Source organism: Clupea harengus, chromosome 7 (assembly GCF_900700415.2).
Source record: "Clupea harengus chromosome 7, Ch_v2.0.2, whole genome shotgun sequence".
NCBI lineage: Eukaryota > Metazoa > Chordata > Actinopteri > Clupeiformes > Clupeidae > Clupea > Clupea harengus.
Window position 1 is genome coordinate 440,605 of NC_045158.1, and position 50,666 is coordinate 491,270.

The following is a 50,666-nucleotide window of genomic DNA, read 5'->3' on the forward strand; positions in this document are numbered from 1 at the left end:
TTATGATCGCACGTCTCCACACCCAGTACAGCTTTATGATTGCACGTCTCCACATCCAATACAGCTTTATGATCGCACGTTTCCACATCCAGTACAGCTTTATGATCACACGTTTCCACATCCAGTACTGCTTTATGATCGCACGTCTCCACACCCAGTAGCCTACAGCTTTATGATCGCACGTCTCCACACCCAGTACAGCTTTATGATCGCACGTCTCCACATCCAGTAGCCTACAGCTTTATGATCGCACGTCACGGGCTTTATGATCGCACGTCTCCACATCCAGTACTGCTTTATGATCGCACGTCTCCACATCCAGTACAGCTTTATGATCGCACGTCTCCACATCCAATACCCTCTTTATGATCGCACGTCTCCACATCCAGTATTGCTTTATGATCGCACGTCTCCACACCCAGTACAGCTTTATGATCGCACGTCTCCACACCCAGTACAGCTTTATGATCGCACGTTTCCACATCCAGCACAGCTTTATGATCGCACGTCTCCACATCCAGTACAGCTTTATGATCGCACGTCTCCACACCCAGTACAGCTTTATGATCGCACGTCTCCACATCCAGTACAGGCTTTATGATCGCACGTCTCCACATCCAGTATTGCTTTATGATCGCACGTCTCCACATCCAATACAGCTTTATGATCGCACGTCTCCACATCCAGTACAGCTTTATGATCGCACGTTTCCACATCCAGTACTGCTTTATGATCGCACGTCTCCACATCCAGTACAGCTTTATGATCGCACGTCTCCACATCCAGTACAGCTTTATGATCGCACGTTTCCACATCCAGTACAGCTTTATGATCGCACGTTTCCACATCCAGTACTGCTTTATGATCGCACGTCTCCACACCCAGTAGCCTACAGCTTTATGATCGCACGTCTCCACATCCAGTAGCCTACAGCTTTATGATCGCACGTCACAGGCTTTATGATCGCACGTCTCCACATCCAGTACTGCTTTATGATCGCACGTCTCCACATCCAGTACAGCTTTATGATCGCACGTCTCCACATCCAATACCCTCTTTATGATCGCACGTCTCCACATCCAGTACAGCTTTATGATCGCACGTCTCCACACCCAGTACAGCTTTATGATCGCACGTCTCCACATCCAGTATTGCTTTATGATCGCACGTCTCCACATCCAATACAGCTGTATGATCGCACGTCTCCACATCCAGTACTGCTTTATGATCGCACGTCTCCACACCCAGTACAGCTTTATGATCGCACGTTTCCACATCCAGTACAGCTTTATGATCGCACGTCTCCACATCCAGTACAGCTTTATGATCGCACGTCTCCACACCCAGTACAGCTTTATGATCGCACGTCTCCACACCCAGTACAGCTTTATGATCGCACGTCTCCACATCCAGTATTGCTTTATGATCGCACGTCTCCACATCCAATACCCTCTTTATGATCGCACGTCTCCACATCCAGTACAGCTTTATGATCGCACGTCTCCACATCCAGTATTGCTTTATGATCGCACGTCTCCACATCCAATACCCTCTTTATGATCGCACGTCTCCACATCCAGTACTGCTTTATGATCGCACGTCTCCACATCCAGTACAGCTTTATGATCGCACGTCTCCACATCCAATACTGCTTTATGATCGCACGTCTCCACACCCAGTAGCCTACAGCTTTATGATCGTACGTCTCCACATCCAATACCCTCTTTATGATCGCACGTCTCCACATCCAATACAGCTGTATGATCGCACGTCTCCACATCCAGTACCGTCTTTATGATCGCACGTCTCCACATCCAGTACGGGCTTTACACACTTTGATCAATTGTTTGTATGCTTTGTGCAGCCCACATGGAGTTGGGCTTTGTCATAGCAAGGTTTTTCCCACTGGATTGTGCAGGCTATTAAAGCCTCCTATGAAATGAAAGGTGTAAGCTTGCCACAGGCCTGCACCCACTCTGCACTCAGCATTGTGACCTCCTGGACATTATTTCATGACTTAAAGATAAAGCAGATCTGTTTAGCTGCTGATTGGGCCAATTCTCTTCCATTTGTGGGCTTGTCATTTGGATGTCACAGGACCATGGTTTTGCTATGAGGGCCTAGTGGCAAGTGAGCAGCAGGTTGGTTTATAGCTCTTCACATCCCGGGAGCTTTTCTATACCTCCACATGTGAGCTGTGTCTCACAAAGTGACTGAAGGAGAACATCCAATTTCTTTGAAACCTTGGTTCTCCGAGGGAATGGAGTGAGACACAGCTTAGCACAGTCCCAGAGTGTAGGCTTGTTTTGAAAGCCCCTTACTATGAGGAGGGCAACGATGGGCAGTGGGTTATATAGCTCACGACTGGGGTGGATTCAGGCTACTCCCTGCCCAACTCCCTGCCTGCCTAAGGCTTGATTGGAGGTGTTTCAGTGATGTAGGTGCATGCATGTAGTTCCCATATGTGAGATTGATCCCACCTGGGCCTTCTATAACATGCATGTGTCCTCAGTCGGGATACGGAGTGAGATTGATCCCATCTGGATGCCTTCTATAACATGCATGTGTCCTCAGTCGGGATACGGAGTGAGATTGATCCCCCCTGGGCCTTCTATAACATGGATGTGTCCTCAGTCGGGATACGGAGTGAGATTGATCCCCCCTGGGCCTTCTATAACATGGATGTGTCCTCAGTCGGGATATGGAGTGAGATTGATCCCCCCTGGATGCCTGAAAAGCAGACCAGGGTGTTCCTTGAACAGCTGGGAAAGGCACTGGTAACTCCACACATCCAATCCACAGCAGCCCAAGCAGCGCTGGTGAAAGCTGTTCAGGGGACTGAATCTGGTCCTGATCCACCTGAGGCTGCCGCTGTGACAGGCAAGAGGAGGAGATGCCAATTCTGCAATTCATTTATGTTTTTTTTTTATTTTTTTTATTTATGTAATATTTATGTAATATTAATTAATGATAAGAAAAAAAACATAAATGAAACTGCAGTTTGCCCGAAAACCACCCTGATGTCAGGGTGTGCTTATGTCCCATGTCCCAGGATGGTCAGCCTTCTGTACAGAGGGAGGAAATCAAATCCTTACTGCAGAAAAGGCCATCAGAATTGCCCCGGTGGCAGAAACCCAGTCCGACTTTTACAGCCGTTAATTCAATGTGCCAAAACAGGGAGGGGGACCCTACCACATCCAGTACAGCTTTCTGATCGCACGTCTCCACATCCAATACCCTCTTATGATCGCACGTCTCCACATCCAGTACAGCTTATGATCGCACGTCTCCACATCCAATACAGCTTTATGATCGCACGTCTCCACACCCAGTACAGCTTTATGATTGCACGTCTCCACATCCAATACAGCTTTATGATCGCACGTTTCCACATCCAGTACAGCTTTATGATCACACGTTTCCACATCCAGTACTGCTTTATGATCGCACGTCTCCACACCCAGTAGCCTACAGCTTTATGATCGCACGTCTCCACACCCAGTACAGCTTTATGATCGCACGTCTCCACATCCAGTAGCCTACAGCTTTATGATCGCACGTCACGGGCTTTATGATCGCACGTCTCCACATCCAGTACTGCTTTATGATCGCACGTCTCCACATCCAGTACAGCTTTATGATCGCACGTCTCCACATCCAATACCCTCTTTATGATCGCACGTCTCCACATCCAGTATTGCTTTATGATCGCACGTCTCCACACCCAGTACAGCTTTATGATCGCACGTCTCCACACCCAGTACAGCTTTATGATCGCACGTTTCCACATCCAGCACAGCTTTATGATCGCACGTCTCCACATCCAGTACAGCTTTATGATCGCACGTCTCCACACCCAGTACAGCTTTATGATCGCACGTCTCCACATCAGTACAGGCCTTTATGATCGCACGTCTCCACATCCAGTATTGCTTTATGATCGCACGTCTCCACATCCAATACAGCTTTATGATCGCACGTCTCCACATCCAGTACAGCTTTATGATCGCACGTCTCCACATCCAGTACAGCTTTATGATCGCACGTTTCCACATCCAGTACTGCTTTATGATCGCCACGTCTCCACATCCAGTATAGCTTTATGATCGCACGTCTCCACATCAGTACAGCTTTATGATCGCACGTTTCCACATCCAGTACAGCTTTATGATCGCCACGTTTCCAACATCCAGTACTGCTTTATGATCGCACGTCTCCACACCCAGTAGCCTACAGCTTTATGATCGCACGTCTCCAACATCCAGTAGCCTACAGCTTTATGATCGCACGTCACAGGCTTTATGATCGCACGTCTCCACATCCAGTACTGCTTTATGATCGCACGTCTCCACATCCAGTACAGCTTTATGATCGCACGTCTCCACATCCAATACCCTCTTTATGATCGCACGTCTCCACATCCAGTACAGCTTTATGATCGCACGTCTCCACACCCAGTACAGCTTTATGATCGCAACGTCTCTCACATCCAGTATTGCTTTATGATCGCACGTCTCCACATCCAATACAGCTGTATGATCGCACGTCTCCACATCCAGTACTGCTTTATGATCGCCACGTCTCCCACACCCAGTACAGCTTTATGATCGCACGTTTCCACATCCAGTACAGCTTTATGATCGCACGTCTCCACATCCAGTACAGCTTTATGATCGCACGTCTCCACACCCCAGTACAGCTTTATGATCGCACGTCTCCACACCCAGTAAGCTTTATGATCGCACGTCTCCACATCCAGTATTGCTTTATGATCGCACGTCTCCACATCCAATACCCTCTTTATGATCGCACGTCTCCACATCCAGTACAGCTTTAATGATCGCACGTCTCCACATCCAGTATTGCCTTTATGATCGCACGTCTCCACATCCAATACCCTCTTTATGATCGCACGTCTCCACATCCAGTACTGCTTTATGATCGCACGTCTCCCAACGATCTCTCCACATCCAATACTGCTTTATGATCGCACGTCTCCACACCCAGTAGCCTACAGCTTTATGATCGTACGTCTCCACATCCAATACCCTCTTTATGATCGCACGTCTCCACATCCAATACAGCTGTAATGATCGCACGTCTCCACATCCAGTACCGTCTTTATGATCGCACGTCTCCACATCCAGTACGGGCCTTTACACACTTTGATCAATTGTTTGTATGCTTTGTGCAGCCCACATGGAGTTGGGCTTTGTCATAGCAAAGGTTTTTTCCCACTGGATTGTGCAGGCTATTAAAGCCTCCTATGAAATGAAAGGTGTAAGCTTGCCACAGGCCTGCACCCACTCTGCACTCAGCATTGTGACCTCCTGGACATTATTTCATGACTTAAAGATAAAGCAGATCTGTTTAGCTGCTGATTGGGCCAATTCTCTTCCATTTGTGGGCTTGTCATTTGGATGTCACAGGACCATGGTTTTGCTATGAGGGCCTAGTGGCAAGTGAGCAGCAAGGTTGGTTTATAGCTCTTCACATCCCGGGAGCTTTTCTATACCCTCCACATGTGAGCTGTGTCTCACAAAGTGACTGAAGGAGAACATCCAATTTCTTTGAAACCTTGGTTCTCCGAGGGAATGGAGTGAGACACAGCTTAGCACAGTCCCCAGAGTGTAGGCTTGTTTTGAAAGCCCCTTACTATGAGGAGGGCAACGATGGGCAGTGGGTTATATAGCTCACGACTGGGGTGGATTCAGGCTACTCCCCTGCCCACTCCCTGCCTGCCTAAGGCTTGATTGGAGGTGTTTCAGTGATGTAGGTGCATGCATGTAGTTCCCCATATGTGAGATTGATCCCCACCTGGGCCTTCTATAACATGCATGTGTCCTCAGTCGGGATACGGAGTGAGATTGATCCCATCTGGATGCCTTCTATAACATGCATGTGTCCTCAGTCGGGATACGGAGTGAGATTGATCCCCCTGGGCCTTCTATAACATGGATGTGTCCTCAGTCGGGATACGGAGTGAGATTGATCCCCCCTGGGCCTTCTATAACATGGATGTGTCCTCAGTCGGGATATGGAGTGAGATTGATCCCCCCTGGATGCCTGAAAAGCAGACCAGGGTGTTCCTTGAACAGCTGGGAAAGGCACTGGTAACTCCACACATCCAATCCACAGCAGCCCAAGCAGCGCTGGTGAAAGCTGTTCAGGGGACTGAATCTGGTCCTGATCCACCTGAGGCTGCCGCTGTGACAGGCAAGAGGAGGAGATGCCAATTCTTGCAATTCATTTATGTTTTTTTTTTTTTTTTTTATTTATGTAATATTTATGTAATATATTAATTAATGATAAGAAAAAAAACATAAATGAAACTGCAGTTTGCCCGAAAACCACCCTGATGTCAGGGTGTGCTTATGTCCCATGTCCCAGGATGGTCAGCCTTCTGTACAGAGGGAGGAAATCAAATCCTTACTGCAGAAAAGGCCATCAGAATTGCCCCGGTGGCAGAAACCCAGTCCGACTTTTACAGCCGTTAATTCAATGTGCCAAAACAGGGAGGGGGACCCTACCACATCCAGTACAGCTTTCTGATCGCACGTCTCCACATCCAATACCCTCTTTATGATCGCACGTCTCCACATCCAGTACAGCTTTATGATCGCACGTCTCCACATCCAATACAGCTTTATGATCGCACGTCTCCACACCCAGTACAGCTTTATGATTGCACGTCTCCACATCCAATACAGCTTTATGATCGCACGTTTCCACATCCAGTACAGCTTTATGATCACACGTTTCCACATCCAGTACTGCTTTATGATCGCACGTCTCCACACCCAGTAGCCTACAGCTTTATGATCGCACGTCTCCACACCCAGTACAGCTTTATGATCGCACGTCTCCACATCCAGTAGCCTACAGCTTTATGATCGCACGTCACGGGCTTTATGATCGCACGTCTCCACATCCAGTACTGCTTTATGATCGCACGTCTCCACATCCAGTACAGCTTTATGATCGCACGTCTCCACATCCAATACCCTCTTTATGATCGCACGTCTCCACATCCAGTATTGCTTTATGATCGCACGTCTCCACACCCAGTACAGCTTTATGATCGCACGTCTCCACACCCAGTACAGCTTTATGATCGCACGTTTCCACATCCAGCACAGCTTTATGATCGCACGTCTCCACATCCAGTACAGCTTTATGATCGCACGTCTCCACACCCAGTACAGCTTTATGATCGCACGTCTCCACATCCAGTACAGGCTTTATGATCGCACGTCTCCACATCCCAGTATTGCTTTATGATCGCACGTCTCCACATCCAATACAGCTTTATGATCGCACGTCTCCACATCCAGTACAGCTTTATGATCGCACGTCTCCACATCCAGTACAGCTTTATGATCGCACGTTTCCACATCCAGTACTGCTTTATGATCGCACGTCTCCACATCCAGTATAGCTTTATGATCGCACGTCTCCACATCCAGTACAGCTTTATGATCGCACGTTTCCACATCCAGTACAGCTTTATGATCGCACGTTTCCACATCCAGTACTGCTTTATGATCGCACGTCTCCACACCCAGTAGCCTACAGCTTTATGATCGCACGTCTCCACATCCAGTAGCCTACAGCTTTATGATCGCACGTCACAGGCTTTATGATCGCACGTCTCCACATCCAGTACTGCTTTATGATCGCACGTCTCCACATCCAGTACAGCTTTATGATCGCACGTCTCCACATCCAATACCCTCTTTATGATCGCACGTCTCCACATCCAGTACAGCTTTATGATCGCACGTCTCCACACCCAGTACAGCTTTATGATCGCACGTCTCCACATCCAGTATTGCTTTATGATCGCACGTCTCCACATCCAATACAGCTGTATGATCGCACGTCTCCACATCCAGTACTGCTTTATGATCGCACGTCTCCACACCCAGTACAGCTTTATGATCGCACGTTTCCACATCCAGTACAGCTTTATGATCGCACGTCTCCACATCCAGTACAGCTTTATGATCGCACGTCTCCACACCCAGTACAGCTTTATGATCGCACGTCTCCACACCCAGTACAGCTTTATGATCGCACGTCTCCACATCCAGTATTGCTTTATGATCGCACGTCTCCACATCCAATACCCTCTTTATGATCGCACGTCTCCACATCCAGTACAGCTTTATGATCGCACGTCTCCACATCCAGTATTGCTTTATGATCGCACGTCTCCACATCCAATACCCTCTTTATGATCGCACGTCTCCACATCCAGTACTGCTTTATGATCGCACGTCTCCACATCCAGTACAGCTTTATGATCGCACGTCTCCACATCCAATACTGCTTTATGATCGCACGTCTCCACACCCAGTAGCCTACAGCTTTATGATCGTACGTCTCCACATCCAATACCCTCTTTATGATCGCACGTCTCCACATCCAATACAGCTGTATGATCGCACGTCTCCACATCCAGTACCGTCTTTATGATCGCACGTCTCCACATCCAGTACGGGCTTTACACACTTTGATCAATTGTTTGTATGCTTTGTGCAGCCCACATGGAGTTGGGCTTTGTCATAGCAAGGTTTTTCCCACTGGATTGTGCAGGCTATTAAAGCCTCCTATGAAATGAAAGGTGTAAGCTTGCCACAGGCCTGCACCCACTCTGCACTCAGCATTGTGACCTCCTGGACATTATTTCATGACTTAAAGATAAAGCAGATCTGTTTAGCTGCTGATTGGGCCAATTCTCTTCCATTTGTGGGCTTGTCATTTGGATGTCACAGGACCATGGTTTTGCTATGAGGGCCTAGTGGCAAGTGAGCAGCAGGTTGGTTTATAGCTCTTCACATCCCGGGAGCTTTTCTATACCTCCACATGTGAGCTGTGTCTCACAAAGTGACTGAAGGAGAACATCCAATTTCTTTGAAACCTTGGTTCTCCGAGGGAATGGAGTGAGACACAGCTTAGCACAGTCCCAGAGTGTAGGCTTGTTTTGAAAGCCCCTTACTATGAGGAGGGCAACGATGGGCAGTGGGTTATATAGCTCACGACTGGGGTGGATTCAGGCTACTCCCCTGCCCAACTCCCTGCCTGCCTAAGGCTTGATTGGAGGTGTTTCAGTGATGTAGGTGCATGCATGTAGTTCCCCATATGTGAGATTGATCCCACCTGGGCCTTCTATAACATGCATGTGTCCTCAGTCGGGATACGGAGTGAGATTGATCCCATCTGGATGCCTTCTATAACATGCATGTGTCCTCAGTCGGGATACGGAGTGAGATTGATCCCCCCTGGGCCTTCTATAACATGGATGTGTCCTCAGTCGGGATACGGAGTGAGATTGATCCCCCCTGGGCCTTCTATAACATGGATGTGTCCTCAGTCGGGATATGGAGTGAGATTGATCCCCCCTGGATGCCTGAAAAGCAGACCAGGGTGTTCCTTGAACAGCTGGGAAAGGCACTGGTAACTCCACACATCCAATCCACAGCAGCCCAAGCAGCGCTGGTGAAAGCTGTTCAGGGGACTGAATCTGGTCCTGATCCACCTGAGGCTGCCGCTGTGACAGGCAAGAGGAGGAGATGCCAATTCTGCAATTCATTTATGTTTTTTTTTTTTTTTTTTTATTTATGTAATATTTATGTAATATATTAATTAATGATAAGAAAAAAAACATAAATGAAACTGCAGTTTGCCCGAAAACCACCCTGATGTCAGGGTGTGCTTATGTCCCATGTCCCAGGATGGTCAGCCTTCTGTACAGAGGGAGGAAATCAAATCCTTACTGCAGAAAAGGCCATCAGAATTGCCCCGGTGGCAGAAACCCAGTCCGACTTTTACAGCCGTTAATTCAATGTGCCAAAACAGGGAGGGGGACCCTACCACATCCAGTACAGCTTTCTGATCGCACGTCTCCACATCCAATACCCTCTTTATGATCGCACGTCTCCACATCCAGTACAGCTTTATGATCGCACGTCTCCACATCCAATACAGCTTTATGATCGCACGTCTCCACACCCAGTACAGCTTTATGATTGCACGTCTCCACATCCAATACAGCTTTATGATCGCACGTTTCCACATCCAGTACAGCTTTATGATCACACGTTTCCACATCCAGTACTGCTTTATGATCGCACGTCTCCACACCCAGTAGCCTACAGCTTTATGATCGCACGTCTCCACACCCAGTACAGCTTTATGATCGCACGTCTCCACATCCAGTAGCCTACAGCTTTATGATCGCACGTCACGGGCTTTATGATCGCACGTCTCCACATCCAGTACTGCTTTATGATCGCACGTCTCCACATCCAGTACAGCTTTATGATCGCACGTCTCCACATCCAATACCCTCTTTATGATCGCACGTCTCCACATCCAGTATTGCTTTATGATCGCACGTCTCCACACCCAGTACAGCTTTATGATCGCACGTCTCCACACCCAGTACAGCTTTATGATCGCACGTTTCCACATCCAGCACAGCTTTATGATCGCACGTCTCCACATCCAGTACAGCTTTATGATCGCACGTCTCCACACCCAGTACAGCTTTATGATCGCACGTCTCCACATCCAGTACAGGCTTTATGATCGCACGTCTCCACATCCAGTATTGCTTTATGATCGCACGTCTCCACATCCAATACAGCTTTATGATCGCACGTCTCCACATCCAGTACAGCTTTATGATCGCACGTCTCCACATCCAGTACAGCTTTATGATCGCACGTTTCCACATCCAGTACTGCTTTATGATCGCACGTCTCCACATCCAGTACAGCTTTATGATCGCACGTCTCCACATCCAGTACAGCTTTATGATCGCACGTTTCCACATCCAGTACAGCTTTATGATCGCACGTTTCCACATCCAGTACTGCTTTATGATCGCACGTCTCCACACCCAGTAGCCTACAGCTTTATGATCGCACGTCTCCACATCCAGTAGCCTACAGCTTTATGATCGCACGTCACAGGCTTTATGATCGCACGTCTCCACATCCAGTACTGCTTTATGATCGCACGTCTCCACATCCAGTACAGCTTTATGATCGCACGTCTCCACATCCAATACCCTCTTTATGATCGCACGTCTCCACATCCAGTACAGCTTTATGATCGCACGTCTCCACACCCAGTACAGCTTTATGATCGCACGTCTCCACATCCAGTATTGCTTTATGATCGCACGTCTCCACATCCAATACAGCTGTATGATCGCACGTCTCCACATCCAGTACTGCTTTATGATCGCACGTCTCCACACCCAGTACAGCTTTATGATCGCACGTTTCCACATCCAGTACAGCTTTATGATCGCACGTCTCCACATCCAGTACAGCTTTATGATCGCACGTCTCCACACCCAGTACAGCTTTATGATTGCACGTCTCCACACCCAGTACAGCTTTATGATCGCACGTCTCCACATCCAGTATTGCTTTATGATCGCACGTCTCCACATCCAATACCCTCTTTATGATCGCACGTCTCCACATCCAGTACAGCTTTATGATCGCACGTCTCCACATCCAGTATTGCTTTATGATCGCACGTCTCCACATCCAATACCCTCTTTATGATCGCACGTCTCCACATCCAGTACTGCTTTATGATCGCACGTCTCCACATCCAGTACAGCTTTATGATCGCACGTCTCCACATCCAATACTGCTTTATGATCGCACGTCTCCACACCCAGTAGCCTACAGCTTTATGATCGTACGTCTCCACATCCAATACCCTCTTTATGATCGCACGTCTCCACATCCAATACAGCTGTATGATCGCACGTCTCCACATCCAGTACCGTCTTTATGATCGCACGTCTCCACATCCAGTACGGGCTTTACACACTTTGATCAATTGTTTGTATGCTTTGTGCAGCCCACATGGAGTTGGGCTTTGTCATAGCAAGGTTTTTCCCACTGGATTGTGCAGGCTATTAAAGCCTCCTATGAAATGAAAGGTGTAAGCTTGCCACAGGCCTGCACCCACTCTGCACTCAGCATTGTGACCTCCTGGACATTATTTCATGACTTAAAGATAAAGCAGATCTGTTTAGCTGCTGATTGGGCCAATTCTCTTCCATTTGTGGGCTTGTCATTTGGATGTCACAGGACCATGGTTTTGCTATGAGGGCCTAGTGGCAAGTGAGCAGCAGGTTGGTTTATAGCTCTTCACATCCCGGGAGCTTTTCTATACCTCCACATGTGAGCTGTGTCTCACAAAGTGACTGAAGGAGAACATCCAATTTCTTTGAAACCTTGGTTCTCCGAGGGAATGGAGTGAGACACAGCTTAGCACAGTCCCAGAGTGTAGGCTTGTTTTGAAAGCCCCTTACTATGAGGAGGGCAACGATGGGCAGTGGGTTATATAGCTCACGACTGGGGTGGATTCAGGCTACTCCCCTGCCCAACTCCCTGCCTGCCTAAGGCTTGATTGGAGGTGTTTCAGTGATGTAGGTGCATGCATGTAGTTCCCCATATGTGAGATTGATCCCACCTGGGCCTTCTATAACATGCATGTGTCCTCAGTCGGGATACGGAGTGAGATTGATCCCATCTGGATGCCTTCTATAACATGCATGTGTCCTCAGTCGGGATACGGAGTGAGATTGATCCCCCCTGGGCCTTCTATAACATGGATGTGTCCTCAGTCGGGATACGGAGTGAGATTGATCCCCCCTGGGCCTTCTATAACATGGATGTGTCCTCAGTCGGGATATGGAGTGAGATTGATCCCCCCTGGATGCCTGAAAAGCAGACCAGGGTGTTCCTTGAACAGCTGGGAAAGGCACTGGTAACTCCACACATCCAATCCACAGCAGCCCAAGCAGCGCTGGTGAAAGCTGTTCAGGGGACTGAATCTGGTCCTGATCCACCTGAGGCTGCCGCTGTGACAGGCAAGAGGAGGAGATGCCAATTCTGCAATTCATTTATGTTTTTTTTTTTTTTTTTTTATTTATGTAATATTTATGTAATATATTAATTAATGATAAGATCATTAAGAAATCATTAATTACAAGTACAATTGTTCTGGGTTAGTATAGTAATAAGTGGTTTGTATGCAGACTATTTAATAATATCAATAAGCTACATTAAAGCTGCAGTCATGGCTAGTTTGCTGTTCGCTGAGGCCTGTTGTTAGAATGTTGTCAGAAATACATCTACAGTACAAGCACACTCAGTTGTATACGGTCCTACATGTGTTAATTAGGGTTGATGTTCTCAGATTGTTTCCCTTCAATAAAATGCATTCAAAACTACTTTCTGCACCTTTCTGCTACCTTAATATGCTTTACAAGTGCCATTTCTTGCTAAAAAATTATATTTAGTCCTATGCAGTACCTTTAGCAATAATAACAATAATAAATATAGCTGCAAGCAGCGATGCGGATTCCTCCTAAGATTGCGAAACCAGGGGAAAAATTATATTCTTTACAATTTTGGAAAGAAGAGTAAAAGAAGGAAAGAAGAGTGGAAGAAGGAAAGAATAGAGGAAAGAAGAGTGAAGAAGGGAAAGAAGAGTGAAGAAAGAAGTGTCTTGCTAAAGGACGCTTTGACAGGGAATTGAACTAACAACCTTCTGAGTAGTAAACAACTTCTCTACCCCTGTACCAATGTCACCCAGGTTTATGTCTCAAAGTTTTGCTTAGATATTACTTCACTTCCTGCTTTTCTGCTGAATTTGAGTGGCTATACCGGACAAACGGTTGTGAGGATAAAAATTTTGTTGATTAAGTTTTGTGAGGCTTGGTCTGAAGATCATCTCTAGTGATTTTGAAGAAGATTTGACCAAAATTGTAGGAGGAGTAAGCTTTCAAAGGTTTTTTGATAAAACTGGGAATAACAGAAAATCTATACAACCGAAAATTGGCACCATTGAACGTCGAATTCGTCTTGATCCAAGGAATCCAATGGTACCTCATTTTTGAAAATCGGTCAAACGGTTCAAAAGTTACAGTGTTAACAAAAGTCCAACTTTGACCCATTGGTGGCGCTAGTGTGGTCTAGTAGGAGACATGAAACTTGGTGTGAGTGAAGAAGGGACTGTCCTTAATGAGTGTGCCAAATTTCAGAAAAAGTTACCATACGGTTCTAGGGGCTGCCATTGACTCCCATGGTACAAGAATAATAATACCTACAATAACAATAGGGTTCCTCCTGACGGAGGAATCCTAATAATAATAAACCTCTACTTTAGTATAGCATAAATATAATTAAAATATCACTTTAATATCACTTAAGAAACATTGCCGTTTCTCTCTCAGGATGACACGCTTTTATCACGAGCAGGCTAGACTACTGTAACTCGCTCTTGTCTGGTCTACCAAAGAAAGCCATTAGTCAATTACAAATAATACAGAAAGCAGCAGCACTGGTCCTTGCCAAAACAAGACGATGGGTGCACATCACACCAGTCTTCAAATCATTGCACTTGTTACCTGTTAGTTTCAGAATAGATTTCAAAATTCTTTTACTAGTCTATAAATCACTCCATAGTAAATGTAAATGTCAGACATGCTCTCAAGGTACACACCCAGTAGATCCCTGAGGTCTTCTGGCAGTTAACTCTTAACAGTTCCAAAGGCCAGGACAAAGAGACATGGAGAGGCAGCTTTTAGTTTCTATGCTCCCAGCCTTTGGAATACTCTGCCAGAGGACCTAAGAATGGCTGAAACGGTGGAAGCCTTTAAACGTGAACTTAAGACATACCTCGTTAATCTGGCCTATCATTCTCCTTAATATGTACTGTATCTGTTCTCAGTGGTCTGTAGTGGGTCTGCTGTGTATGTGACTGTGCGTGCCTTGTAATATGTTTGCACTCACATGATATGTTTTTTTCACAAACATATGAAACACACACACACACACACACACACACACACACAAACACACACATTGTGTTACCTCCTGGTATGAAATGCGTAGGCTTATAAATAAAGTTTTTAAAGTAAATAAACTAAATATGCTTTCATTAAGAAATTAGAAGAATATGTTAAAAAGTGGAACGCATCACATATGGGTGTTGGCTGCCAATATGTAGGGCGTGCCTAATCATAATTGAAAAAGCGATACCTCAAAAAACTAAATGAGATATCAGGACCTAATGTTTTGTACAATAGTTATAAGACTGTTTGAACTGGCATGGAATTACCCATATACCGTACATGTATATTTATATATATATATATATATACACTCTATATGTTACACTCTAATAAAATAAAGCTAATGATGAAGTAAAATCAAATTTCAAAGATTGTTTGTACTGATATTCTGACTATGGTGATTATACAGTATGTCTTTAGGTGGTCTTGAATCTTTGCTTGCAAAAAAACACAAACGTCTTTGTTCTTCTTGTTTCTTGAGGTTGTCTTGCCATTCAGTTTTGTCCTAATGTGTTCTTCTTACTTCAAGAAACTCCAAACCCCAGACCAGGTTATGGGGGAACAAATGGCTATCTGGTAGCTCTTAAATGTCAAGTATTGATCATGGTTTATGGCTTTTTTAGGAGCAGCTAGGACTCACTAGGTGAAAGTGGTTCTTTTGACAGCTTGTCTAGTCTAGTCCATTGCTACTGTTAAAGGCCGGGGCAGTAAAATAATCATGATACATGATACACTTTCTCAAAGACGATAAGAAAACTGCTTAACAGGTTTTATAAGTGTGGCTGGTAAAATGCAATCAGAATGCATTTAGCTTTTTCAGAGTCAGAAAAGCACATAACGAATAAGCAAAGTTTGAACACACATGAACAAACCCAGAGCTTGTGCCCTGACATGTCATAAAACAACACAAGAAGTTTGGCCCAGTTGAAATGCATGGATTTTGAATATCGCGTCGCTCGTAACGGTGTCATGGGTTTGCACCGTTAGGCTACTCATTAAAGCCACAAACTGAAAATCATACGCTTCCTTTCTGAACATAACAGTAATATGTATAATAACGAAACAATGTGAGATGATAATATAGCCCCACAGTGTATTGAATAGGTGAATCAATTCTCAGCAGATGCGCACACAGATTAACACCAAAATGTAGGCTACATTTTATACAGAGTATCCCAAAACCTCCAAATTACAAGAGTCTTAATGTCTAACACGCAATAGAAAAATATAAATGAATAAAGTTAATCAAGATTGCAATCAAAGTTTAGGTTTGTGAAGACTTGGAGTGAGAAGCGGATCATGTTAATACCAGGTGTGACCTGACGTTCCTAGAGGGGTCCACTTGGGATCGGATCATGTTAATACCAGGTGTGACCTGACGTTCCTACAGCGGCCCACTTGGGATCGGATCACGTTAATACCAGGTGTGAACTGACGTTCCTAGAGCGGTCCACTTGGGATCGGATCATGTTAATACCAGGTGTGAACAGCCTCTTTGTGGAATGGCGCAGGTCGAAGCATCTGCTGCTGAATATCTCCAAGACCAAAGAGATGGTGGTGGCTCCGGCCCCTCCTGCTGTGTGGCTGAGTAGGCTGATGAGGATAGCTGGCACTGTGGTTGACATGGAGCTGGGCTCCCTGGTGTCAGTTGCAGAGAGAAGGCCAAACTGAATTTCATGACCTGGGCCCTATTTTTAGATTTTAGATAGTGAACAAAGGCATGGTATTAGTGTTCTGCACGTTCAGAGCCAGGGTCGCTACACGTGGAGACGGTGTAGAATGTTTGTTTGAGAATCTGACATTGCTGGCCCTTCACATGGCAATCGCAGTCTAGATTTTTTCCATTTGTGGTCCCTCGATGATGGAATGAGCTACCAACTGCTATCAGAGCAGGGCTGTCCCTGCATATCACACCATAACACACTTTTGCTTCTTCTCTTTGCTCTTGTCAAGTTGACCAGAATTAGTTTTGTGGTGCTTACTGTCTTTGTATCTCCTAACTTACAATAGTTTGATTGTTGCACCTCACTTAAGTTGCTTTGGATAAAAGCATCTGCCATATGAATTGCTGTACATTTTGAAAAAACTCTCTCTCTCAAACTAAATGTTACAGTTTGCTATGTTATGTTTAATTTGCTATGTTAATCTGGTTTATGTTTCCCACAGCAAAATACATCGGCTGCTACACGGATGACACACACAACAGGGCACTCAGAGGAGTGTCATTTTTTGACTACAAAAAGATGACCCTCTTCCGTTGCCAGGACAACTGTGCTGAGAGGTAAGATTGAGTAAACACCGAGTTTCACTAGATATAAGCATTAATATTGTGAGTGTTGAGTGTCAAGTGAAATTATTAAATGGTAATTACATAAAGACAGTAACGTTAGATCAGTGTTTGTGTAACACTTTTTGCTCTGAATAAGAGATGGCTGAGAAGAGTAACATTCCAGCGGAGTTGCCCATTCGCTACTTTCACATGGCCAAACCAACCCGGGGACGAAACACAGAAGGACAATTACTAAAGAAGTGGGTATAAACAGGGACGTCTACAGGTGAAACCCACTTCTTTATTAATTATTCTTCTTTCTAAGGACTTTAGTATAACCAAGCCAAGAAAAAGATTCAAGTGGACATCACTGTGGCTTTCAGAGAGAAACCAATGGAAGTTCAATGTATGAAGATACCAAGCTTGCTGTTTTTGGCTGGACAGGTGAGTCATTACTTAACTTCATTGAATAGCCAATTTACCTCTGCATTGTGTCTATCAGTTACCCAATCACAGTAATAACTAATCCCAACTCAGCTAGCAAGGTAGCTAGCTATAGCTAATTTATGGACTGTCAGAAAAGTTAGCCTGCATACCAATTGCTGTGGTAGCTAGAGATTGTATTTTTTTCGCTCATTTTGACCCTGGCCTTTAAGCAATCATGTCTAGCCTTCGGAATATAACTTGATCACTAGAGTATGATCAAGAGTACAAACCTCAGTTGGCTATCATAGCTTCCTAAATAACTAACTAACTTTGGTCTGTCGATGTTCGATAACTGGCTAGTTAACCAACTAGTTAGCCATGCAAATATATTAACTCATCTACAAATAAGAAGCCTTGTGGACCCTCTATGATAAAGTTACCTTTATTATTAATTATTAATGTTACTGGTCCACACATTTCAGCTACTGTTGTTCTCAGTCATGAGTCGTTTGGATAGGGTTACATTGTGTTTGGTTTCTAGATTATTCTTTAATGTTGCAATATACATCTGTGTTTCTATAGTTATGAGAGATACTCCCACAGTGTAAGTTTGGAGCATCAAGACCTCCATCCTGTCCCTTGTGAAGTGTCTGCTCTCCACCTCTTTCTGACAGGTGAGTGACTTCTAAACAGAAATTGGTATTGGCTATCGAAAAAAGTAGCTGGAAGTCCTAGATTGTGTGATGAAGTCATGTTACGTAATTCTGTCCACTTTCCATAATACCAGCAGATTTCAGTGGTCTCAAACACTTTACAGGTAGCTCTCCTCCAATATCTTTGATGGTCTCGTTGTTTAGAGGTCACCAACACCATCACCAATAGTTGCCATGAAAGACTGAGGAAATGGTCAGTTCAGGCCTTGGTCTCTGTCTTGTCAATAGCGCTATACAATTGACTTGGCAAGCAATAAGTAAGTAAGAAAGTAAATACATAAATAAAAGAAACCAATAAGAAGAATTAAATGAGTAAATTAATAAAATAATCAAAAATAAATACTTTTTGACCAGGAGTCCATTAAAACATTTTGGCAGACACCACAAGTGTTTTAAAACCAGCACAAACGTGGGCAAAACCAACCAGACATGAAGGCTAGTGAGAAGAGGTGGGTCTTCCACAGTGCAGTGGCCATGACTTGCAGAAGGCCCAGTCACCCTCAGACTTCAATCTTCCTCAGGGGATGTTTCAAAGCAACTGTGAAGAGGATCTGAGAGGCCCAGAGGGCAGAGGCTGCCTGAAATAGAATGGGTTGCAAGTCCATTTAAAGCTTTAAAAACTAAAAATGAAACATTTTGTAAAATCCCAAATTGCACTAGTAGCCAGTACATGTGATGTGCTTAGTCCAGTGTATAAGGAATTGAAGTCATGTCTGGAAGTAATAACACATGAATAAAAATGTTGGAAGAAACCTACCCCACAAAATTAATACCAGATTCATCACATATGCTTTATTTTAGAATTCCCAGGCTGTTTTGGAAGTTAAGGACCAACAAAGATGACTTGTTGATGAATCTTGCCCTCATTTAGCTCAAATTCTTAGCCCTACACAGTCTAATGTCCTGTAAGTAGACTAGTTGCAAATCTGTCAGCCTATTAATAGACATGTTTATTTCTTTACCCTTCAGTCAGATCATTTTCCTCCACACACTAAGTTGGTTTGCCTGTGTACTCAATATCCACCCGACCAGCTTCACTTAATTTCTCTTAATCTCCCTCCACCATCAAGCTTAGCCCTCCTGTGGTCTGAAGACAGAAGAAGCTCTTTTTGCTGTTTCATTCTTTAAAAATGTCTCGGATCAACTCCAAAATGCCATGCTGTCACTTCTCCTAAATTCTGCTCAGCATATTTAATTCAACTTCAAGGTTGAACTTGATATCATGTTTTCTTTTTGTAGCCATGTCGAGAATCACTGTGAGAAAGCTCTCTATTTTCTGGAGATGCAAAATATTCCAGTTTAGGAAAAGTGAACAGCCTAAACAAACAGTGAATAGACCAAACATTGTTTTTTCCCCCAACTATATGCATTCTTTAACTACCTTTTCAAAACCAGTGTTATTTCTTTTTTTTTAGCCACAAAAATGTTATATCAATTTGACTGTTTATATCACTGAAAGGGTCGCGCACATTGGTGATTGTAAGAGGCCTGCTTTTATTGGAGACTTGTGGATGACTGAGAATGTTGAGGCAAAAACCTTCAGTGCCATGGCATTAGTACCAACCATGTTTGAGCTGGCCTAGGAGATGTCATGAGCTATTGTGTGGGAGGCAGCACAAAGTCCAGCAGGATTATGTTGGCAGAATTTCTAGAGTCAGTACAGATTTCTTTGTGTTTTGTGTTGACCCCGCCATGTTGTTATCCAACTCACCTGTGACTCATGTTCAGTGTCATGTGCCTTCATTCAATAAATTGTCTCAGTGTATTTAAATCCAGTTTCCTGTCATGTTCTCTGCTTAGTCTTTGTAGTTGTGTTTGACCCAAGTGAAGACCTAAGCATTGTTCCTGGTAGATCACGATGTTTGGTGTCTCTGTTCTCTTTGACTCTGCCTTTTCCCTTGGATTACTCTTTTGGATGTTGTACCTTTTTGTTGGATTTTATCCCATGAGCGTTTGGACTTCTGTGACTTCTGCCTAGAATAAAATGTAATAAAATAAAAAGTCTTTCTAACACTCTCTGCACTTGAGTCTATACCCAGGTCTTGGTCTATACCTAGGATTCGTTTACATCTATAAATCCCATCCCTTTGGAAGAGGAGGTGGTCTTGCACTGCTCTATCGCAGGAATGTAAAACTAACTGCAATCACTCTGCGTGATCAAACCTCCTTTGATCCCCGTTCCCCTGCTCCATGGACCTACACACACTCTTGTTGCACCTTAGCCAGTGGTTCTCAGACTGGGGGGGTAAGCTCATATAGGGGGGGTAACGGACCTCTCACTGCAAAATGCAGTTGCACTTACAAATCACAGACACCTGTCTTCAGCCTGGCCAATACAATCTGAAAGTTATCATTTGAAATTCTGAAAAAGCAAACTTTAGCAGATTACAAAGACAGTTCAGACATAGTATATAGCTATTCCTATCTCCTCGGTTCAGTTTCAAAACGTAACCTTAGCCTAACAACACTGCTGCTGCTGCAGTACACTTTAAACAGCCTTTTTTAAAGGCTATTTTCATCTAATGTTTCTGTCTGATAATTTCCACTGCATTATCCACTGCATTATCAGTCCTTCATCGTTTCATCACTTTTCTCTTCCTTCAGAGCTCAGCCTTGAGATCCCCAACGCTGGTTTCGTATTGCGCACAAGTTATATGGCCTTAAAACTTCTCCTCCCTTTCGCTTCATCATACTCCAAACTGATGACTCTCAAAGAAAATATCGCAATCTCTCTCAGATTGGTCGACCATGGACTGTGTTTATCCAAAATTGAACAGAGAATTCAACAGCTTTGCAGAACAATACAGGTTTGTGTTTCACATAGAGCTGAGACTTAGCATAAATGTGGGCTTCGTAGGAACGATAACAATGACAACAGTACTACTACTAGTTATTCACCCATCTATCTATGGGGGAGGGGCTTGCAAAAGGTTGAGAACCCCTAACCTAAGCCATCAAATGTGTTTATTTCTATTGCAAAAGGTTGAGAACCCCTAACCTAAGCCGTCAAATGTATTTATTTCTGAACTTTCAACTATACTAAGTACTCTAACTGCTAACTACTAACTACTCTGAATGCAATGTCTCCATCCTGATAGGCGATTGCAACCTTTATTTGGATTCCTCAAATGTTTCTTCACAAAATGCTTTTTTTCAAGGCAATGTTTTGATATCACACAAAATGTGGACTTTTCAACCGACAGCTAAGGCCATATTGATGATCAATGCTGATAGCACAGTAGCCACAATCTGGCGAATAAAATATAGAAGATGTTTTAGGTGCTAGAGCTGTAATGTTAGGTTTCATAAATAACCGCAGAATGTGAGTTAAGAGTTGTCTGTAGCCATGGACAAGACAAGTGACAAATTCTTTTTCAGCTTTAGCATATCGGTAGCATATCATTATTTTTACGAGACAAGACAACAGTTCGTTACCAAACACAGACTGATAACTACATTTTAACTCACCAAACTGTTTGCCTAGGTTTTCTACTGCTGTTGTTTCGCTCAGACCTTATTTTTCTAATTTTGCGAAAACCCATTCATTTTTCCATAGGGATTAGGAAGTGTTAAAATGCTAACACTAAAAACTCGAAAAATCACGAAACACGATCGGTCGACTTCCTTACTCTATTTGCACTTTCCCTTGTGCATCTGCGTGATGTTAATGCAAGAGGCATTTGTTAAATTATTATTTATAATAATTATAGTTTATTGTAATTATAGTATCCGCAGGAACCCTGATGGAATAAATAATAGGCCAAGAAGTGTTGTGAATCTGTAAATCAGATTTGTACCTGCAAATACACTTCAATATGACTAGCCAACTAAAGAGCTATTTGTTGGCTAACCAATCAAAACAGCCTTCATCATACATTCAGATGTGGTTCGACATGAGTGCTGAGCACGCTCAGTTTTACTTATGCCACGGATGCACTATATGACTTTCAAAGTCGTCAGATCACTGTACTGTTCACACTACACAACTTGCTGTCACACACAATAGTGTAGTGTGAACTCAGCATTACTTAGCCTACAACCCAGACATACGTAGTTTCTGTGACGCCCTGGCTTGGCCGTGCCGTTAGGGCTTACGCTTCTTCCTCCCACTGCCTATGTGGTACTCTAAGACACTAGGCTCTGTGGTTCTATTTGTTATGCCTCCTGTTCTCCGTTCAACCTGTAGATGGAGATTACAGGCTGCTGCTAATGAGGGGCGGGGCTCCAGGTGATGGCCATCACTATATAGCCGGTGTCCCGGAACCTCAGAGGAGGTCTCTTTCCTGCTCTGGCCTGACGCTGGAAGGCTGTCTGCAGCATTCCAGCATTCCCAATTGCCTTTACTTTATCCACTACACATAGTCTACATTACTGATGCGCATGCCACTTTATTTTACCTTTCTTTCCACTTACTGACTTTTGTACATATTTTGTAAATAAATGTATATTTTGGTTTAAACGTTATCCGACGGTGTCTGTCTTCCCTATGTCATGGCTACTGTGAGCTAGGTAGTCGTGACATTTCTAACAACATTATCTTAGTAATGTTAAATAGCTGACCCACCAGCTCAGCCCTACCAATGGCATGTGATTCAATTTCCTTCGGAAATCTTTTTGTGTTTGCTTATTCACTGGGGAAGTGTGCATATGCAGCAAGGTTATTTGCTGGGCTAGGCTCACAGATATCTGTGGCTGTAGTTTCCCTCAGCACTCAGCCAAAATACGATGACACTTCATGCCTTCCGCCATGTTTTCACTGACAAACAAACCCACGTTGAATTCTGCGCCTGTGCGTCTGGGAGACTGTTGCTAACTTAGGTTGATCAAAGTTCAGTATTTAACGAAAGTTTTTCAAACAGTAATATCGTTTACCGTTGGGAATTCTACTGTGGTTTACCGTGAAACCAGTAATGTTTCATCACTATTACTGACTACTGGTGGAAAAACAGCATCTTTTCCATAATTTCCCCGTCACAGGTGATGTCAAGGGACTGGACAATATCCTGGAATGTACACAAGTGACCCAGAGGAGGACAGAGTGAATGATACCAAATAAGGGGAACCTCAGAGCATGGCGGACTGTTCTGGGTGAAACCACTCATGTATTCAATTCAGAATCTTACATGCATTCAATCATCCCCGCAGCTGTCCTGCTGTGGACTAATGTATGGTGCCTACTGCCCTGAAAATGACATACTGGCATGACACAGGACATGACGGACAAACCAACCAAGTGGGGTTTCAAGTTGTTTGTGCTCGCAGACTCCAGCAATGGGTACTCTGTTTGAAACCGTTTTTAAGCTTGGTGTCCTGATCAGGACTGACAATTTATTGGTCTTTTATTCATTTCTTATTTAATATTATTCCAGTAACACAATGTCTTTGCACTTTCTATTCATCAAAATGTAATCCATTACATGTTTGGGTTTTAACACAGTATTTTCAATAAACTACAAAAAGGGTTTAATTGTCTCTTCTTGTCTTACAATTCATACTTACTTTCCAAACGTATGTTGCTACTTCAGTGGCGTAACGTAGTAACGACGGGCCCAGGTGCAAGATATTATTACGGGCCCCCCTAGTGAACGCTAAAAATAAAAAAATTAAAAATCGTAGCGTTCCCTACTTCTGCAACCGCGTCTAAAAAACCCGCTAATCAAAGGTGTTTGTTATCGATATAAATAGTGTTTAATTAATCAACCTTACATATTTCAGAAGCGATGGGTGTGTAGGCTACTGTGTACACAATTAACTAAGTCTTGTTTGACTCTCAACAGGAACATTTCTTACCGTAAAAATGGTTAGAAAGTGATAATAATAGCGACCACTATTTACCCAACTTGTAGCCTAGTAACTGCTGCACTGCTGACTCCGTGGGCTGGCGACTAGTTGACTAGCTTTGCCGCCTTCTCCTCCTGTTCTTTTTTCTCTTGTCCTTTTCTACTTCCACTATTGTGCTTAAAAGGCATTGTTACGAGTAAAGTTGTGCTGTGCTCAATGAAGTAGGTTATCAGACCTTCGAATTGGTTTAATTATAGCCTATTGTATTGTCACATGATCAAATAGAGACTTGACATTGGACAACAACATACATATTACCCAGCAATCATCATTGCTAATCACAAAAATACCAAAGAAAATAAGAACGTATTCATTTCATTGAATAGTTTTTTGATAGTTTCTATAGTGTATGTAGGATAAGCATATGATTTTGTTATAAATTGCTACTTTTCCCCAAAAAATAATAACAACCATGACTGAGATAAGTTTGTCTTTTCAAGTGTATAAATAGCATTTGACACTGTTATCTATGTATTAGTAGCACTTATTTGAACATAAGCATATCCGAGAACATTTTATGCTGTACTGACGGTGGGCCCGTCGAGCGACTTGAGTATTTCTTTGGGCCCGGCGACGGGCCCCGACACCCTACGGGCCCAGGTGCAGCCGCGCCTGCTGCACCCCCTATAGTTACGCCCCTGAGCTACTCTAACACTCAAGTAGTCAAACCACCACCATTTCTGAATGATTTGATCACCTATGTGTGGCCGGCAACCATGTTCACAAGGTTCCAAGCCCAAAAAGTCTTGGACAGAAATGTTTATAACGAGGTATCAACCAGGACTGATGAGTTGGCAGATTTGGCTAGTTTACAGTATTTCTGAAGAAAACATTTGAAGTCTGATTAGGTTAGATGTGATCATTAAGCAGCAAGTTAGTTAGCTGGCAAGGTAACTTTGATTGACAGAAACAATCCAGACACAAAACCAGATTTGTTAAATGGACTGCGTTTATAGTTTATACTCTCAAAGCGCTTTACAGATGAATGCCTCATTCTACCAATTCACACACTGATGGCGGAAGTTACTATCTAAGGTGCCAACCAGTATGGTCAGGGTTTCAGTGTCTTGCTCAAGGACACTTGGACACCTGGTGAGTGTCGCTGAATTGCTATATTGCCTATTGCTGAACGACTCCTCTACCTCCTGAACCACTGTCGATACACAATTCTGTAAGCAATTTAGCAGATGTAGCTAAGTAATTAACTTCAAATGAATTGCTAATTAAATTAGTTAAACTAATTAACTCTATAAAGCGCCCAGAGACTATTTCAATTGTCACTGGCACTATATAAATAAAATTGAATTGAAAAACCTTTATCACACCAGGTTTAAGCTAAAATGCACAAAAAGTGAACTGAACCTGGGATGCTGGATTGTTGAACCAGTGTGTATCACGCCGAGCAATGGTAGAACCCAAGTGCAGATCTCAGGAAAAGGCTTTTGTCTTTATTTCCAAAAAACACAGAAGATCCAGATGAAAACAGAAGGTAGGGGAAATCCCAAAAACACAGGAGATCCAAAAAGAACAAAAGATATCTCATCGACAAAACACGGCAGATAGATCACTGGGTGAAACGATTGGCAAAAGGCCAGGTATAAATACTTAGTGAGGTTGGTCATGTGACTGTTTGTGGGTACAGAAAATGGCAGGAAAAACAAACAAAGGCAGGAAGTAAACACAAAAGGTGAAAGGTCAAGAATATAGCACATGGACAACCAAAATAAACACAAAACACATGGTGACCACAAACACAATTATAGATTAGCAAATACAATTACAGACAAATGGAAAAAGGTGCATTATAAAAGTAATAAATTCAACAAAACAGGTATATAATTAAAAGCAATTCCGATGCAATATATGAGACCAAATTGATTAAACAGAATAAAAATATATGGAAATAAATGATTGAATGAAAAAAATGAAGCGACAATGGACCTTCATTCTCGAACGCAGTTAAGAAAAAGTTAAGAAGAAATGTCTTCTTAACTCCACCTACGAAGTTCCTGGGACAATTGAACATGAAAGTTTTCTCATCTGGGATTCGTTCTTAACTTAGACCAGAATTTAAAGAACGCTAAATAGCAGTCGTAAATCGGCCAGATTCGAGTGCGCCCACGTTCTTAGGGGCTGAATTTGTGAGAAATCGTTGGTGATTGCGTTCACACAATTCTACAGACATCCTAGTATTTAATTTAGATTGGACACATCTACATTCTGCAACAGAACCTCCACCTCTGCACCGGTGAAGTTAGGTCTACGTTTACTGGACCGGTGCTCGTTTTCCGCTTTGACATGATTTTGATCAGTCTCAAGTTGCTTTCGCGTTGCCTGTGGAGTCTGTGGATTCTGTACACGTCTTTTTAGTTGCATGCCCTTATAAGGAGCTGGCGGAGCAAATTCAGGTGTACGAGAACGCACGTTGGATTTAAGAGTCAGTGCACAGCTAAGAACACTTTGGCGGTTTAAGAACACATTTCCAGGCGTTCATGAATCCGGCGGGAATCTTTCTTAAGGTTGGTCTTACGAAGTTCGTAAAAGATATTTAAGAAGACACTTAAGAAAATGTTCGAGAATGAGGTCCAATGTCTTTGAGATCAGTTTTACGGGTGAGTTGGTACTTTGTAATAACAATTGGTAGAACCAATCAACAAGTGTGACTAACTGAACAACGTTTTGTAGGGCTGTGTGAGGTGGCAAATTTCTCATGAATCAACACATAAATCAATCCTCTGAAAATGTCTGTTATATGAAATATTTAAAACTACAGAAATGTGCATCCGTCCTCTTTCAAATGTCTGTCGAAACTGTTCTGTACGTTATTTGTTATTGATGAGAGAAGTGGAAAAAGCTGTGACTCTTGTAAAAGCAAAAGCATGTAACTGCTGATAACTTTATGAATAAATATTAATAGGCTCTAGTTAGGACATGTGCATCGTCCTATTGCAAAAAGTGTGTAGAGATAATACTGAGACAGAAACGTTAAGACAGCAAATGCGGCTGGCTTTGTTATGTGTGTTAGCTCACTACCACCTGGCACATCACCCATCTATCTTCAAACCACACATGTGCACACATACTTTGTTTAAGAGAAAATACAAGAATACGTCAGCAGATTGTTGTCATACCTAGATAAAATTTAAATATTTTATATATATGATATACTGTATATATTAAAAAAAATAGTTTGCATCCCTGTCCCAGCCAAATAGATGCTAACTTATGTTGAGTGGTAGTGTAATGATGACAATAGAGATGTCTCTTCCTATCGATATATGTGTGTACACAATTTTATCACAATCTCTTGTGCACTGCTTTCATTCATACTGCTAGAGACCCCCTCCTACTGCTGCACAATCACACTTGCATCATGCACCCTTTCATGCAGCAAATACAATTCCATGTTCATGTACCAATGTTCAATTGGTAGGTAATGGCTTGATTGCCTTACTGACGGTCCTGCAGAAGAAGTGAGAAACCATACATTTCAGTGTCAACTTACTGTCTCTGTTTTGGTGTGAAAGGGTAGGAGTGTGATGGGAGGGACACAAAATACATTATTTGAAAAGATCCAGCCGACAATGCATCTCTGAACGTGGCCGTGGCCGGACGCATGGGGAAACGTAAATGTAAAAAGAAGAAGAGAACGTAAGCCGTTTAATGGCACTTCTCATCCACTAAGAAGAATTTTCATTGATAGTTTAACACTTGATGATACTAGGATACCTAGCCAAACTGGATACTTTCAGGAAAAATGAATGTCCATACATTGCGTATCGTTGGTGAAAAATGCCATAATTTTATCCTAAATACCAGTCACCCGTCTATTCAGATGGAAAACTGAAAGACCGCTTCAATCTCTTAGGGAGAGAAAAAGGATTTTTGTTTTGTTCTGGTTTTTTTTCAGTCTTTTTCAGATCAGAGTTGTGTCTCTTTGCATGTCTATGATTCAGATAGCCTGACGATGTCATACTCATAATTCTAGTCAGAATATGAGTCTGATACCGCTCCAATGGGCTGTGATTATGGGGCGTGTTTCAACCGAACCAGGAAAAAAAATGCCTCTTCGCTCAATTGGATATATCTAGAACCAATCAGAGCAACGTAGTATGACCATAACGTAGACCATGGGGCCAGCTGATACATTAAACTTTTACCGGATCCCGTAGGAAGGACGGCAAAAACATGTTTTCGATCGACAAATGCCTTGATCGCGTTTCTCTGTTCCTCTTTCAAAATGAATGTGCTGTCAATGTCTTCTAAAACAGACTCGAATCACCACATTTCAGCTCTCCAACGGCAGCCATGTTTGTTGAAAACGAATTCACCCCAAAAGCTCTTTGGTGACGTGGTTGATTACGTTACGGTTGATTATCTGTCCATCATCGTATAAAGCCCGCCTTGACAATTTGATTGGTACGGCAATGTCTGTCCGCAGATAATTTCTCCTCAATGGAGTAATGCCAGACCGAACTTCCCAACCAAAAAATGTGTGGGCGGGGCTAAGTTCGGTCTGGTATCCAGGCTATGATTCAGATGTCCTCACAAATACAGTTGGCAAGCAATAGAGACGTCTGAGCTTAGAACTTAGTTCTTTGTTACAGAGCCTTACCCACTGGCGCCGTCTGACGCGCGTTGATGGCAAAGTTTAGAACACAGTTGTATTTCCTGAGCGTCAGGTCATTTACAAGCTAATGTTAGCTTACGCTAGATAGAAGAGTAAAGCGCATTTAGCATAAAATTAAGGCATTTTCAATGACAAACAGAGTGAGCTGACAGACAAATTAAATGGCACTGCCAATGCTAACATGGAAGAAACAGAACGGAAAGGAGGGATTTCATTAATTTACAATCTCAATATAGATTAGACTGCACTGGTGTAGAAGTGACATTTATCCCCATGTTAAGATGTCTGTAAAAATGTGTAGTGGATTTCATGGGGCCTTGAAGCCCAGCATAGATGTGAATAAGGGGGGTAAACTCAATCCATACTCACCATGTCCTCATGCCACTCCATACTCACCATATGATAGGTCAAAATTCACTCTAGTTACCTCAGGACTCCGGAGTTGCATATAAGTATATTTATTAGACAACAACAACAAGCTCGTTGGGCTCACCCACGTCCTGGCAGGTCAGAGAGAAGCACGGCTTACTCCCAGACTGCAGCAGACGAGAGAGAAACACTGTTAAACACATTGCACAAGGTTTATATAGATAAAAGTTTAGCGTTCCATACTCACCATGTCCTTCCTCACTGTGCTGTGTGCTAGGGGGTACTGGTATGCTGGTCTGGAGTTTGGAGCAGAGTGCTACTGCGGGCACAAAATCCAAGCCCCCAACGCCTCAGAGAGCGAATGCAACATGGAGTGCAAAGGAGAGCGGAGCAGCCTCTGTGGAGGAGCCAACCGCCTCTCTATCTACCGCATGGAGCTCAGCCAGGAGTCTGCTCGACGCTGTGAGTGATAACACTACCCCATCGTTCCTTCCCATTATTCCTTTGAGGTGTACCTGCAGTTCACACTCTAGAAGAGTTTTGTATCTACTATAACTGTGAGGACATCTCTTGAGGTTCCTGTAAAACGCAGTAATGAAGCATGTCGTCACCTTCCTAAAATAATTACCAAAAATTGAATATATGATATTTATTGATAATGTCACTCCAAAAGGTTATGACAAAATATTACATTTGGCATACTAATAACAATGTATGTAAATTATGTAACACAAGAGGAATAAATGACGAAGGCAAATTTTTGAACATGCCTTTGTGACTTAAGCAATTTTAAACCTTCAACTCTGTCAACAATCAGTCATCTTAAAAAGCTTGTCAAATTAATTTTGTCTTTTGACTTAGGCAAAATAAAACTGCCTAAGTCACACTCTTGACATAGGCCATTATACTACAGGGGTAGAATCACATGATCTGTTCAACTGAGGATGTAGGCGATTTTACCAGAGGTGGCCAGCATCATGAGGAGATGATTTAGGCAATTATTTTAGGAAGGTGACGATGTGAAACATACACTAGATTCACTAGTGTCAGACTGAACCATGAACATTTCAAACATCAGCAATATACTGTTTCAGTTAACCCTTGGGAGACAGTATTCCTTTGGAGGAATATTTTGGTCTTGTTGTAAATGCCTTTAAAGCTCCGAGTTTTTGTCCTAGAGATATACAAATAACACCCCCAGAAACCTTGAATCCCCTTGAAAAAGAAATTATCACTTAGTAAAGAGAATACATCTTACAATCTTACACATTTCAGTCTCTGAGTGAGGTTTCAGCTCCTAATGACCCGTCCATTAGCAAATGAGGGCTATTCATATAAGGGAATGGTAATTTAGGGCCAATGATTTTCCGTTTCAAAAAAATGCATTTTCCGTTTCACATTTGGTGAATTCCGTTTTTTTTCCGTTTCAGCTCATTTTGTTCACCCTGAGGTAGATTGATGGCTTAAAATGAGTGAATAATATGTGCCCTTCTTAGATTGTTGTTTGCCAGCCGTCAACAGAACAGAAGACTAAACATTTTTTGTTTTAAATGCGATTGGGAAGACGAGCGCGTGAATGTGACTGAATGTGGATTTAGCGGAGATCTGTGGGTCAACCGTTGAAAAGGGGGGCGTGGCCGGAGCAGAGTTCAGCGCAGACGTGACATTTTCTCAGTGGTTTTGTTCTTTAATTAATGTTTGTTCATCGTTGCAATCGTTGTTGTGTTTATTTGAAAGAAATATAGCCTTGCAGCCCAAAATACAGGGGAATTTGGGAGATTTGTATGAACAAAATGATGTTTCCGTTTCAAAGGTGCAATTCCGTTTCAAAGTGTTCATTCCGCGAATTCCGTCCGTTTTCCGTTATCGCGGAAAATCATTGGCCCTAGTAATTCGGCGATCCCTATTGGCTCATGACGTGCCAAGAAAACCTGTGGGGGGTAGAGAGCAACAAAGACATTCCAGGGTCATTACTTAATGGCCATGGCCTTTGACAGAAGCAGTCCCAGGTGTGTTTACGCCTTACTAAGCAATATTAATTGTGAGGGAACACTGATTTTGGAGAAGAAATGGTTACTCTGAAGTTACTAATATTTAGTAGTGAAACCACACACACTTTCTGAATGCTAAAATCGCCTATGTATAGCTAACACCTATGCTTACAAGGTTCAGAGTGGCCCGAAATCTTTACAATGTGTTTTTGTAAAAAGTCTGAGCAGAAAGTAGTTTTTTGTAAGGGTATGTTTATATTTGATTTAAATAAAAACATATTTGACTACATTCCATTGCATTCTACTACATGCCAATTCAGTTTGGGCAGAGTTCCATTGGCATGAAATGATAGCTAGTTATCTAGCTGACGTTAAAGTCTGCTCAATTTAACTTATAATAGGATAAGGTAGAAACCCTCTGGACCCTCTGTGCAGCTTCATATTAACACGAGTTCATTTTCACTTTATATTAAAATAAGTTCATATTACACATGCTAGCAAGTAGCCTATAAACTGTTAAGATGGTTCCCTAAACTAGAGAAAGCTAGCATAGTTCATAGCTAGGTTAACTAGACCTTGCATGTTTTACACACCTCTCGCGGCGGTTTGCGCTCTGTAGCATCTGTTAATTAGGCAAGAGTCGGTCGGAATACATGACCCCTGTTACTTTATAGTTTTGGAAGACTGTGTGAATGAAAATGTGTTGTCTATCCCATGTTGTTTTTACCTGATTGTGAGTGACGGTTGGGATGTGGGCTTGGTGATGTTGCTGTTTCAAACGATGCAAATATATTAATTTATCATCCAGGTTGGCAAGGGCAAGGTCAAACTTTATAACAAAACAAAATTCTTTAAACAAAAACAAAATTAAATATCAAAATGTAGCGTAACAGTATTGTATAGAGAAATAACTCTACCTCACACCAGGGGAGCTGTCCTTCTCTCTCACAACACCTAAGGGAACTGAGCTACCGTCTTAAGAAGGTCTACCTATTACCACAAATTGGCCTAATAACATATCTACTTTTTGTAGTGCACCCCAGTGGTCAGATGAGGCAAAGGTTTTTGCATGTCCTCAGGAAGGGATGCTGAGTCCATGTACCAAGTTTGGTAGCAAGTTATGAGCGTACTTCCTGTTGGCATTCAATTTCAATTGGTTGCCAAAAAATGAATGCTGTCAAGCGTTAATAATCTATCTGATAACTGTTGTGAGGCCTGGTCTGAAGATCATCTGTAGCAATTTTAGTGAACATTTTGGTCAACATTTGACCAATTATTTTTTAACTTTGTGGTGGAAATTGATGTGATGAGGTGCGTTCAACTTGGCCTGACCCATGGAGTCAAACGGTACCTAATTTTCAGAAATCCTTTATACAGTTACAAAAGTTACATACGTAATTGTACCTCCATTTTTTGACCAATCGGTGGCGCTAGAGCACTTGCAGCGTAACCATGAAATTGTTGAGAAGAATCATGAGACTGTCCTCAATCAGTGTGCCAAATTTCAAAACGTTTTACATTTCTGTGAGCTGCCATAGAAACACTGACCAGAAGAAGAATAAGATAATAAGACCACACTGCTGTGCCCAAAATCTCAAAGAGGTGCACTCACTGGAAAGACTAATCATGTTATCTGACTTGTGTATTATATCAGTAACCAATGATCTTGTATGCTTTCGTTGTGTTCAGATGGAAGTGCCATCTTCAAAGGATGTTTCCGCAGACCAGAAAATGCCACATTGGCTCTACCCATCAGTGCATCAATAAGAAATATGTCTGTGGATAAATGTGTTGACAAGTGCACAGAGAAGGTAAGACAGTGTGTACACCTCTGTTTATATGTTTGTTTGGGTGTTGTGAGTAATGTAAAGCTCTGTGGTGATCATTTGAAAATTGAAATGTAATGTATATATTGGCCCCTAGATTACAATGTCAGAATCAGAATCAGGTTTTATTGGCCAAGTAAGTTTGCACAAACAAGGAATTTGACTTGGTAAAGTGACTCTCAGTGTGCTTACACAAAATATACAACACAATACAATACAATACAATACAAACAAACAAACAGTGCAACAGTGCAATGGACTAAGGAGTTTAAGAAAGTATGTACAAGGCGAAATGGCTATATACAGTAGCTGTGAAATGTTGCACAACAGTAGTGCAAAGAAGAAGTGGAGAGTGCAAGAAGTGCAGGGATAAATATATAAGTATAAATATATATGCTACAGTGGGTTAGTTGTTCAGAAGTGAGACGGCGAGGGGGAAGAAACTGTTTTTGTGTCTGGAGGTTTTGGCGAACAGTGATCTGTAGCGTCTACCAGAGGGGAGGAGTTTGAATAATTCGTGTCCGGGGTGTGAGGGGTCTGCAGTGATTTTTCCTGCCCGTTTCCTGACTCTGGAGGTGTACAGGTCTTGGATGGTGGGCAGGTTGGCACCGATGATCTTTTCTGCAGACCTGACTGTCCGTTGGAGTCTGTTCTTGTCAAGTTTGGTGGCCGATCCAAACCAGACAGTGATTGAAGTGCACAGAACAGACTCTATGACTGCGGTGTAGAACATGATCAGCAGATCCTGAGGCAGGTTGTACTTCCTAAGCTGGCGCAGGAAGTACATCCTCTGCTGGGCCTTCTTGATGATGGTGTTGATGTTGGGTTCCCACTTCAGATTCCGGGAGATTGTGGATCCCAGAAACCTGAAGGATTCCACAGCCAACACAGTACTGTTGTGTATGATGAGGGGGGGTAGTGCTGGGGGGCTCCTCCTGAAGTCCACTGTCATCTCCACGGTTTTAAGCGTGTTCAGCTCTAGGTTGTTGCGACCGCACCACAGGACCAGCTGTTCAACTTCCCGCCTATATGCAGACTCATCATCATCACGGATGAGGCCGATGACTGATGTGTCGTCTGCAAATTTTAGGAGTTTAACAGATGGGTCTCCTGAGGTGCAGTCGTTTGTGTAGAGGGAGAAGGGCAGTGGGGAGAGCACGCATCCCTGAGGTGCACCAGTGCTGACTGACCGGGTGCTGGATGTTGTTTCACCCAGCCTCACCTGCTGCTTCCTGTCTATCAGGAATGTAAGAAGATGGCAATATCGCTGTAGGTTCTGGACAGTTTTACAAGGTATAAACTTTAGTGTCTATTGTTCCAAACAAATACATTTGTTGAAACACAATTGTAGCTTATCCGAACTGTTTGAAAATACCCTAACACTGTTATATACTGACTGTTATGCAGTTAAACAGGATAGCCTTAGTGATTTTGATTTTGCTTCCTTAGATTTCGTGACAGTCCAACGTTATTTTTATTGAGATCGATATAGCTCCTGTACATTCTGGAGAATTGATTTCAGACTAGAATGTAAAAGGTCCAAACATGTGAGAGTCTATTTAATTTAATGATCTAAATAAATGTTATGGAACACATTTGCAACTTCTAGGAGCAAGGTATTGAAACGAAAAATTTAGATCTTACATCTTTGCTGAAATGTCTCTACCCAGACGTGTCCAAGCAGCTGGCTTCCCCCTTATGTGCCGAGGTTCTGCTCAATGTGTTTCTAACATTCTGTTGATTACATGGCTGCACAGGTAGCCAGTTGTCTGTCGGTGACCAATACCCTTAATTTCGAATTTTCTATAGTAACTACCCTTCTTGCACAATGTTCCATATCATGTACATCAGATATTAGCAAAGATAACAGGGTGTGAGGTACTACTAAGATGCCATCATGACTTCTCCAGAGATTATATCTGGGATCCAGTTTGCACCCTCTCTTTATCCATAGTTTGTTGGCGATAGCTGTTCTCTTGGTACCATGGGGTTAATATGTATTTGCCACCTTATCTGCTACTGTGTTACCATTTGGGATGTCCTCATGTCCTCTCTATAAGGCTTTGCACTTGCAAATTGCAATGTGTTTTGGTTTCATGTCGGCTGCTAGTAACAATTTAATCTGATCAAGATGTTGAATCGGGGTGCCATCAGTTTCAGTAAACCCTCTTTGTTTCCAATGTGCACCATTGAAATGACAAACGCTGTGGGCATAAGCGGACTCAGTGTGTATTGTAACAAGTCTTCCTTCTCCCAGGGCACAGGCATCTGTGAGGGCCTTGAGTTCTGCTAGTTGAGCTCAACATGAGTGCTCAGAGGGCTTCTCCACTAAACCATTTCCCTGTTTGTTGGATAATACTCTTATCCTGCACGCACCTGGTTATGAGACTTGCCCCATTCACAGAGTGAGATCTGGGTTCACTGACCAGATCTGTTCGTAACTCTGCAAATGTGATTGATTCGTCTACAGATTCATGCGGTGTGCCAATCGGTTCCCTATCTGATGGGCTTTGTACTGTACTGAGAGCTGCTATAGTGACATCAGGATACTGGAGCAGATCCATATATTTCAGTGGCCTTTGTGGTGCCTTTGCCCTTTTCAGCTAACGCTTTGATCGCATGCTTGGTGTGTATTGTAACCGGATAATCCATACTGATGGCAGAGGCTTTTTCATATTCCCAGTATACAGCAGCCAAGGCTTGCACACATGGGGGTTAGCCTTGTGCTTCATGATCGAGTCTGGAACTGTAGTATGTGAGTGATTGTTTCCCTTTACCCAAGCGCTGTTCTGGGGTCATCACGGCTGTCATATAAGCAAGCCCATTGCTGCCTTTTTTGTGACTGACAAAAAGCTGGAAGCCATGCTTGTAATTAGGCAGAGTATAAGAACAGGGGCTTGAGCTAATTCCTGCTTCGCTAAAGTAAATGCTTGTTTTGTATCACTGTTCCACAAGAGTGGGGTTCTTGGTTGTTTTTCAGTTTGTTGAGTAAGAGATTGCAATAGGGCTATTCTTAGTTCATGATGCTCAATCCATTCTGCACGAAACCCTATTAACCCAATGAATAACTGCGTTTGTGTCACTGGCCTTGGCTTTGAGCTTTTGTAATTGCTACAGTGTGTTGGGGTGAAATGGCCTTTCCTTCCAGCACTTCTATCCTGCACCTCGGTGCTGCCCCCTATAGGCAGTATATGCACTGCAGTACGGGCACCTAGGGGATTGTGTGTGGGTGGAAACCTAGGGGATTGTGTGTGGGTGTCTTTTGTAGGGCACATCCATTAATGAGCCATGTTCCTGAACTATGTCTTTTATCCATTCTTTACCCAATTCCCAATCTAATTACCTGAAACTGTGGCATTTGCATAACTCCTTTCGCCTGTACATCTTTGTACAATCCTTCTGCAGTGAATTGAATTTGAGCTCCCAATTTACACAATGCATCTCTCCCTAGTAAGTTTACCAGTGTTTGGTCTGATAGTAGTATTGGTATCTGGATTGCTGGACCTAAGGGTGAAAGTGAAACTGGAGTTCTGAAGGGTATTAGCTGTACTTGTTATTAGCTGCCCTGAGAATCCTACTGTCTTAGCATATTTGCCTGACTTGGGGAGGTGGCATCCCTCACTTGGTTTCAGAGATGTATAAGTGGCTCCAGAGTCCCCCAACATGCTCATTGTTTTACCCTGTAGCTGGACCTGTAACATTGGCTCCTCATCAGCTTGGTGAGATACCTTTAGGATTCTCTCAGCACCCTTACTAGTGTGGCCCCTGTGAAGAGATGCAGGTCCTCTGGAACCCCCCTCTCCTCAAGCCTGACCCTCAAATGCCACCCGGGTTGTTTATCTATAAAGACTAGGACGTTTTCAGTTGCTGTTCATTTTGCGACAGTCAAGGCTCCTTGTTTTTTCTACCCCCAATATCTTATGCCATCAGAGCTTTGATGCCCCCCGGTGTAAGAGTCTTTCCACCCTGGAATGGCACTCGTGTTTGCCCTGGTCCCTGTCCGGTTGCACTGGGGCCTCTAGCATTGCCTCTGCCTCTCCCCTGTGTTAAGAGGGCATGGGGGCCTTGCACATACACATTCACATGTTGGCCCTGTGACCATGGATTGGGCTGCCATTAGATGCACTAAACTTTTCCAATGTAAATATGTAGATGTTCTCTAATGTAAATATTCTTTCAGATACTCTGATCATCTTGTTAATTTAATCATTTTTATTGTGATTTTACAGTGATTTTGCTATAGTAAGCAAATTTACGTTTCTGCTCATATCTCGGGAACCGTATGGGTTGAAAAAAAAATAATCCTTGACAGCTCCCAAGCCTTATGCAGCCATTCCCAGCAATTTCTGCCTGTCAACTTTTCCCCGCCATTTTCAAAAAAAACAAACAAAAGTTAAATGAACTCCTCCAAGGCTGTTCATCCTTTCATCCTCAAGACCATGCTGACAAAAAAGTTGTTAAAATAATTGTGATTAGCCATTCTGTTTCAAAGTGGCTTGTCAATCAAAATGTAAGGTATTGCCGGACTCTATGGTCAAACTTGTTGTTGTTGTCAAACTTGCTACATACATTCTTTGGACGCACGCCAGATTTAGTAAAAGGTTGTCCATAGGGGGCGCTACAACTGAAGCATTTTAATATCTCAAGAACCTCTTCAGCTTAAAATCTGAAAATTGGTGTACTTATACATTTCCTGTGAGCCAGTTGGCTGGCTCACAAAAATGGCCCATAAAATGGGCAATCACATTTCAGCAGCCAATATTGTGTGAAAGACCGATTTTCATGAAACTATATAAGCTCATTCATAATGTACACGCAGAAGCTATGTATCAAATATGAAACTAATTGTCCACAAGGTGGCGCCGTAATAAGCACATTTTATCCCATATCTCAGCAGCCGTATGGGTAAGACCACAATTCGTCTGAAGCATTTAATCTGACCGTCAGGAAAATTGGTGTGCCTCATTCTGACAAAAAGTTGTTCAGGGAATTTTGATTCTTTAAACCATTTCAAGGTTACGCATCAATCAATTTGGAAGGCTTAGCCGATTATGACTCTATGGCCAATATCTTGTCATGTAAAGGTTCAAATGTAACCAAATCTGACACCCTCATCACTCCCACAATCTTTGGATGCCATTAGATTTTGTGGCGCTGCAACTAACATATTACAATATCTCAAGAACTGCTTAAGCTAAAAATCAGAAATTCTGTTGACTTACACTTGTTGGTTCGCTCAACAAAATGGCTGCCAATGGCCATTCAAATTTCAGCAGTCAATATAAGCCTGTTTGAAAGGCCAATCTTAATGAAAGTGGGCTCATTCATAATGGCATATCAAATTCATTTTGCCTTTATAAATATTTACGGAACTTTTCCTAAATTCACCTGTTGTGTTGTGAGTGATTCATTCATTCAAAGTCATTCAGCCTTTTGCCACCTGGGGTGCTCTGCACATTCTGCTCGAACATTTTGTTGCATTATGCACAATGCTTTATTTCTCACTGTTGTTGATATTCTATTTCTTCAGATATGTTTTGGATAAAATAATCTGCCAAACACCTTAAACATTTGGTTGTATGTACCTTTGATGAATGGAAACTGTCAAGTTGACAGATTTATTCTTGCAGTTTTATTCAAATTGTTGCTGTATCTCAAATCTTTTCTCTTCTGTATTTGTGTATTTCTAATGCAGGAGCTTCCTCTGGCTGCACTGTCAGGTCGTCAGTGCCACTGTGGCTTCCCCACCAGCCTCTTCACACTGCACGAGCGGGAGGATGAGGACCTGTGTATGCAGCGCTGCACTGGGGAAGATTTTGAGAGCTGTGGAAATGAAGAATTCTTTGTGGTGGTACCAAACACAGATTCAAGGTGGGCAAAACGTTGTATTCTGTTTATGGCTGAAACATTTTCAATATACATCTCTTATGTTCAGGTCAACTTTGTGTGTCTTGTGTGGTCAGTAGTGAAGTGCAGGGCGGTGTGCAGGCATTAACTTGGTTTAGTGTTCGTTGGATATTGTAAGGACACTTTTGTTCCTGTTTCATCAGATAATCCTTGTCTTAGGCAGTAATAAAAGGTTCTCCTTTGTATGGGGAACTAGACGCATGCATCTAAGTTGTTTAAATACCTACAATCGAGCCTTTAGGCTGGCAACATGTGGGCCGGGGAGTAGCCTAACTGCCCCAGTCGTGAGCACCCACTGCCCATCGTTGCCCCCCTCATACCTAGTGATGCAGAACTTGCGATAAATCTTAGCTTACTTATCAGGTCTCCTGGTTTCCAAGACTTAACTGTCCCAATTGCAGAGCCTAACATTAAGTCACTAATCACATACAAACTGTATTTTTACCCAGAACATGTAAGCACACTGTAAATCACACTGGTAGAGGTATTAGACCGGAAAATCTGATAAATATAAAACCTGTATCACTACACTATATAGACTACCCGACCCCTGCTAGTCAGAGTTCTCTGACTTCCTACCCACCTTTGTTATAAACTCTGATAAAATCCTCATAGTGGGAGATTTTAATAGCCACATGGACGTGGAAGTAATAACCTTACAATCGCATTCCAATCACTAATTGACTCTATCAAGTTTTCCCATATGTAAACACTCATTACCACAACCACATCATTGACCTTAGAAATGTACCACCCTTTAGTTCTACAATCAAAATATTGCCCCTTTCAGATTATTACCTAATAACATTCAACATGCAATTAGAACTCTGCGCAACATCGAAATGAACGCCACTTCTACAGTCGTTGTTTATCTGACAAGACCACAACAAAAATCATGTCAACACTACCAGCCGCACTACTTCTGCTCTTCAGCTCTTACTTCTGATGTAAGCACAATCCCCACCTTCCTATCGACCTACTAACAGGATGGCATCAAATGTAACCCTTGACACTGGTTGCACCCACTGAAAAAGAGAATAAGAAAACAGAAAAGACTCGCCCCATGGTACACTGACCAGACTCGTGCACTTAAACAATATTACTAGGAGACTAGAAAAGAAATGGTACTCCAGCAAGCTTCAGGTATTTCACCTGGCATGGAAGGATAGCCTTGTAAGATATAAAAGAGCTTACTATTCTTCATTGATTGAAAACAAATCAAAATTCTCTTTAACACCCATTTTCTAGACTAACAAAAGAACCGAATACAATGGAACATTGTTCCTATAAACCTGTCGCAGTAATGATTTCGATGACCTCTTTTCCAATAACAACATTTTAACAATTAAGAAGAAAGAACTTCAGTCTCCATGACCATAGTAGATTATAAATGCAGTGTACATGATACATTAAAAGAAGAAAAAAAAAAAAGATTTGTGATGGGTGACATGACAACCAGAATGTACATAAATTGTACTTTACAGTGACAATGTGTTCATAAATATTCCTTTATAATTTCCTAATGAACAGATCCCAGTGGCAGTAGCAAGTCAGAGTCAAAAACATTGTTTCTACAGTCAATGCTATTTTGTTCTCCAGCATCTACATTAAATGACTTCATTGATCAGTTCACAATCTCCTCTTCTTTCATGTCAGATCATCGATGTATGGACCGCCGGTTCCTTCCAGCTTCGCTCCAAGCGGCTGGTGGCCTTGGCCAGTTTCCCTGGGGCAGGGAACACCTGGGGCCCGTCACCTGGTGGAGCTGGCGAAGGCTACTACACAGGGGAGCTACTACTTCGATGGTTCCTTGTATAACAAAAGGTAGCGTACCTATGTCAGTTATCGACAGTGTCAAAACATCCGCCATTCGTTAAACACTCAAATGCTAAGTTTAATAATGGATTAACAATCTATAACTTCAGTTTAATAATGGATTCACATGACAACGTGAACGTTTGCCGATAACACACGCCGTCCGATAATTAACGCCGTTAGGATAAGTGTTCAAAAACAGTCCTTTGATGGTTCCTGTATAAACAAAGGCAAGTGTTCAAAAACAGTCCTGGCGATGTTCTGGCCTTCAGTTTGAGGACAAAACGATGAAGAAATGTGAACTGATTTTTGTGTTTTACTGCTTCACTAAGGGGTTCAAGGGGGAGCGTGATCACTGGCGCAGCGGCAGACCATCTGCATCAAGAACGCCATGAGAGTGGCAAGGAAAGGAGATCGAGGCCTTTGACTCCAGCGTCCTTGTCATCCGTAACCCATACAAAGCCCTATGGCTGAATTCAACCGCAAGTATGGTGGTCACATTGGATTTGCCCTCCCAAGCACACTGGAAGGGTAAAGGGTTAGCAGTTGTATGATGTTCAGAAATGTTTTCATTTGCTGTTGTCTCATTATCCCAAAACCTTACATTTACATTTACATTATTCATTAGCAACCTTCTGATTACTAAACGACTTCTCTACCTCCTGTACCACTGTCGCCACTCTGTCGCGATCTTGCTGCAAAGATTTATAGCTATTACCGCTAAGACTACTACTACTATAGCTAACAATGTTTTTAGTTATAAACAGGAAAATATGTTGAATTCCTAGTGCTGTTTGTTGGGGATTTCCCGAAGCGGCCACATGTCTCACTGCCACGTCCCTCTCAAGTGTAACAGGGATGTTTGATTCCCTCCTCCTCTGCGTTGTGTTGAGTAAAGGTGTAAAGTGACACGCGCAACTAGTCAGGGGGTCACTGAGTCTATTGCGGTCACACAAGGGTGGAGGAGATGGCGGCTAACATTCCCAGTTCAAGTCCTTTTTCACAGTCATTAAACATACGCTCACACACACCCTTCTCCACACACACACACACACACACACCCTGCTCCATCCACACACACCCTGCTCCACACACACACCCTGCTCCACACACACACACCCACACACACACACCCTGCTCCATCCACACACACCCTGCTCCACACACACACACACACACACACCCTGCTCCACACACACACACACACACCCTGCTCCACACACACACACACACACACACACACACACACACACACACACACCCTGCTCCACACACACACACCCTGCTCCACACACACACACCCTGCTCCACACACACACCCTGCTCCACACACACACACACAGCCTGCATCACACACACACACCCACACACACACACCCTGCTCCATCCACACACACCCTGCTCCACACACGCACCCTGCTCCACACACACACACACACACACACACACACACACCCTGCTCCATCCACACACACACACACACACACACACACACACACACACACACACACACACCCTGCTCCACACACACACACACACACCCTGCTCCATCCACACACCCTGCTCCATCCACACACACACACCCTGCTCCACACACACACACACCCTGCTCCACACACACACACACCCTGCTCCACACACACACACACACACCCTGCTCCACACACGCACACACACCCTGCTCCATCCACACACCCTGCTCCATCCACACACACACACACCCTGCTCCACACACACACACACACACCCTGCTCCAAACACACACCCTGCTCCACACACACACACCCTTCTCCACACACACACACACCCTGCTCCACACACACACACACACACACCCTGCTCCACACACACACACACACCCTGCTCCACACACACACACACACACCCTGCTCCACACACACACACACCCCCTGCTCCATCCACACACACCCTGCTCCATCCACACACACACACACACCCTGCTCCACACACACACACACACACCCTGCTCCACACACACACACACACACACACCCTGCTCCATACACACACACACACACACACACACCCTGCTCCATCCACACACACACACACACACACACACACACACACCCTGCTCCATCCACACACACACACACACACACACACACCCTGCTCCACACACACCCTGCTCCATCCACACACCCTGCTCCACACACACACACCCTGCTCCACACACACACACACACACCCTGCTCTACACACACACACACACCCTGCTCCACACACACACACACCCTGCACCACACACACACACACACACACCCTGCTCCACACACACACACACACACACCCTGCTCCACACACACACACACACACACCCTGCCCCACACACACACACACCCTGCTCCACACACACACACACCCTGCTCCACACACACACACACTCCCTGCTCCACACACACACACACACACACACACCTGCTCCAAACACACACCCTGCTCCACACACACACACACACACACACACACCCTGCTCCATCCACACACACACACCCTGCTCCACACACACACACACCCTGCTCCACACACACACACACCCTGCTCCACACACACACACACCCTGCTCCACACACACACACCCTGCTCCACACACACACACACACACACACCACACACACGCACCCTGCTCCACACACACACCCTGCTCCACACACACACACACACCCTGCTCCATCCACACACACACCCTGCTCCATCCACACACACACCCTGCTCCACACACACACACACACCCTGCCCCACACACACACACACCCTGCCCCACACACACACACACCCTGCCCCACACACACACACACCCTGCCCCACACACACACACACCCTGCTCCATCCACACACACACCCTGCTCCACAAACATACACACACACACCCTGCCCCACACACACACACACCCTGCCCCACACACACACACACCCTGCTCCACACACACACACACCCTGCTCCACACACACACACACCCTGCTCCACACACACACACACCCTGCTCCACACACACACACACACACACCCTGCTCCACACACACACACACCCTGCTCCACACACACACACACACACACCCTGCTCCACACACACAAACACACCCTGCTCCACACACACACACACCCTACTCCATCCACACACCCTGCTCCACACACACACACACACACACCCAAACATTTCCCTAGTTTGTTTTAGTGCAATTACATGGAGTTTGACCGGAGAAATTACCATTAGTAACTATTAGAGGACAATTCACATCTATTAGACGAGTAAATGATTGGTAAGGTGATATCTCTGTAAACGTAGAAGATAATGAAACATACAGCAACTGTATCAATAAATAAAATATAAATGTCTTTATATCCATATAATCATTTGTTCTTTCTCTATGTTTGTCCATGTGTATTTTACAGAATGGCCCGAGTTTGTGAACAACTATGCACCGTGGTGGGCCTCGCACACTCTTGACTGGCTGAAGTTTGGGAAGAGGGTGCATGTGGTCCACTTTGAGGCCCTGAAGAGTGAGCTGTTCATCCATCTGAAGAAGGTGGTGGTATTCCTGGGTCTGGAGCCGTCGGACGACAGGTTGCTCTGTGTGGAAGGGCAGAAGGATGGCAACTTTAAGCGCTCGGGCCTGAGGAAACTCGAGTACAATCCCTACACTCCTGAGATGCGAGCCACAATCGATGGCCTCATCAAGACAGTTGATTCTGCTCTTAGAAAGAGGAATATGCCAGGTGTGCCCGAGGACTACAGACCGAGATGATGAAGACTTTGGGCCTTCTCTTTCCTCTTTCTTCCTTACGCCATTGATACCTTTATTGTTCATCACCCAAAGAGTTTCATGGGACAGAGTGAAAAGGAAATGGAACTGATCCTTACAGAGAAAGTGCAGAGCAGACTAACTTGACTGTACAGGTTAGATGATTGATCAGTTTAAACTGACATTGAAATGAGAGAATACAATGTCATTCTCTTGTGCACACTTGTCTTAACTCTGTAACTGTCAAACTGTGACCAGATTTATCGCTCCACTGCATACTGTCTGCTGGCACTTTATTTGCATCTACCCAGAATTGTACTTCATTTTTTCTCACGCAAAAAAACCCCCACTATTCAACAGCCATCCTGTAAGTAAAAACAGTAGAGTAAGTAGGTCCACAATCTTTAAGTAAATTCTTATATGTGTGTCCATGTTTGTCTGATATCAACATAAGGTTGAATAAAAGAAGAGAAAAGGTGCTACATGTAGTCATTTTAGTTTAAACCATTAAAAAAGAACTGAAAATATACAAAGAAATATGTCTTGATACAATGCCAAAAAAAGGAAATGCACGAGATATCTACTTAAGCTGTAGCATGTAACAGGCTAGCCGTTAGCACTTTCTTACTCAGGCTCTTGTCATACCACTTTGTACCTCAAGAAGCAGTAGTGAGACACTAGTTAAAACAGCAAGCAAGCTTGCGTTTCCTGTAGTTAGTAGCAATCCCATCCGTTACAGTGCACTCACACGTACGCATTGCATTAACATTTGACAGTGGGCTTGCCCAACGTTTGGGGGGTGTGTTGATAACACAGATGTTTATAGCGAGATTGACAGGTGAACAACCAATCACGCCACTATGAATTGCTGACTGCTGTGTAACTTAGTTAGCGAGCCGTTTACCTTGTGGGTAGTTACCTTACTAGCGTCTTAAATAGTTGGATCAGAGGCTTCGCAAATCACCTCAGACGTATTTGTTACAATAACGGGGTTTTTACATTCTATAGTTAAAATCGAAGCAAAAAAAGCCAAACAAATTACATTTATGTACAAATACAACCACCTACGACGTTTGGTCTGCCATCTTTTTTTCAGTCTCCCTCTCTTTGGATATTAGCATAAATGCAATTTGATTGGCTGGTGCCTGCGCTGGAATATTTACATGAACGCATTTGATTCGCTGGCACCAGCATTACCGCTTGAAAAGTTGAACGTTTCTCAACTTTCTACCACAAGCAACACAACGGAACAACAATTCAGTTCGGGAGCGCATGACATCACCCCATTCAAAGTCAATGGAAAGTGTCTCTGTCGAAGCCTCCAAAGCGTCTCATTTGAGTGCCCCGTTAACATTATTGGTTAACCAGTTAGCTAGCTCAAAAGCTTGAGTGCTGAAGTGAATATCTACTGGGGACTATTTGCCTTGAGTAAGCTAATGTAACATACATCAATGGATGTTTATGTAGACACTTAATGGTTGCCCATATATCTTTTTATCATATAAATGTTTTCATACTACATGTAGCCTCTGCCATCTTGGTTACTTCTGCAAGGCAGATGAGCTAGGGGCAAATTGTTTGGAGTGTCGAGTATGAAATCATTTAGCTGACTTGCAAACAGCTTACCATTCTTGCATATAATACCTTTAAACCACATGTGTCAAACTCAAGGCCCGCGGGCCAGATCCGGCCCACCAAGCGATTTCATCTGGCTCGCCGGCTCCTCAGAATGTTGCAAAAAGTTCCATTGATTTGAATGAGCCACGGTGTAATTTTATTTGGCCCGCCAGATAATATGTAATGTCAATCAGAGCTGCTCTGCCACGGTCACCGGTATGTCGCACGCACCACTAATACTGCTTGCTTGTTCAAAGATCTCTTTGAAGAGGTATCCAAATGTGTAAATGAAATGGGGCTGCCTTGGGACAAACTTGTTGGACTGACCACAAATGGAGCGCCTGCGATATGCAGAAAAGAGAGGCATAAGAAATGAATGCCACTGACTTTTATTTAGAAATTTGATCTCTGTATTTATAGGCAATAACTAATAGACCTAAGATTAAGCCTGCTTGTCCCAGATTCAATAGGCCTATGTTAAACTTAAGTTCATGTTTACATATGAAAAAATATATATATTTTTTTTTTTTCAATAAATATTGATTATGTCCGGCCCTCGTCTTGGACGGAGTTTTTAAATCTGGCCCTCTGTGTATTTGAGTTTGACACCCCTGCTTTAAACTAACCATTACATTTTTAGGATTTAGGAACTAACCGAAACAACTGTCCTGAAATATCTTACACAACACGCAGGCCAGTCACAGAGAGGCAACAGCAAAGGCAGCCCTCTCCGCCAAAGACTCTGCTATGAGTTATGCGCCTCCTCACACCATTCCTAGCTATGGAGACTATTAGGAGAAACATTTTCAGTCTAGACTTCTCGGTCTGCTTCTCTGATAGAGGAAGGAAGCGTATTCCATTGGAGTATTACTACTTTAATTTCTGACACTCTTGGAATTACAAGAAGACATGCACTCTGAGCTGGAGGGTTTTTTGATGGGCAGTATGGGACTATTAAAGCTCGCTTTGGACGTCTGGAACTTAATTTGGATCACGGAATTCCCTGTTAAAGACTAGTTTGGCTGTGAACACAAAGCTATCGCAGTGGTTCTTAAACTTTTTGTCCGGCGACAGCACAAAAAAACAGACTGACAGGACTTTATAGGGCGACAATTTAGTTTTACTTTGAATGACGAGACATTTGTTTTTATTTTAAACTCTGATGTAGAAAATGCCATCTATACTGTATAGAATATGTTCGGATTAGACACGGTTTATCAGTTGTCACGATCTTTCACACCAGCGAACACTGACACAGACACTTGACCTATTGAGCAGATGGAAAACTCCTCTCATCTTTACAGAAATGCTAACAAAGGTTCATCTACTTCTCTAAAAGTGTTTGGAAAACTCGTTGCAACTATTTCACACCACCCAATGTTTTATTGTTTATACAATTGCTAAAGACAGAACATACAGGAACAGAGTATTTTATACAGGATGCAAGTTTTTGCATGTGCAGAAATTAAGTTAAGTTAAGTAAATATTTACAATATATTTACTCAATTAAAAGGTTTACATCCATTCTCCCACCTAACCAATACGTTATGTTAAAAAACATTTGAGTGATTTGGCCATTTGAATGGAACGTTTTTCCATCATGAAATCCCATGATAAAGAAAGAGTTCCTGGCTGCACTCTTCATATGGCACTTTGCATGAGTGCACACTGACTTGTTTTATGGTGTGTGCACCACCATTATTTGAGATGGCAATTGAACTCAAATCTGTTTTACCAATTGAAAACCCTTAAGCATACATAGGTTAGCAACACTTAACCAGCACTTGATAGTAATAACTATTTAATAATGTATTTCCCCAAACAACTCACAATTACATTATCGCTGTTAAGGCCAAGGGTAACCCTAAGCGTAAAAGGAGGCAGAGGCTTTTGGAATGCAATCACAAAATGATTGATTTATTAAATAATTAAAGTTGATCACAAAGTGATCAGTAGTTGTAATGTGTGGAATGTGCTGTGTCCATGTCGAATGTTCCAGAGTCATGAAAAGGGACTCGGGTCACAGGAGCAGCTCCTTGGCGCCGGTGTAGTCGATCAGCTGTTAAGTGACAGTCCCCCACGAACACACCTGAAACCTAGGCTTAGGGGAGCAGACACAGAGAAAGGCAGCGAGTAACAGAGAAGGCCTGATGACTATCACAAAAACAGTAGATGTGCACTCAGCTACATGGATGTGGCATGTTGTTTTTAAGGCCTGTTTTAGTAGAAAGCCCTCTCACCAACGTCAAGGTACAGGCCATAGAGAGGGTTTTTTTTTTTTTTTTAAATGAAAAACAGAAAATCTAATAATGCATTAATGAACATTTTAGCAACACCACCCTAATTCCTCCTATATGTAGTGAAGTGCTGTCTGGAAGGCCAGGTGTGTGTGGGTTAGTGTTAATGATGTTATAATTAACACGTAAAACTATTTAAACAATTTAAATGAGGCAATAACTAATAATTAAACCTATTCTAATGATTACATAAACTGTTTTTCATTTGTTTTTCAATAAATAATAATCAGATAAAAAAATCAGATCAACTTTAACTGATTAGCCTTTGTATGCACGATTGCTGAACCCCCTGATCCTCACTGACTTCCATGACCAGTTAGAGACACATTTATTCTGTGTCTCAGACCTAACATGGGAATCACTAGTGAAAAACAAGAAACTCCGCCACCGTCACAAAGCCCATCTGGTTTGCTTAGGCAACCAATTAGCAGTGAACAACAAACATGAACAAAGGAACACTGAGAACAACAAACCTGAATTGATTGCAATAAATAAACAAGGAAAACGATTGAAACAACAATTATAAATAACAGAACAATTATCTAACTTTGATCACTGTACACTTTTTACATATAAACAGATGACTGTAAGGAGAGTGCAGTCCTGATGGAAGACCTCACCACATCTTCCACAGGCTACCACTGCATCCTTACCTCTCCTCACAATCCGCCTGCAGTAGCAGTGCCCCTCCACCTCCATGAGGTAAACACGAACAGCAGAGGCACTCCTCCTTGTGTAAAGAGGAACAGAGATGAGTCCGCATGCGGTCTTGATGGTACTGTACCATGCAAGGATCCTCACCTCTACAGTCTTTCAGTTTTTAGCAACAGACTAACCTTCTCCTCTTCCGACATCACCACTCTCCTCAGACAGGACCCATCGCCTTGGTGGTACAACGCATCCCAGCCGACCTGGATATGTATCTCCTCGTGAAATCCTACCACTTCCCAAATGTCCCCCCAGAGCACAAACCAAAAAAAAAAGCGTGTGAAGACAGCCATCCTAACTGATACTCCTGAGAAGCAGACAATAGAAAAGGCTTATGAAGAGAGACAAAAGAAACTGGCAGGGAAAAAGCAAAATAGCAAAGAAAACCGAAAAAGAAAGCACCCAAAAAGAAAATCATAGATAGCAGCTCTGAGGAGAGTGCCCCTGTCCCACTTGATGATGAGTTTGACAACGAGAGCTCTGAGGATGAGAGAAGTGATCCTGGAAACACAGATCTGTCCGTGGGTGACTTTGTTCTAGTTTACTTTGCAACCAAACACAGGAGTCTCCATTACGTTGGCATGGTTGAGAAAGTTGAGGATGACGAAATACTTAGACAATTCCTCAGAAGAATCCAGGGAAACAAGAAAGAGTGGGAGTCCCACGTTTGCTATAAAAGACAATGATGTGGCACATGTTCCTAAAGGTGATGTGGTGAAGAAGCTGCCTCAACCTAATAGGCCTGGAGGAACCACACGGAGAGAGCAACTCTTCACCTTTCCCTGTAACCTTCAGGGCTGGAATGTAGAGTAGGCCTGGTTAGAGTATGAGGCAGATTTTCTAATCCAGGTGGGTCTAGTCCTGTGTTCCGAGTCCCAGGCTGTTCTGATTATGGTCCCATGACTGTGTTCTAATCTAACTGGTTCTATCTGTCATTTGAATGTTAATTTAAACATTTTGAATTATATTATGTTGTATATGATTTTGTTCGGAGTTACTTTCAAGTGTTTAGGGTAAAAGCGAGACACAAGACCACTTTTTAAAAAACAATCATATTTTCACTGCCCTTTGTCCTGAAGACATTCTGATCATTTCCATTGCTAGGAAACATCCTGAATTAATAGGAAATGTGTACATTTTACTGATATATCATTTTAGCCCGCCTAGAGGGGAGCAAATGTAAAAAATGTCTCACATTACCCCGCTCTCCCCTACTAGCTGTTCCGGAGTCCAGACTAAACTCTAGCTGCTTCCTCCCTGAGTACCAGTAAATCTCTTCTTAAAACTAATTTTCATAAGCTTGTATTTCTTGGCCAGCTGTATTTATTTTGTATGTATATTGTAAATTTTTTGTTATTTCTTTCTTTTGTTTGGTTGAATCTATTGTTATTTCCAGTACTTACATATTGTAAAGCACACTTGACTCAGTCAGAAAGGTGTTATATGAATACAATTTTAATAATTATTTTTGTTGCAGCCGTATGTGGCATGTAAGAGTGTGCCAAATGTCAAATCTTTTCACCATACAATTCTAGGGGCTGCTGCAGACATCCGATGGCTGAAGGAGAGAAAGACCAGTATAGCTGCAAGGAGCAA

General features: G+C 43.2%; 1 pseudogene; it reads left to right on the top strand.

The window, feature by feature from the left end:
- The first annotated feature begins 16,761 nt into the window (after positions 1-16,761).
- LOC105898177 lies at positions 16,762-44,927 on the top strand (annotated as a pseudogene).
- Positions 44,928-50,666: the final 5,739 nt, after the last annotated feature.